Source organism: Scatophagus argus, chromosome 16 (assembly GCF_020382885.2).
Source record: "Scatophagus argus isolate fScaArg1 chromosome 16, fScaArg1.pri, whole genome shotgun sequence".
Classification (NCBI taxonomy): Eukaryota; Metazoa; Chordata; class Actinopteri; family Scatophagidae; genus Scatophagus; species Scatophagus argus.
In genome coordinates, this window is record NC_058508.1 from 2,784,668 (window position 1) to 2,838,387 (window position 53,720).

The following is a 53,720-nucleotide window of genomic DNA, read 5'->3' on the forward strand; positions in this document are numbered from 1 at the left end:
CACCTTCATTCTTTTGGTAGTGTGAGTGCAAATGATGTCTGTTCAGTTTCAGTCATCAGACAGAATGGACAAAACCTGAACAAATAGATTCTTTCAACCATTAATGTACTGTCAGAGCCGATGACATATGTTCCACCCACACTTTCTCATAACTAACCCCATGCTTTCTTCCCTATGAACAACTGCTTTAGAATGTAAAGTAGCTAATACTCCTCCATAAGAAATTTCAGTGTTTGAAATCATCATAAAGACTATTGTGAAATGAACTCTTTACATATAGAAACATCTGTTAGACAAGTGTGGAGAGAAGTCAAAACTATCTCAAATTCTCAACAGTCACGTGTCCCTTCCATTAATTATAATATATCTTATTTTTAATCAGTATATGTGCATCTTCTCAGGGTGGTTTCACAGTGAAGTTGCCAGGTTAGCATACCTATGCCTTAACAAAAACCAGTGGTCAGTGACTGAATCTGGCATCCCGTGCCATAACTGGAGACACTACACAGAAGGTCTGAGCAGATGGAAAAATTTTTGTTCATCAGGAAATAGCATCAAAACATATTTCAAACTAAAATTACAACATTTCTGATAATGAACTGATTCAACAAACAAGAGCTTTAGAGGGAGTGTTTTTAAACTTCCGACAGAGCCAGGCTAGCTGTCTTTATGCTAAGCTAAGCACATCATGACTCCATGCCTGTACTGATTTCTTCTCATGTGTTGCTGAATGCTAGTTAAAACTTTAAAGTTGTACAAATAAATAAAAGCAGTAGTCTTTTTAGAGTTACAGCAGACTAAACAATAGAAACCAACTTCAAAACCATATAATGTACATTAAATCTTCACTTGGTGCAATTGTAATTTTACAGAGAGTGACTTCACTGACTCTGAAGATCAAACTATTCTGCACAGCTGGCATTGTGAATTTCGAACAAAAGCAACAAAAAATTAAACTATACACTATTTTCTGAGACGTGTTCCACAGTGTATGTTTTTAATCCCCTTTCTAAAGACAAAGCGTAATTATTCCTAAAAAGTAACTATTTTAGAGTCATTGAAAAACTTTTAAAGGGATAGTTCACCCCAAAATCCAAACACATACTTTTTTTTCTTACTTGCAGTGCTTTTCATTCATCTCAGTTGTTTTAGTGTGAGTTGCAGAGTTTGGGAGATATTGGTTGTACAGATGTCTTCCCTGCAATAAAATTGAACTAGATGGCACTCAAAGGATGTAGAAATTAATGTTGTCCCTTGATGTTAGTTAGCTAGGTTAGCTTTGTTACCTAGCCTTCCATGAGTTTTTCAAATGCATTTTTTGGGATCTTTGAGCACTTCCAATTCCATTATACTGGAATGAGAGCAGACATCTCTACTGCCAATATATCTTGCCACACTCACCAAAACAGTCTACACAGAAACATAGCCATGCATGAATGAGGAAAACATATTTTTAAATTTTTGAAAGGACCCTTAAATTAGTCACTTAACACCAGGCTGAAAAACATTTTTAGGATGCAGCATGCACCATATGAAACTGCATTTGGCAAATTTGTACAGCTTGCTACTGAAAAGGTTTGTATTCATTCATACCTTCCAATACATTGCAAATATTTGTCACCTTATATACATTTGCTGCTGGCTAAAGAGCAACATCAAGTGATTGTTTTAGATAAAAAAAACTCTGAATTGCATGTTTTTGGTTCCTGTTTTGAGGGGCTTGTGAGTCTCGTCTGTTATTGAGAGTTATGCAGTGGCTAGTGGAACTCTTGAGTGGATTGCTGTTGTGACTTGGCGTGCTCCACCTTGTAAATAGTGTTACTTGAAGTCACAGTGAATGTACTGCTACTTTTCCTTCCAGCAGCTTATTTGACAGCAGTTTGACAGGCTTGGAGATTATCCATCTGTTGTTACACCATCTCTTCCCTCCGATCCAGACCAGCAGGCTGGATGTTGGATTTGGGACTACGTGGCTGGCTCAGTCCCAGTGGCTCCCCTCTGGTTTTGAGCAGTTGTTCTGGCCCCCAGTGCAGGCACAGGGGGCAGGGACATGATGCGGGATGGTGCAGGATGCCAGTGGAGGGGTAGAGGGCTGCTGTGGTTGGAGGCAGCCCCCCTGGTCTACTGTGGTACTGGGAGAGTCGGAGTGCATCCAGGGTTCTCATTGGTCCGCTGTAGCGACTGTGAGCTGGGGATACTGGTGAGGAGAGAGCCATGGGGTAGTGGTGGTGAAGGGGAAGGTGTGGGAGGTGGGGCGGGATGAAGGGATATGGCAAGGTGGAGGAAGGAGAGGCACGGCCCATAAGGAGCGCCCCCAGTGGGTCGACAAGAGGGTGAGGCCAGGGCAAGGAGTGTCTCTGCCGTTTGTCCTTCATCCTTCTGTTCTGAAACCACACCTGGACAGAAGAAAGGAAGGAGGAAAGAAGTAAAGGAAGGACCAGGAAAACGAACAGGATAAGGAGAAAAGGAAGAGAAGTAGGAAGAAGGGAAACAATGATGACAGCGTTGACAGAGTTGGATAATAGCAGGAAAAGACGGCGAGCAAGGATTTGTTGTAAAAAGAAAAGATGGATGACAAGAGAGGGAGACAGTGGTGAAGAGATGCAGGAGAAAAAGGCACAGAAGACATGACAGAGTGGAAAAAAAAAATAAAAACAAGTTAATCATTGGATCATTGGAGACAAGGTACTGAGGCACACGAGATCTATAACACCAACTGAACTGCTTCAGTTAGAGGCCCCAGCAGGACAGGACAATATGACATTCTATTTAAAGCAGAAATACTGACAACAGTGGACAATTAAGTATCAGAGATACAGACAGGAAATAAAGCGATGCTGATAAACTTCACAGGTTTTCAAACTAAGAGGGGTTTTAAAGTGACTGTGAGATGATACAAATATTTTTTAATTTATTTTGATTTGCACTTTCAGGCCATATCTCTTATCTCTTATCTCCATCACCAATAAATAAACCATGAATTCACTTAAAAGTCATAGAAAAAGGTGTTCAGAAATAATTAAGTTCTCTTCAATAACAAAACCCACTCTTAATTGTGTGGACAATGCAAACGGGAAGTGCTAGTGGCTAATTCAGCAAACTTTAAGCAACGCCAGTTTGCCAAAATGTAAACATACATAAGCTGCCAAGTTGTCTGTTTGTCTGTCCAGTCCTCAACTATTTTACCAGCTCACAGAATCTCCCGGAAGGCAGTTCTTCTAAAACGTCAGGTGGCAACGTTTACAAGGCCTCGCCTCGCATTCCTGCTCTTTCATAAAAGACCCTCCAGTGGTTGGCAGAAAGGTGGGCGCATTTACTGCGTACTAAAGCCGATGCACAGGGACAGTGGGCCTCTACGTCAAAATGTTCGAAACTGCTAAACCTGTCACTACTCAATCTACCATGCTGACTGAAATGACGAGTTAAGAGGAGAGATGATGAGAACCTCATGGGAAATGTCACAGGGGTGTTGTTGTTTTTGGTGAGTAGTTGTGTTCGCTTCCTGTTTTGACCTGCAAGGTTTCATTAGTTTTTTTGGCTACTGTCTAAAGCAGAGTCTGTGAACAAATGAGATTCGCTAACAGAGTATCATAAAGCCTGTAAATCAGTTAAGGAGGGAGTAAGTGTGTGTTTAGGTAAACAGTGCACACTGACTAAATTAATTTCAGACTTTAAAACTATTCTTTAGTCATTGCTTGATGAACCTGCATCAGAGCTGCTGAGCCCTATTCTCTGGGGTGTCAGTAGGGGCCCCAGTGGCTCCTGGCGCTCTCTGAGCTGCAGTACGTCCTCTGATGGTTTGGTCAGATGCAAACATCTCCATGTTGCTGCATGATAAAAGCAGCCTTAATAGGCCCGCTTCAGCCGTCAGAGAGGCTGAGTATAGATGTGATTTCGCCCTCATTCGCCTCACTGACTGCACGGCTGGTTCATCACAACACCTTTATCGTTGTCTCCGGTAAGTTGAGCGCCGTGGCCAGCTCGCAGCGGCGGGGCCTGGAGACGTAGCTCTCCTTGCCGTACTCTTGCTCCAACCGGGACAGCTGCTCGCGCGTGAACGCCGTCCGGTGCCTCCGGCTTTGGTCTAGCAGGGTGCTGCGCGGGCACGACTCCGCCTGCTCCTCTCCGTCGGGACCATGCATGGCGGCGGCGGCGGCCACCGGCGTCTGTTTGCCCTCTGACACTGCAATGAAGCACACAGCAGCACGAGCTTAAAGGCACGTGGGACGCTTTTACAGTATAGCCTAATATAAGGGTCACCAGACAGATGCTGCACTTTTGATAAAGCTGGCCAAAGGTGTCAGAGTGGGAAAGGTTCTTGCCGGCCCTGCCATAGATTGCAACATTGTCACAAAGTTTGAAAGGCTTACAGATTTAGCATTTGAAGTTCACTTCTAATCTAATCTAAGCTCAAATTTAACACATCTTTTCACACGATGTTGTGAGAATTGCTTGTAAGTTGATTTTGAAATGATGACACGATCTGATTAAATCCAGTAGACATACATGGTATCTGTGATTGGTATAGACAGGACTTCTTTAGGCAGTATTCTCCCAAATCAAAGCAAATAAATTAATTCAGAGTTTTGGAAGCGTAAGAGCTCTACATAACATACTGTGGGCTGAGCGACTTTTTGTCAAACAAAATGAATCTATATTTGTTCTATGTAGCTATGGCTCATAGAACTGAGCAAACGTGGAACGGTTCTCTGTTTTCTCTTTTAACAAGGATTTCATTTCCGTGTTTTGTGACCATTAATAAGGCCAGAAGAAAAGAGGAAAAGCGCTACAAGATTAACTAAGTTTATCATATGAACATTTTGTATTTAGGCAATTATTATTTACTTTTTTCATAGGAATGAAACATTATTTGCAGCCTAAATTCCTCTTCCTGTTTGTTTACAGGGGAAAAACAGGAGAAATAAATACATCATTGTGTCTCAGTGATGAACAAAGTTTGCTCAAATGTCCGCTTTTACGTTTACTTACGCATCAGGCTGTTTCTGTGACAGACGTGTAAAAATGGAATAATCCTGCCTTTGTCTCTTTTCCACTGTAGGATCTTCGGGTCAAACGTGCCGCTCCGCTCCGCTTCAGAGAGGCCGCTGAAGATACAAGCTGCAGTCTGACAAAAACTTATCTCCTTGTCACTCTCTCACACACACACACTTCATCCGAGGTGTTTTTGTCCCAAAGCCCCCCCCCCCTCCTCCTCCCTCCCTACTGTCTGCGTTCCCCGGGGCTGCTCTCCTCTGCTGCTGTGCCCCAATCCTAGGCGCTCTAGACTGGCCGTGGTGTGCGCGTCGGCCCGGCGCGGCGCCGCGGCCCAGAGAGGTGTTAAAGGTGTTTAGGGATAAAGCCTTTGGTCTCCGTCTCGGCCTTTGTACTTTTGTTATGGAGAATTAAAGACGCACAGGCAGAGACAGCAGCCAGACCCTCATTGTTCTCCGCCGTTTGATGTTCGCGGGTTTGGAAGTAAATCATTACAGACCTAATGGCTCCAAATTGGCCGAGGTGGAGCACGGTGGAGATGAATAATATTATGTCTATATCTGTAGGTATGATAACCGACTTGTAGCTATTTTAAACTATTGGGGTTTTTTGTTTGTTTGTTTGTTTGATTTTTCAAATACAGTTTTAGGAATTTCTTCACAATAGGTTTTTCTGAGGCATTTCTGAATTTACCATTTTCTTGATAGTAGCCTATTGGAAAGGTTTCATACATTTCTGAGTATTAATGAAGGTGATTAGTCTTTAGAAATAGGCCTGCTTTTCTTTTTTTCGACGGTTCAGTAGGCTGTAATAACGTGGGCTATGTATTTTATCCCTGAGATATTAAAATAAGTAAACTAAGTATTTTATTTTGAAGTAAAACTTTAAGATGTTCTGTAATAAAGCAAACAACCTTGGTTTGATTATTTCACTGTATGTGCGTTTAGGGAATCTTTTGTTTTGATCAAACGGTGACATAATAACTACTTATGACAGTAATAGTCGACAGGGCAGATTAATTGAGCTTTACGTAGCGTAATATCAGTAGAGTATCAATCAAAACGCTATCCTCTAAGTGTATAGCCTTGCCTCCACCGCAGAAGATGACCCTTGAACAACTAGTGTTTTTGGAGCTTATTATGGCTATAATCTACGTTGATTGTTAATCCAGCGGCCAGATGATGATAAAGAGGACAGGCGGAGGACAGAGACAGACAGACGCCAGGTAGGGTGGAGTCACTGTTACATGCAGGAAATTTATCATTATAAAAACACTCAGGTACTATAAAAGAATCACATTCAGTTATACACGAACTGTTCTGTAGAGTGGTAGAAACACAAATGTTATTTCATGTGTATGTATAGAGCTATATCTATCTCTCAAGCATTTTAAAAGTTTGAATTGTGGATTGTGTGTTTCTGTGTACTTTCAGTGTCGTGTTAACATTACTTCCTCCTGTTTGGAGTCCTGCAGACCCCACCGTTCTCCGCACAATTATATTATAATATTATATATCATAATCTGTCAAGTCTATAGTTCTCTTCTCTTTTCAGCTTATTAAGACCCAATATGTAGAAAAGTGTTAAAGAGGTAATCCTTCTCTTGGTGGCAAAACCATAAATATGAAATAAATAAATAATTCTGAAAATATAAATATGAAATGATCATAAATCCTTGTATTACATAAAATAAGAAAATGTGTATTATTTTATGTGATATATGGGCTGTGCATAAGCAAGTATAAAATGTATTCCTTTTGTTTGCCAAAAAGTCATTGAGTGGTACATAAATGTACACTATCCTACAGTGTGATGTACATGTCGTACTTGCACAATTGATGTTTGGGGTCATTTCAACCCTAGAGAGATTTAACTCCATGTTACAACACTTATGAAGAAACTGTCACAAGGTAAACTTTAATATTTAGAAGCAGTAGTACTGTGCATACGGTCCTGTGGGCACTAATGACTGTAGAGCATTTTGAATATCTATTTGAGTTAACCAGATTTTACAGCTGGAGACATGAAAACCCCACACAGAAGTAAGCCTCATAAGTCAGCTACTGAAACATCAGACATGTCATCAGTTCAAAATCAAGTTACAGGCAATAAAAATCTGAAAAAAGTCAGGAAGTATGTTACTTCAAGTCAGTGTTATTTATATACCACGATTCACACCCGAGGCAGTATAGTCTTTCACAAAGCTTTACATAACGTCTCTACAAATGGCACACTATCGCAGAAGATAACATATGCAATGGACACAAAGAACGGCCTGTCCTTCCAGGTTCTGAATCAGTGTAGGACCAATGCCAATTGTCACTTGTGTCAAATGAGGCACTGAAATCCAGGAGACTTAGAGGAGCTTAAAGAGTGGAACTGGTGTTCCAATCATTAAGCATTGTACTTTGATAAGGTGGGAGAATAACAACAGGCAACATAACAAGGCTAACAAGAGCCTACAGCTATGCTAGTTCCGCGGGGCTGTGCTTGATATAAATACATGAACATGCTAACATGCTGACAATGACGGTGGCAGCATGTTGATGTTTAACAGTGTTTCACCATGTGGACCCACCATCTGGAAGGACAGGCTGTGGGGTTGGGTGCAAAGGTGGGGACCTAGATATGACTCCTGGCATCACAGCCTAATACAAGGGATGTGGAATGTAACCTCTCTGGAGGGGAAGGAACTGGAGCTGGTGCTGGAAGTGGAGAGGTACCAGGATAAAGTTGGGTTCACTTCTATGCTCAGCACAGATTGTCTAACCAAACTCCCGCGGAGAGGAACCGGACAGGTGTGAGGACGTTCACAAGCCCCTGATTGAGTGTTGCTGTGTTGGAGCTCTACCCAGAGAATGAGAGGACTGCCTCTATGCTACTGCATGTTCCCGAGGGGATGGCTCTGACTGTTGTGTGTGCTCAGGCACCAAACAGCAGCTAACATACCTCGGCTTCTTGGAGTTTCTGGGTGGCACCCCTACAGAAAGGGCTCCATGTAGGGATTCTAGAGTTTTTCTATATTGTTGAGTGGTGAGAAAAAACACCTTGAAGAGCTCTGTAACCTGACTATCATGTCCTCTATGGAGGAGAAAGAGTATGAAGATGCAGGGGAAGAGTTGCTCATATCCCTGGAAGAGGTTGCTGAAATATTCAGGAAGCTCCAAACAGATGTGGAGATACATTTTCCAGTCTGGATCGAAACAGTGGACCAAGTAACCGATAGGCTCACATTGCATTAGCTATAGAGTCCTATATTAAGCATGACTAAAAATTTAATCATCACAAGTTAACACAGCGTGTGATGAGATATTCTGCTAAATGCAGAAGTGGTCCTGGATGTGTTGCATGTAACTGGATGTCTCGATACGTGTGCAGCCTGTTACAGACGCTCCCGATTTCAAGAATTTCCCTTCAGGGATAAATAAAGGAATTCTGATTCTGATTCTGATTTTCATTGATCTTCTTCATCGTTGCTAAGAGAAATGAACACAGAGTGTCAGTCAGAAGCAAAGACTAAACAGGTTTCTTGTGTTAAAATCAACATTTTATTGCCTCATTCATTCATCCGTTGTCTTTGTCGATTGGTAAAGTCACATAGTTTCCTCCATTGCTCCTTGAACCTAAGGAGATGATTTTTTGGGGGAGGACAGTCTCATTTTTTGTAAAACCTGTTAGACCCCATTGGCCTCCCAGTTCATCTCGTGCTCCGCCTGCCGACAAACTGAACTCAAACTCGTGGAACTTTATTTTAACTTGTAGTACAGATTCCAAAGGTAGCCTACTAAAGAATGCCACATACATCAGGCTGAATTTTGAGGATAAGATATGCAGAATATTAACATTCGATGGAATGCCACGACAGTAAAGCATACAGTCTTGGCTTTAAATGAAAAACTGAAACGAGGTGATAAAGAATATTTGACAGCTTGTGTGGATTAAGATTATTTTAACAAACTTTAAACTACTTACTGTAAGAGGAGATAAAATGAAAGCTGAGTTTTTATTATTATTATTAATAATAACTGATAATTATTACTATTATTTGTAGTATTAGTATTAATAGTATTAGTATTATTGACCCCTTCATGCATTCATCAGGGTATTAATTATCTCTTCATAACTTGTGATTGCTAAATTTGTTGTTGATTAACTTATAGCGACAACACGTCTTGCAGCAATATCTGTGCATAATAATGTTACACATCAAAATCACAAAGTGATGCCAGTGCCTTGATGTCATGAGATTTGTCTCAATAGAAGTGATACAAAATACAGCCTGTGTGCTTGTTGGTTGGCACTTAACTTTTTCAGAATTAATATCTGCCATTCCAAGGCCGGTCATATAGGGCTGGCTGTCTGGTAAAAACACATTCATTTATCCACTTTGAACAAATTAATCAAAATGTAAGAACCAGTGATCTTGCACACATGAAATATCATTTTGAGCACTAGATGTGGTAAAATATGGCCTTGATGTATTTTTTCACTCCTGTGTTTGTTTGACCCATCCTCCCTGTGTGGACTTTGTCGCTGTTATGCTGCTTCACCTGACTTGCCACTTGAGGGTTGCTACCTAAACAAACATAAATGTGGGTCGTACTAAGCTGCTTACACACACCACCCATATGGCCATTTATCCGGTGAGGTCTAGCTGAAGAGGACATGTGCACAGTCATGCAGGTACACAGGTACATGCTTGATGTGAATTGTCCTGTATGTGTGCAACATGCTATATTATTTCGGCGTCAAACTCCTCAGGTACAGTAGCTTGCTTTCTGTCCCTGTCATAAAGCCATGGTTGTTTTTCTCTCTCTTTGTGGTAGGGACTGGAACAATGTGAAAATTGCCTTTGTGTGTTTTGAATATTGGTGGTTAGATAAATTCCCTGATCTCAGTTTAAGGTCATGGGAATAAAGGTCGGGCCGCAGTCATTTAGAGCTATGAAATGTCCTGTTCTGTCACTGATCACTCACAAATCCGTATTTGAGGGAAAATGCACAAAAACAAAATGCACATATTGCATTACTTCTCAATAAAACATGTGCTAAACATATGTAACTAGGCTGCACATGTTGCTATAATAGTTTAAGAGCTTACAGAAAATGTGCTATTCCCAAATACACCCACATACTGAATGTGGGTGCTGGGTGTGTGAGACATATGCTAATGTCTTCATCTTAAATTCTAATGTTCCCAAGTACTTTATCGTTGTGTTGATTCATGTAAGCAATGCCTCAGTGCACAATTGGACATTTCACTAGTACCTTAAGGAATTAAATATGATGGATAACAGTTCTGTGTGATATTTTCTTTTTGAGGACTGTCCTAAGGTTTGTCTCTGATACCCGAAGACAAGCCAGTTGACCTAATTGTACCCACCGTGCTCACATCGAGTCCATACATCAGAGCTGAACTGTCTGCTAGCAATCAAGTATATGTTTTGGGGGGGTAGAAGGATATCTAGCTTTTCAGATATGTTTTTGGATTACAGCAGCCTTCATCTTGACAAGAATAGTAGTTGAAAATATTCATGGTGTTTTTAATCCTTGAAATAGTTCAGTGGTCGTTGTGGTTCTGTAAAACTCTGGGAAAACAGCTGTTACCATCTTCTGTTGAGGCGACACATTTCAGCCCGTCTTTGTGCTGAGAAGATAGGTGGTGTCATCAGCCATACGGAAGCTTGATTTTTGAATGAATGTGAAAAAGTCCAGATTATGATTAATGACAAAAGTTAGATTTCAAAACATTTCTCATCAATTTCTCTACAATATCAGTACATGGCTACCTCAGCATGGCTAAAGTATTGTTAGGGTTAGGCAACTAAAACATAACACATTTTTCCGCTATGGGCACTATCTGTAACCTGGAGGTTCGCAGCTGTTTGTTTGTTTAGGACAAACACTCTCATCCCATACGTTTTGTTTGGCAAAGGGAGCTGTGGAATACTAATACTAATTTCTTTCACATTTACACAATGTCATTATGACAGCAAAATGGAGGTGAGAATGAACAAAACTCCTGCCAATGACCGTTCCACTCCTTCCCTGGGTGTGTCTGGAGCTTGGATTTAGGTACAGAAAATAGCAGACCCCATGGCAGTTACATTACAGCAGGTCTATTCAATTACAAATTCAACTGGGACAGATTTTAAAACCAGGAAATGTGGATGGAACAGACATTTTCAGCCAATTCAAAAACTATTTTTCACATTTGGTAAAGGCACATTTTAAAGGGATAGTTCACCCCAAAATCAAAAATACATATTTTTCCTGTTATCTGTAGTGGTATTTATCAATCTAGATTGTTTTGTTTTTGGTGTAAGTTGTCAAGCTTTGAAGATACTGATTGTAGAGACATCAGTTGGTTTGTGGTGCTCAAAGCACACACACACACACACACACACACACACACACACACACACACACACACACTCCTCCAGGATACAGAAAGAAAATAGTTCTGACATGAAACTACCCACAACTTGGTCTGTTTTCTGTAAAGAGACATTGCTGAGAAAGACACCCTCACTTTAAATTTTGCTGAATAAAGGATGAGGACTGCTAAACTAGTATCTTTTTTCCATTAAGGACTTTTGTTTAATCAAGGTGACCCAACAGGGGGCTGACTTGCGCTGAAATGCTTTACACCAGAACTGATTACTTACAATATCACATTGCTTTGCAAAATGACACATATGAGTGTTTCCTGATTTGATGGTGTATTTGGAAAGACAACATTACTATTATTCTTCATATGAATTATTAATACAAATTGCCATCACAATTTCTTATGTAGGTTTAGCCTAGGCCTCCACAATTTTGGGTGCGGTGTGCGATAATGTTGTTCGGTGTTGATGACTTGTGATAAATGAGCAAATGTGAAGTGCCCATAATTTCTCTTTTCTTCTTCCTCAGCCATCTGGTTTGCTAACCACACAGTCACAACCAAACAGACAAAAAATCAAGTCAGTTTGATTTGTCAGTTATTTACAGTTACAGTTACCCTGACAGCTGACTGGGGCTTCATGTAATTGTTTGAATGCTGTGAATGCATAGCCCATGTCGACCTACCAACCGACTGACGTTGTCAGCCTGCCTACATATTCACTTGTGACCAACACAAGCCCTAGAGGTGCTAGTCAAATATAGACACCATCTCGTTAATATTTATCATACCAGGCTTTATAAGGAGACTTATATTATGCTTAGCAAGGCTCTGGGTTTAGTGATGATGTGAAACACTGAATTTGCCATTCTCACATGCAAAATGTCCTGACTAGGTTTAAAATAGTGGGTGGATAATTGCTTTGCTTGGGGCATTTGGGGACAACATTGTTTCTCATTGACTTTGATGATCCAGCCAGCATTCAGATCAGATTTCCACCAGCTGTTTTATTTTCCACACTCTTTCAGTAACCATAAGCTGATACAAGTTATGCTAGCCTGTAAGCTCTTTAACACAGTCTGTTCGACGCATGGCTTTTACACCATTACTTTTGCTTCACTGTTCTGTGTCAAAGTTAGGGAAGCCTAATGGTGGGTCATTGTTGTTCCATCTCTGACTAAGCAATGGAGGAAGTAAAAGGGATGAATTAGCGTCTATGTAAAAGGAGCAACCTGGAGAGGTGGCAGGAAGTGACAGCGGTGTGATGATTTGTTGACGTGTTATGTGTACAACTCACCACCAGGAGTTTTAAAAAGCATGTAGCAGCGGTTGTGTCAGAGTAAGGTTTGGGAGCTCCATACCCTCTGAGCTGCTGACGTGATGAACTGCTGCATAACAGGGACAGTATTGATTAGCAAGGGCTGTTCAGCATGTATGTTATAGGCCGCACCAGATGCCAACCCTGCTGTCGTACACGCCACGCCCCTTTTGCTTGCCGAACATTGGCGTGCTGTCTAACATCACACACTGGGGCGGTGTTGTGCTGTTCAGTGGTAAAAATAACTATATAAATAGAAATAAACAAAGGCGGCATAGTGAAGGGTCTTTGTTCCAGTGGTATTACGAGATCTCTGTGTATAAAAAGCTCCTCATCGACTTCCTGACTTCAGTGACAAGCACTTTGTTGCACATGTTCTTCTGAAGAGCAAATCCCTTCCATTGTGGACTGCAGAGTAATGGGGGCGTTATAAGCAACATATGTCGCGCAGAAGGAAGAATAACTTCACATTCAGATACCTACTGAGTACATATTTCCCATAAAGGAATAAACGGCTTCATTTGTGACTGTGCATACTGATGGGATTTTCTTGTTGGCTTTCATTTCAGCCTCAGCACCATCACTTTTTAGATTGTAATGATTTCCATTGTTTACTTTCACATGCTGCCAAACCCTGTTATGCCAATGGATTGGTAGTTTTGATCAAATGATCAAAGTACGCTGTTGTATCTGTAAAACATATGTCTACTGAAACAATTTTATCACCAGTAGTATTTTACCATCCATATTGTGCTGAGTCTGCCATCTACGCAAACCATGGCCCAGATTTTTTTTTTTTCATGGTTTTCCTGCTGCAGTTTTGATTTGGGTGTTGTGAGAGGTCTCCTTTTCTATCAGCCTTCTTTGTCTATTTTTTCTAAATTATGACTTCATTGATCTGAAGTCAAACCCCTACTTGTTGCATACTTTGAATTCTCAAGGGGGGTGTTTCATAATGACATTATCACTAGGCAAAGAAAAAGGCCTACAATACATTTGTGTATTGTTACATGGTGTAGGAGGATAGGTGACAAAGATTAAAGAGAAACAAATAAGTTAAGTTTGAAGGTTTATCAACTGCTGGCAGTTTGCCATTTTAAAGCTCAGGATAACATCAATATAGGTATTTCTAACAATGAACCAAATGACACTGTGTAATTTCAGAGGTGCTGCTCACGGTGATCAGTTTACAGTGAATCAGCTCCGACTCCGCAGTTATTCTCAGTTCTATCAGGGTTGTTTGTCTTTCAGTTCATTACTAAGCTGTCTGCTGTCCAAACCACAAACTTTACTGTTCTGGTTCACTTTCACAGCTTTCATAGCATTGTTTTGCAGCAAGCGGTTAAAAGAAAGAAAGAAAGAACAAGCTAAAACCCCTCAGTACACTGCCTGTTCAATACCTAACATCAGACAGATGCACTTGAGGCCCTTTCACACATAGTTCCTGGTAAATTACTATTCACACATGTGGCTACAAAAAACATTTCTGTCTTGCACCTTTGTATGCTTTGACAGTGCAAGAATAGATTGGGGAGGGGACAGTCCAGCAGAAGACATTTCTAATGTTTACCGTGTGATCATTATCATGAATGACACAATATGCTGCAGTGATTATATTCTACAGCAGTAAAAATCTTCCATATGATATTATAAACCTCTGTCCAGTATTTTGGCATCTGATTAACCTTTGTATTTGAGGATCTGTTATTAATACTTGGGTTAATATTTTATTAGCCCTGTTCAGACCAGGTATTAACCTGTCCTGAGTGATCCTATCACAAGCAGGAAGCTCTAAATATAGGCCTGAATGCACTAAAGATGCACTGAGGACACATATGAGATCTGATCAGGCCACATCCGGTGATGGTCTGTGTCACATATGACCTAATTCTTTCAGCAGAGTGTACATAAATGTGTCTGCGGCCACATTAAAGCACCACCTACTCAACTGAGATCCTCTGAAACAACAAGAAGCCACAACAGCAGACGTAATGCGTTACACGCTGTTTGGTTTCTGTTTGGCTCACTGTAATACAAATGATGTGTTTACACTTTCTTACCTGCCAAGGTAAGCAGCATATGTTTGTGAACAAGCTGTTTGAACAGATTTCACCTTTGAACTAGTTATCACAATATCACCACGCTTCCTTAAGAATCACACAATTTTGAGAGTTTTTGAGTAAGGAGAGACTTACTGACCTCAGTACAGTAAATTCTAAATCATTCAGGGCTTCTTGTTAATTCTGCCTTAAACGCAGAACATTAAGTTGACTCTGCTTTGCGTCTAATGTAGAACATATCTGCCAACATTTAGCAGCTGTTTGAACACACCATTTCAACTGATTTCGCCCAATTTATCAAAGAAGACAACATTTTATTGATAGTAAACATATCACTAAAGGGAATGTAGTTTGTTAACAGTGTGCTTCCATAACATAAATACCTGCACTGGGAATCATGGCATCATGTAATTGTAATTCATTAAGGACATGCTGTGACAGAGTTCAAGGTGATTAATCCCATTTTCAATGATCCACTCCGGTGCTTACAGAAGAAAAGATAAGACGCCTGATGATCCCTGCGGGGCTAATTACATCAGTCAAGTCACACGCCGGCGCAGTAACACACGCTGTATATCAATACAACAGTGTTACTCATGACCTCTATGGAGTTGTCTTGGACAGAACAGTCTTAACACGAGCTGGCTTAACACGAGTTAAGATGTGCAGCTGTTCATTTTTCATGTGTTTCTGTGCTGACTCTGCTGCCCATCTACAGCTGCACAGATGTGATGTACTGTTTGCTCAATAAAACTCTGGCCTTTGTTTAAGAGTCAGTGAAAGCAGCTGCTGCTGAGAACAACAACAGAACTCATAAGTTCTCAAATATATGATTATCACGTAACAGCATTTTACAACATGTTGGAAATTAATACATTTTCACCACCACGGCCGTAATTTGCTCTCTTTAGTTCTGGCCTGCTGTTTTCTTTTACAGTTTACTCAGTTATTTCCCACGCTCACCTGATCCGTCGTGATGGCTCGAGCTCAGAGGCTGTTGTTGTATCTTTGTTGTTCTGCTGTGAGCTCATGGTCAGGCTCCTGATGGCCTGACAGTGGGGACATATCATGAAATATTGTATACAAATCACCTTCCTCTTATTTCACAATTGTCCAAGAAATGTAGCTCGAAAATGAGCTCCTAGCCAGTGCTGAATCACAATCTAGGCAGGCAAAACAAGAAGAAGAAGAATCACTTTATTGGCAATATATATATCTATATATATATATATATCTATATATATATCTATATATATTTACACTGAATTCGTCTTCTGCATTTGACCCATCCTTAGTTGAACACACATGCAACACCCAGCAAATTACATGCAGTGAAACACACAGGAGCAGTGGGCAGCATCAAGCGCCCGAGGAGCATATTGGGGGATGAGTGCCTTGCTCAAGGGCACATCAGCCGGCTAATGGAGGGAGCTAGCAAAACAAGCTACGTTTTAGTAATTGAACCAATCACGCTAACTAATTTAACATTATTCAACTAAGAAAACAAGGTTCATCTATAAACCTGATGAAGACTACCACACTTACCTGCCAGCAGTGTGTAATGTTTACATTTGGTTTTGTAGCTAAAGGAATTCTAAGCTAAAGGAAAACATGAGACAATACAAAATTTTTGAGGACATTTTGTTCCCTCTCATTTTTTTATCAGACTGGACTGCTAACTCTGAATGCGGAATAATTTGTAGGCCCAAGAGTTCAAGTATCTCAGGGTCTTGGAACTGTGGAATAAACATCCAGATTCGTGAGGCGTTGACACCAATGCAGGCATTTTAACTGTGACGTAGTGAAGAAGACAAAGCTTTCAAATTAGTAACAAATCTACTGTGATGACTCCTGGTGTGTCATCTTGTTTGTTTTGTGGTTCGCTTGTCTTTGTGCTCACTCTGCAGGCAGTTACATTACATTAACCTGCAACACCTCAGGGCCACAGTTTGTTCCCTGGTTCTTCAAGCCTAGCTTCTCCACAGGCACCAATCTGATTTGGTTATGTTTCTTTAGTTGAAACATTTGCTTTGTTTTGCACCTTACAACACCTGCAACCACATATTTCACTCAAGCACACGTCACACTACTGGTCCGACTGACTTCCATACCTCATACTGTGAACACCTGCTACTTTGGTTTAATTATGTTTAATAAAGCATTATTTAAATACTTGCCATGGTGTGTCTCCCTCCTTGTTGTGACCTCCTGAGCAGGGTCATGAGGTAGCTGGAAAACATTGTTCAAGAAATGGATGTCTGACTACTTTACTGAGAATGCTGCAGCTGTAACCTGGCACCGGGCAAGTGGATGGATATCACATTTTTAAAACTTAAAACATTGGCACTAAGTCCATGTTCAGACATAAATTGGCTTTCACACAGTGTCAGTTCACTTATACTGAGATACAGTAATAGTCTCATGAATCTGTGGCTCTGTGAGATACAACAAGCGCTAAATTTGGATACTCTGTTCTGGCTGCTCAGCTGCTGGACATTTTTGAAATTTCTAATATTAACCAGTCTGTGTAAAAATCAGTTGCAGACGTCTCTATGTTGTCTAAACGAAGCACGTAAATTCTCGTAAGCTTGTCTTGAAAACTGACTTTTTGAAACAGCTCATCGCGTTGACAGCACAACAAGCTCATGACTTGTTCTCGGTGTGGAAGGTTGTGGGTTTGAAGCTGTGATGCAACACCAATACCTTATACCAACACACCTGATTCAAATGATCAGTTAGTCGTGTAGCTCTGCAAAAGCCTCTGGTGTATTGGAGTGGGGAACACCTCTTTGCTTTTGTTGTTTTTGATGTGATATGCATTGTTGAAACTGTTTTAACGCAACAATGATGCCTGAATGGCCAGCACTGATGGAGATAGCAGCCCTGTGTTTTGCACTGTACGAGAACAACACTCCACTGGTGAAACAGAGTAGTAAATGTAGTAGTTAAGTAACATTCTGCTTCAGTTTCTGTGGGCATTAAAGCAAGTGTGATTAGCTGACAGTCATGTTGACAGGTTTGCATAAACTTGAGCTGTTGCCCTGGAGTGCTGCCCGGAGCCTTTTTAATATCGGTAGCTCCGCAGGTGGTGCCGAGCTGCAACAGCAGGTCTCGTTCACAATGTTCACAGTCTTGTCCAGCTTTTCAGGCCAAATGTGTGAGCCACGCAAGCAGCTCTGTGGGGCTGTACTGAACAGTGATGCTGTAAATGTTAGATGCTATCATCAGCATGCTAATATGCTAACATTGTCAATATGAGTATAGTGTTTACCATCTTAGTTTAGCATGCAAACATTAACTAAGGAGCATTACACACAACTACAACTGAGGTTTGATTGGGCAACTTCAAAATACAGATAATACTCAGTCTCATCAACATCTCAACATCTAATAAGCTACAATAATTTTAATGAAAATTAAAGTGCATGTCTGTCCTTCCAGCTTGAATACTGTATTTTTTTTTAAACCACAGCATTCTTCCAACCCTCTATTTGTTTGTTTGTTCTCCAGAAGCACCAGTGTCCAAGCTGTGCCCCCGCTCCCAGGGCTGTCATTGCCTCATTCCAGATGTTTTTTTGATGTTTTGGATCTGGATCTTGTCCTCCAGAATCAGCCTCTCCTTCTCTTTCTCACTCTCTCCCTCCCTGTGAATAGAAACTTTGAGTTTTGCTCCTTTTGTACATGTGAACTTGGTTCTCTTCCCAGCGCTTGATGGTACAGTTTTGGCATCGCCTGGAAGTCTGGTTACATTTTATTCTATCACAAGTCAGTTTCACAGCACACGCTAGACCGAACATTCACATAAAAGAGACGGAAACTAAAATAAAAGGCACAAAGTAAACCCTGTGTTCTTTATAAATGACATTGCTGTGATGTTTCTCCATATTGTAACTTTATTTCTGTCCATTCTACACACAAGACTTTTATTGCATGTCTGTCCATGGTGGATGAAGGATCCCTGCTTTGATTTTTTTTTTCCTTATCAGAAATTTGACTGTTTGCTGTTACATCTACATTTGACCCACAGGGGCAAGAAACACAGACACCAAACCACACAATGGAGCCTGAAATGCAACCACTGATTTATTCTATAGTCCGTTATCTTCATAAATATTTGTATTCTTGGATGTCTACACATTTAGGAGAAAGTCTGATCTTTCAAGCAGCTCTTCCCTTCGTATGGGAGCCAGGATGATCACCTGCATTGCACACTGAGGTACAAGGCTCCCTCCTATTGGCCACATAAGGAACAGAACATCCCTGAGAGAGACTTCATGAACATCCTGTCTGTTCACAGAAAAAGCTGTCACTTGTGAATTATGGCGCTAGCGTCTTCAAAGTGATGACACCTGATTCGCTGACAGCAGCAGCTTTTATTTTAATGAAGTAAGCGGAGGCTTAAATGCTACAAAACGACTGAACATGAAGTAAAGCAAAGGTAGCGAAGTTTTGGTTCTGGTGTGTATGGACAAAAGTTAATGAGGTGTAAAATAGGGAACCTTCTTCTTTCACTGACAGGTCCTCATTCTAGAAAGTGTGATCTATAGTGTTACATTATTTGTATTATTATACTACATGCCAATCAAAGAGCTTCTTCTTAAGAAATGAGGTGGGTATCAGACTCTAGTGAGTCAGTATAACTGAATAATCTGGTGAACAGCTAACAGTCAGGAGCATAACGGTCACGGGATGTGAGAAAATGAGCAGCCTATGGAAAATAAGTGAAACAAGATGTATAATTAGATACTGAAAGAACAGGTTACATGTTGATCACTGCAACTGGTTTTAATATATAATATAGACTATAAACTGATATGTTTGTTCATTTATTGTTATATGAGTTTTTTTTCTGGATACATAGATAGATAGATAGATAGATACTTTACCGATCCCGAGGGAAATTCCAGGATTTGCTAATACTATACAGTGGTTAATGTGGATAATGGATCTGTTTTTCATTTTCTTAATCTGATTGGATCAAATGAAATCTATCACTTTTGTTTCAGAATTAATATAAACTAACAAAAAGAATAACTGGATTCCTGAAACTGTCCAGCTTAATGTTTAACCCACTGCCTGCACTCATTAATGTTTTGTCTTTATTTTTGGGGGCTTAATAAAACTGTTTTGAATGAGTTGAACAAAAAATAAACATCCACAGAAAACATGTTGGAAAGAAAATAGCTCACAAGTCCAGACTTTCTCCACTTCTGACTGCCTCTTATTTCATTTAATCTGGAATAAAAAAGGTGAGTGTGCGCGCGTGTGTGTGTGCGCGTGTCTTTGGTATATATGACATTAATTTAAAACTTTTGTATAGAATTTAAAATAAAAATAAAACTATTCAGCTTTAGATGAACAGGATGTAACATTATCTCAGTCAGTGGAAGCTGCTTGGCTCACTGGCTCACACCTTGACGGATAAAACAAACAAAGCATGTGGGCTGCTGTTTTACCACAAATGACAAAAGACTAAATGCAAAAAAAGAAAACAAAAGAAATATCTTATATGATGCAGGTTGGATTTTCTTGAGGTCCTTGTACAGCAGACGCCTGAAACTGAATAAATGAATAGAAAAGCTGCTTTCCGTTTGGACGATGATCCTGCTGGGTCCGTGAAGTCACACCGACTCGTGTTCATGTCAGTTACAGACGGAAGCCTGGTGGCACTTTGAAATGAATGCAAACAACATGTTCACCCATTAGGATACTCATTACAATACTACTACCACTACCAATAAAAAAAATAATAATAGCGGACATTCACAGCTGTTTTCTTCTTGTTTGTTTTCTTGAAGTTTGTTTGCTGTTAGTTCCGCTATTATAGGGAACGTACGGCCTCAAATATCTATTGGACAGCTCCACTTTGATCCATCAGATGATGGATGATAGTAACTCCCTTCACATAATTATCTAAGGCCCTTCTCCAAAATTAGTAACTTATTCATAGATAGGATTCGAGGAAAAACATTTATGGCTTTAAAATGAAAATGCACGCCATCACCACCGCGTTACCTGTGATGATGACGTCCGGAGGCGGTAACACACACGTGCCTGCTGGCTTCGTGGCCGCTGCGTGATCAGCCACTTCTGATACCTGTCTGTTTTTTATTTATCCCTGCTGGTTCACTCTGTTGCTGCCATGGTAATGACTTTGGTTTTTAGGAGCCATAGCACAAGTGTCACTGTGCGTTAAATTCCCGGATGTGTACTTCTGTATTTCTGTTGTCAGCGTGTTTTCTACTGCTGGGCCGTATAGCCATACAGTCAACACTCGTTCAACACGTTCCCACATTTAAGGTTTATTTCCAGTTTTGCTTTGTTTTTTTTCTGTTTTATTTTTTGTTTGTTTTTTTTTTTTGCATTGCCTTTGGAAAATACTTTTCAAGTATTAATAACACATGGGACCAACTTAATAGTGTATATTATGTTCCTCTGTTGTTTGTTGTTTTTTTTTTAACTGTTTTATCTGTTTTTTCTTTATATTTCCCTATATGTAATGACAGAAATATGGGATGAAGTACAGTCATAACCATGATCATGTTAAGTGAAATCTGTACGTTTTTATATGAAGTCAAGTCCAGCTATTGTGGCCAAAGTTTAGCAAACTGCTTTAATTTCCATAAGCTTGTATGGGAAGCAGGCCCATTCATTTTCTCCTCTCCAGTCATCTCTTTTCCTCCCTTTCCTCCTAACTATTCATAAATTTATTATTTTCATTACACTTTACAAAAATGACCACACTCAACAGTGATTTATCTTAAGTTAACAAGTTAAGTTCTAGTTTACCACGTTATACTCATTACATTACATTAGTCATTTCATTTCAAAGTGCTGAAACAGACAGTACAGTGTGGGACTTCCCACAGTCAAGCACTTTGTTCTGGGCTACGGCAACACCACTCTGACACACCATACACACAACTGTAGTACGCAGTAATACTAGAACCACATATGTACAATAACTTGCGTAGTAATTAAAAACTTCATTTGTTAAGTTTAGTTGTGATTACTTCATTTGCTGACAATTATATTTTTAATTATATTATTGATCTGCTGGTTATTTTATCAGTTCATCAAATCATTATCTCAACATCAGTTATATTTATTTGCCCCAAAATCACAGATTTGCCTCAGATTTGAACACCATCTCTCCTCAGATCCTGGAATCAGATGAGGAACAACCCACAAAAACCACCTGAAACAGGAGGACACTTCATACATCCTTGTTCGCGAATGGACAGACATGCAGTTTGTCCAAAAAACAATGTCAGCATAGTCCATCAGTGCCTGGTTTTGTCCCTTAACAGTTCAAAACTCAAACACATTCAGCTGAGGAGCAAAGTGGAACACACAAAGCCTGTTTGTGTACGGTCACAGGATATACGCAGATGAATATTAATTAATTATAGGTTTAAAATGTAGGGTTTTTTGTCCAAAAAAAAGATTTTTGAGTTTTCTCATGACTAAACGGTGCTCTCATTATGTTGAAAACAGCAGTGACAGGTATTATTTTAATAACCTCTCCCTCTCCCCACACACACACACACACAGCTACTATCCTCTTGTTAAATGCTCAACAAGGTCAAGTTCAAGGACACAACAAATTGAATGCTGGGTCAATGCCTGCGTTGTACCCTTACATGAAAATAAATGGTTAGGTGATATGCTTGAAATAAATAATGTGTACTGTTTCATGACATGGCAAAAATGTGAAATATAATCACAATGATGCTCACTACAGTGACATGTGTTGAACATAGCTTTAGACATGAAGAACAAATTTTAGAAGTCTGTGAACACCCATAACTAAGAATTAATATACAAAAACAGGACAATATGTTCATATGATCATATTTGATTATCTTCCAGCCATTCCATCCCTTAACTTATCCGTAATAAGTGGAATGATGAATGGCGGTCTGTAAGTTGGTTGGGCTGGATTTATCTTGTGTCTTTAAAGACTGCTACAGCAAATATGATTCAATCATCTAACATGTGCTGATGTTAAACCTGTGAGGTTCTGCCTCTGCTCTGGGTGTGTCCTCTCATTTACTGAGCCTCCACAGAGCAAGCAGATCGACAAAACAGCAACAAGAAGCTAATTGAACAGTGCTGAGTGGCTCAAAAAATATGTCAGCAGTTAGAAGTGGCCAGCAGCAGGGACGACAGCCATCCACGCTATAGCACAAGTCTGTGATACTGAGACAGGCCTGTGTCAAAGAGGCCGAACTGTCCCACAAACACCAGACATTTGTCTGCTGCTCTGGTACATGACATCTGGTCATCCAAAACACACAGCATGCACAATTACAGAGTAAAATATGCAGGAACTGGTCTCAGTTTAACCTCCACTGTCCCCTGAACCAGTTTTGTGACGGTGACGATGACGCTGATGGTAATGTTCATACTGCATCATACAATAGTTACCAGGCAAAGTGGGCAACTTCCATAAAACTGCCAGGAAATCCTGACTCAAGACACCCCAGGTTTATTACATGTGTGTGTGTGTGTGTGAGTTTGGATTTGTTCTCCAAACTTTGGAATGTGCAACAAAAAAGTGCAAAGTTAAGCTGCCCTGAGACTGAGCTGCATCATTACCAGATCCTGAGATTGGATCTTCCAACAGCAGATGAAATGTACCAGTTCTTCAGTGACAAAAGATCTTTATCCTCTACATAAGTGAGATGTTACATATAATCCAGGGAGTGAGTACAGCAGCAGGCTGTTTATTAACCCATCGCTGCCCTTATCTCTGCTGCTGCAGTCCAAAGAAACGAACCGACTGCGCTGGAGCTTCAATTTCTTCAGTTTCATGACCTGGTTTGAGCCAGGCGTCAGGTACAGCTGCAGGCACTTTAATGAGCCGCAGTAATAATGAAGTATGGAACAGAATGAGAAGCTGGCAGGCTGCTGTGTGCTGCATGAAGGCGGAGCGACACAGAGGCAGCAGGCACAACACACACGTTTATTTTTTTTAACCCATGTGTTCTCTCAAAGCAGAGCTAATGAACATCCACATATTAGAGTTGAACCGCCAAGTGAAATTTTCGAGCAGAAAAGTTACTCTCCTCTCCTCTATGGAGTCGAGGACTGTGCAGTGAGCCAGTGAACCGAAAACACGCGTGACAAAACGATATATGTTATGTACACTTTAGCCACAGAACAGCATGGAAACAGACTAATTACATTTTAAAAGGAAAATTCAGATTCTAAATTTCACCTCAAACACCCAAGAGATCAGTTTCTCCGCCTGCTGCATCCAGAAGAATAAAGAAGAGGGAAAAGAAAAAGGAAAACGGAATATGCTGTCTGTCCGAAAGTGAAATGCTGGAAATCTGGGAAGATAATCACAATTCACCCATTTTCACCTCGTTGGCTAAGTTTGCCCATCATATCATTTCACAATCAGTTCCAAAAACAAATAATTTGCCTTTATTTTTATATGAACAACTACGCCTGTCGCTCCTTGATTGTGTCAAAGGTGATCCCCTGCTGCACTAGAATTGTGCATACAGTCTGATATGTCTGCCAGTGTAGCTCACACGTATCACCTGCTGGATATGTTTGGATAAAATGAGGGCACAGTTTGTTCTCTTTAACAAAGATTCACATTTGTTTATATATCAATCATTGCTTTTCATTCATTTAGGTGTTATTTCCCCAACACTTTTAGACACTCTGCTTCCTCCTCATGTCCAGTCTTAAGGCTCGACAATTTGCAGCAATTTTAGAAAAGAAAACCTTTTAATCTTTAATTATTTTTAACTGCTTGACTCAAGACACTCAAACTACAGTGTTTGGTAAGATTCCCCATAGAATTGTTCTTAAAAATCTTGGAATTGATGGTCAACTTTAATAAATTGCTGACCATACTTTTAAGAAAGCCACATAGAGACTGGATACTTAGAAAGATAAATTATTTTGGATTTCCCTGGAAACGCCTGGAAACATAGAATCTGGTAATAATAGCTGGAACGTGTGGTCTGGAAATATGACCAAATTATATGACTATAAGTTATAAGTTTTATATGAGTTGAAGTGGCATTAAATAGTAAATACATTAGATAAACTTACAGGAAGCCCCCAGTGAAACCAGCTTTCCACATGAATAAAATCGTTTGGTAGACGCTGTTGCGGATACCCCTTGAGCAAGGCACTGACCTCAGCTGCTGATCCTGGAGAGGGAGGGGGCAGAACAGGACATTTCTCCTCTGTCGTCCTCTGAGAGAGACAGAGATGATGACTAGCTGGTTGGATAAGAATCACGTTAATAACAGAGGAAAGATAAAACGGAGATTCTCCCCTCTTTATGGAGAAAGACGCTTTTCTCTTTCTGAGCCGATCTCCACCTCAAAAAAATCCTTTATTTGAAGTTGAAAGTTGAATACCTGAGTCTGAAGTGGGCTTTAACATCTCTCTCTCTCACTTCTTCTTCTCCTTCTTCTAACACCAGCGTACCGCTCGGACAGTTTTGTCCGCTTATTCGCACCTGTGACGCGCTGTGGTAAATACAGATTCCGACTCTCAGAGCCTCATGAAACGGCTGATCCCCAGTGACACCAAACGCAACAGGAGTAAAGGTCGTGGTGTGAGGTTTGAGAGTTCTTCCTGTTTCTTTCATTTATTTAACGTTAACTGAGTGGGCACATGGGGCCGTGCTATAGGACAAAAACATGGGCACATGCTCAGAGTCAGGAAGGTCACGCGCACTGCTGTGGACTCTCTGCCTTTCCGACAACGAAAAAAACGTATTAACCATAACTTCGCACGCTCTGCAGAGGGCCCTGAAGCTTGGTAGGTCCGGTGTGGTGATACACCTGTGTGCTCAGTCCTCAGACTGAATGTTCAATGGGTCTCCTCACAGTATTATCATTGTATTTTGTTTTACTTTTTTTTAATGTTTTTAATTTTGTGGATGAATCGGGTGTACTTTTTGTTCGTCTGACTCAGATCGTCTCTTGGAGAACTAATATTTTAAATCGAAGTGAACTTGCCTAAATAATGAAAACACAAATAAGTTAGAAAATACACTAAACTAAATTTAATATGTAAAAAAAAAAAAAAAAAAAAAAAAAAAGCATGTGTTCAAATGGCTGCAAGAGTCCAGCCGATTCGGATTCAGAATTTGGGATTAGATTTGTTTTGATTGATGTCGAGATGAAACCGGTTTTATGAGGATAAAATGACGAGTAATTAAACTACACAGTGCTGTCAACATTATACATTATACAAAATAAGTGAACACAGACACCACATGAAGCCCAAACTATAAGGGATATCGGGCAGGTCGGTTAATATGATTTTTCTTGTCTGAGCAGGTTATTACTACTATTATATTGTAGTAACTTCCCAAGATTCGATTCGATTTTCCCATATGAAGGAATTATTACAATCCAATTGCGCTAAATTAACATAACTAATGGTCTCAAAGACACGACAAGCTGCTGTTTCATTCAGAGCTGGGGTGATAATTTGTGAGGTGAAACACCGCTCTTATTTTGAAGGCGCATCTTTTTGATTCAGCGCGCCTCAGCCTGACGGGGCTCTTCATCTTGTGTCGGGTTTAGTCAATAATTTGCAGAGAGAAAGACCACTCGGGTTTGTCTTTATACCGGTTAGACTTGTTATATTGGACCGTGCCGGTGTCCATCACTGGGACAGCATGGCGTCTTTCGTGTCATCTGCATCGCACACACACACACGCGCGCGCGCAGAGACACAAGAGAAGCTTCAAGGTGTGCGGTGGCCTTGAACTTGAGCTCATTACATCTGTCGGTCTGTCTGTCTGTCTGCACCCTCCCCTCCCCTACCTCTCTGCCTTTCCGTGTTAAACTTGACCTTGACCCTCAGGGGCCAGTCTGACCCCCCCCCCCCCCACCCCCCCAGCAGACCACACTATGGGAGAGACTGACTGTCTGGGTGGTTTGTGTGTGTGTGCGCTCAGGGGATGTTTGTCAGCAGGCGCACAGTGTTTGAAAAGTTTTTCAACCCGCAGCCGGTTTGGCCCTCAGTGATCTATTTGTTCAGTTGTTTGTAAATGAAATTATGGGATGGAGGACTATAACTCCGCACACACAGAGCGTATAATAACGATCATTCATTCTCTTCATTTTATCCGCTGTCACTATTTTCACAACTCCCAAAGCTTCTACTTCTACTCCTGTTTTTAATTTGATTTATTTTGATATACTTGAACTGGAACTGAAACTTTATTCTTGACACAATAATAATGTTATTAGTAATGATAATAATAATAATAAGAAGAAGAAGAAGAAGAAGAACTGGGGTCTACTTACTCTCTCTGGAGCTTTCAATGTCCTCTTACGCTATTCATCTGCGAATCGAGTTTCCAAAAGTTTCCAAAAGGTGGACCTTTAACTATGTAGTACTGCTTAGTTGGTTCTTTTTATTTTATTTTATTTTATTCGTTTATTCTTAAGCTATTTATCAAACGTAGGCCGGGGAAAAGGAACAAAAAAGAACAAAGCGCTCATCTCTTCCAGTCGCCCCCCGTAGCGTGAATACGTTGTGTAAAATCTTTACTTTGCCGTAGTCACTGAACATGGCCTTCCAGTCTTCACCAAAGCTCAAACAAGGAGCCCGGACTGGATATTATTTCACGTTACTGCACGCTCCAGACTGATACGCTAAAGCCCACTCGTGGAAGTAACCCGGAGAGAAAAGAGCCACTTGTGCTTCCGCTGCCTCCATCACCTGGAGCCGCTTCACACCTGCTTCTGACGTCTGCTGCCGAGACAGAAGCGTGACTGCTTTGTAAAATCACATTTAATGCAAATTAATGTGTTTTTATACCGAATTAATTCTGCAGTGCAAGGAAAAGGATAAGGGAAGAGGAAAATGATCAGTAGCGTATAACGGATTCCCTGATGGACCAGCCAAAAATAAAATTAAATCAAACAAGATCAAATAAAATACCAGCCCTGCACTTTTGACAGCCATTAGCTTAGAGGGCTCAGTTTGACCTGCACAGTTCACCCACTGTTAGGTTTCAGCTCGGGTTGTGTGCGCGGCGGGCATGTTTGTCCCACCACAGAGATGATTCATGATCTCACGGTGTTCTCACATTTCCACGTTTGTCTAAAATAATGTGTGGAATAGTTAAAGAGCTGTATGAATAAGGCTCAATCTGTTTACTTCGTTTGAACGTGCATAAACGTCACAGACGGTCAGCATTTATTTGTTCACGTGGAGCCTTCTGAATCTGTATCTGCTAAGAGTCGGTGTTCTGGATGTGCATGCTGTATATAACACTAACAGCCACTCTGTCTTTGGCCGCCTATTTGAACACTCAACTATTTCCCCATCACTTTCATGTTCAATAACAACCTTTAGAGGAACCTTTACGCATAAAATCGGACATTTGTCGTTGATATTTCCAGAAAAAACATCCCCAGATTCCAAGTTTTTGTAAGAAAAGCGTCAGGTGGTCTCAGGTAAATTTAAAACCATAAATGATTAGAAGTGGCTCAGAAGTGCCGTGAAAACCTTTCTGAAACGCTTTGAACCAAAGCCATATTTCTCAAATCTTAAGACCTCCAAATCCCTTCCATAAATCCCCTTTACGCTTCCTTCAGTCAGATGGTGTGAGAGCAGGACAGAATAAAAGCGCACGTAAATTCTGTGTGAGAAATGTCCAAGCGGGTACAGTTATTTTAATAATCAAATGTTTCTTTTGAAAAGGTGGACACGGCCTCTGGTATGTTGTGTTTTCTTAAAATACTTTTATGACAACGATGAACTTTTTTTTTCGAGCATTTGGCACAGCCAGTTATAAGTCTTTAAATGTGTCCATAACTCTGTGTAATATTCAGCCTTTTCACACAGGAATTGTATTAATAATTATAGGTAGTATTGGTGAAAATTAAACATGTTATTATTAATCAAATAATCCTTCCATCTTGCTCCGTCGTTTCCTTGTGTCTGCTGCAGGTGTATTCACACTTCCTGTCGACTAACACACATTTACCTAACATGAATTATACAGACTGATCACTGGTTTAGCTATTGATAATTTCTCCTATTGCGTATTTACGCAAAACACAAACTTGTCCAAAGGTCCATGTGGTTTATTTTTGGTTTCTGAACTGTCTCTCTTCCCGGCAGCCGCAGGACATCAGTGACTTTGATATAATGCAGCTGCAGAGGGAAAAGCGGCACATTCAGGGAGCTGATCCGCCTCACCAAGATCATGCTCCTCTCGTGCCACAGCTCGAGCCTCATAAAAATATTTTCCCTTGACTGACAGTCCCCAACAAGTCTCGTCTTCCCTTCCTTTTTTTTTTCTCTTGCCCCATCACGTGGCCATCCGGTCTCATCCAATGGACACGCGCCCTCCCTCCTCTCCTGGGCCCGGGGGCTTGTTGCGTCAAGGCTGCGGCTGGGATGTAACTGGAGGTCCGGTCGGTTACCCGGACTCTTTGCCTTCGAGCGAGCGCCGTCACTAAACGGTGCAACAAGGATAGGCACGCGTGCTATGACAGTGCGCGTGAGGGTCCATGTGAATTACCTGAGCTGTGTGTGAGCAGGAGAGACACCGGTCACAGAAGAGTGAATGCGCACCAATTCTACTCATTCAGCCAATGTAGCAGCTTAGCGCACAGCAGCGGACAGAGTCTGAGAGAAACGGAGGCCAGACCGGGAAAAGGAGCGCCTATGACAGCCTCCCTGGTTCTAAACCCTCGCTGGCCAGCGGAAACGGTAATGTTTGTGTATGAAAACAACCTGGACGACCTGAACAAGAACATGGAGGGGCTGGTGGGCAGCGGCAACTTCGCCGCCAGTCAGTGCCGCAACATTATGGCACACTCGGCGGCCGCCGCTGCTCTGGGCGGCCACCCGTCCGGCCTGGTGCACTCTTCGGCTGGCTACTCCACAGTGGACGTGTCCGCTTCAGGCTCCGGAGAGACAGGCGCGTCTTCGGGGAAGCAGTGCGCGGCAGGACCGTGTCCGGCGGCCCCTGTGCCACATCAGAGCTCCTCGGCCACCACCGCGTTACCGTACAGCTACTTTGGTAACGGCTACTACCCGTGCAGGATGGGGCGGGGTTCTCTGAAGTCGTGCACCCAGGCGGCTGGAGCTGCGCTCAGCTCGCAGTACATGGACACGACTGTGAGCTCTGATGAATACTCAAACCACCGAGCCAAAGAGTTCGCCTTTTACCACGGCTACCCGAGCCCGTACCAATCCATGGCCAGCTACCTGGACGTGTCAGTGGTCCAAACGCTGGGCACCGGGGAGCCGCGCCACGACACCCTGCTTCCCATGGACAGCTACCAGCCCTGGGCTCTGACCAACGGCTGGGGGGGACAGATGTACTGCTCCAAGGACCAGGGACAGGCCGGACACCTCTGGAAGTCCGCGCTGGCTGGTAAAACACCTTTTTATTCTTCTTTCTTACACAGTGGGGCTATTTGAATAAACTTTGTGCAGCTATGAAGAAAGATGTCATATACACAACATTTAGTTCTGTGATGTCTTATTGCTTTGAAAGTAACCATGGCGATGACATGATTGATATTCTCTGACAGTTAAATGCAAGTCGCCATAAATGTGGAATAAAGCTGCACAGTTAATGTGACTGGTCTCCCCACAACAGACACACGATCAGTGAGCTTTACGCAGAGTTGTGTCTGATGCTAATTACAGCTCAAACAGGCCCATCGGGTCTGAAGGCGTTTTGTGCAACTGGTGCGTAAAACAAAACAAGCTGTTTGGCTGTTTGGCCTTCAGATTATCACAGTGTCAGAAATGTACAACTAGCAAGTAACTATCATGTATCAACAATAAAACAGGACTATAACACGATGACTTTGGCTCTCACATTCAGTGTATGATGACTTAGAAATGCAGTGTAAATGTGCGTTCTTCACTGTCCGTCCCAGCAGAGGACAGTGTTAATATTCACATAATGCTACGCGTCATTGTACTCGTTAAGGAAAAGTCATTCATGAATCAGAAGGTCATGTGTTGCCTGAGACTTATCCACTAGCCTCATAATTGCGCTAATTCGTTATCGGGTGACTAATGCTCATATTATATTGTTAACATGGCGTGAGGAGGCTTAATCACAGTGAAGAATAACTGTCAGTACAGTGATCCCATTGAACAGGGTCTTCATAAAGGAAGGCCGCTGTGTCCTTTTTGGACGGGACAGTTCTCTGCAGGTGTGTCTGTATTTATTTATCACACAAACGATGCAGCTAGATTTAAAAAAAGAGAAAAGAAAATCAGTAAACCAACACAATCAATATGGAATACAAGAAGGTGTCCAGGTAAACTGTCCATTTGCACGTGCAATACAAATATGAAGACTATACTTAAGGACAGAAGGTGCAGGTCTGCAGACAGCCACCATATTGTCTGGCACTCAAAGTAGCACAGTAGGCCTACACATGTGTGTATATCACGCACATTGTGTTTTGCATTTTTGCTAGAAAACTAGAAGTGTGTCCCGATGTTGTCCTCATCTTTTTGTCCGCTTTTTAACAGATGTGGTGGCGCACCAGCACGACGGCTCGCCTTTCCGCCGGGGCAGAAAGAAGCGGATACCGTACACCAAGGTCCAGCTCAAAGAACTGGAGAAAGAGTACGCAGCAAACAAATTCATCACCAAGGACAAGAGGAGGAAGATCTCAGCCGCGACCAACCTGTCGGAGCGGCAGATCACCATCTGGTTCCAGAACCGGAGGGTGAAGGAGAAGAAGTTCGTGGCCAAAGTGAAGACCAGCGCGCCGTAGCACGCAGGTTACTGCGCTTTCGGACAATTTAGTGACTGACCTTGGTGTATTTGCGTGTTATACATTAAGGACGAACTGAGAGAAAAAGGAGGGAAAATGAAGAAACTCGGCGAGGTACTCCTGACGCACTGTGACTGTGCGTCAACGAATCGAGGAAAAAAGGCGAATTAAAAGAAAAGAAAAAGCGACGTTGAGGACAAAGTCAGATAAAAGAAAATTACCAAAGCTCTCTGAGAAACCTTCTTACCAGAGGCATCCTGTAAATACAGCACCTTCCCGCCTGCTTTGATATAACTGTCTGTCTAGTGTCTGTGTTTTACTGTTTGTCAGTGTTGTCCGTGGCCACAGCCTATAGCCGAAAACACACTATTATGCTGTTCATATTGTTTATAACCCCTGTAAACCATTAATCAAAGTATAGTGCAACACTTAATAAATTCTTTTAATCCTGATGTAGTCTCCAGCAGGTCTTATATCTTTAAATTCATCACTATGTAAAGTGGCAACTTTGGATTCGTGTGCGTAATTTTGTTTGCGGCTGTCTCCTGCGCCAAACTATGCCCATAAAATGTGCAAACACATTTGCATTTAGTTCATATCAAAGGCTGAAAGTTGATACTGGACGCACGGAGCTTGAGGATTCAGACTCCCCACGCAGTTTCAAAGTGTTTATGAGACTGTGAATTCATGTTTGTATCAGGCCTGTCTGCGGAACATCACCACAACAACGATATCCGTGTCCTACTATCATTTCACAGGCGCGTACAGACCCGTGTGAACAAAACCTCCCACCGGTTCAGTCTCACCATGCATTAACATTCTTCATTCAGAACATTAAGCCGTGAATTCAAAGTGATCGCATCGTTGCGTGAGCAGAAATGTCTTCAGGATTTGTTTCCCCTCTCATGTGGAGGTTTAGCTCCTCCAGCTGCTCACTGCAGCTTCCAAAATATCTCAGAACGACTCGCAACCCAGGAGCTACAGACCCACGGAGCCGCGCGGAGTGGAGGAAAGATGTACGTGAAGTTTAATTTGATTCGCAGCCCGTTATTAATTATACTTAATTATACTCACTTAGTGTATCCTACCTAATTGCTTAATTTGACGGTTTGAAGCTGTAAGTAAGAGTAAGCGAAATTGATTTCAATCTTTTAAAAATCGTTTATTATTAAAAACGCACACACACACACACACACACAAATACATGAAACACGCTACAAACACAAGCAAATATTTTATCAGGAAAAATGAGCAGAATTTTTACATACACTGAAGCTCCGTGTTGCTTTAAATGCCTCCAACAAGCAAAGAATGGAGACACTTAATTGCGCTTTTGTTTGTGCGTCCCGCCTGCATTGTGTGTCTGTGTGTGTGTGTGAGTGAGAGAGAGAGAGAGAAGCCCTTGACCTTGAGACTCACGTGACAAGCTGTGGGCTTGGCTCTCACTCAAGTCTCCCCCGAACTCATTTACGACACACACACACACACACACACACACACTGCAGTTGCAGCCGCAGGTATCAACACTCCTCTCACTCTCATCAGCAGGTTCCCGCGCACGATTAATCCACTCCTGGTGCGTTCACGGCTACAAGTGAGTGACCAGCTGCGGATACACGTGCACACGTCTGCATCAGCAGCTTTGTAAACGGTTTGTGGGTAATCACCAACAGCAGCAGCTGTTCATGCATTTTCAACTTTGCACAGACACATTTCTCCCCAAAACTTCAACAACTTGACTTTCAAACACAAGGTGACCGTCGCAAACAGCCGTAATGTTTTTACAGAGTCCGAACAGCCAGTGCGCTGGAGTTAGAGAGCAGAATTAGAAAATATTTCCATAAGAGCGGATGATGTCTAAGTCTTAGTGGAGCTCAGGGTCGTCACATGCGGCCTGTGTCAGCGGATGGATCGGTTTAAATGCAAAAGGGGTTGAAAATGCGCAGAGCAGCGTACATAACATCGTTTGCGTGTTACAGAGGTAACGCTTCCACACGCGGTCACCCAGCGTGTTGTGTCAACGTGTAACAAAGCTTTTTCCTGCTCTGTCAGAATCTTAGATGTTCAACACTGAATCACGAAGTCAAATGATTTGCAATGTGTAAAACTCATTATCTCTGCTGTCCAAAGAAAATCTTTGAAATGTATTTGCTGCAGTACGGAGAGCTGTTCAGACCACTGTCCGGTTTGGCTTTGTGTACCAACGCGGGCCGCTCCGTTCCTCTCCAAAGCCTCCCCCCTCAGAGGAAACAGACACGCTGCGCCAAACGCGTAAGCGCATATTCAGACACATACTGTTCAAAACGGTTTACTTTGAATACACCGAATTTAGGATATTCTCAAATGAGCAAATAATTTAAAGACCTTTCAGGGGTTTGAATCAAATATTAATTCTGAGCCCCAAGAAATAGTCCCCTTTATTGTTTATCCAAAAACTAAATAATGATGATGAAAATAAATAAAAAGTATCTCCCACCGAGCACATCACTGCATAGCCTGAGCCCTGAGGCCATAGCAAGTAAGCCTATGGTCCACAGAAACAAATGTAGGCCTAATTACATATAATTTAATTATGCATTAAGGACGTTCATTTTCATACGCGAACTCGGGAACCCTCAGATCAGAAAATGCTCAGCTTTCCAATCTACCTCTCCAAGCTTTCTGCAGTTTGATGGGAACCGCAACATGTCTTTTAGAGGCACTAAAAGAGCCGAAATGCGCATGTGCAAGGCGAGTTACAAACTAAGACAAGTTCGTCATGGGAGAGAGAGGCACAGAGAGAGTTACAGTAAATTTTAATTAGAGCTCATTTATATGTCTGTGAATATAAAATATTAGAATTTGCTGACAATATAAATATTGTTTATTGGCTGCGCTGCGGCGGTTAAACAGCTCTAGTGCGAAGTTTCAGGTCCTTTTAAAAGTGAAAAAGTGAAATCAAACTTTAGTCCGGAGCACATTTCAGTGAAGCAGGCTTGGAGGAGTAAAGAATAGAATAGAATAGAATAGAATAGAACAGAACAGAATAATGCCGTATATGCGACTGAATCAGGGCTGATTTATTGTTTCTGTCAGGAAAATATTAATTTCGAACAGAAGTATAATTAAAGAAAGAAGCTGCTTCCGGTCATTGTAAAACCGAATTCCATTTCCTGTGTGTGTGTGTGTGTGTGTGTGTGTGTCTCGGACCGTTAAACATTAACATTGAACTTGACAAACGGCGGTGTGCTCTGCTGGCCTGTTGACTCTCTTTACGGCTCCGTCTCTGTCCTCCTTTAAAACCAACAATACTGACGGAAGCCCTGAAGCTCATAAAGCTCTTTTTCCCCTTTAGTCCAAATACCAGACAGAGGAGGAGGAGGAGGAGGAGGAGGAGGACAAGGCCTGCCAGCCACGACGCACGTAGCCTTACTTTATTCTCACAACACAACTCATTCTATGGAGGCTATTACGAAATGTTGTTTGTAATATAATATATGTAGCAAATATAAATAAATTGGCACACATGCCAGTAAATAACGACAAATCAAAGCAGACATGGTTCAATGCACTTGCTAAAAATGTTCAGAGTCAATAAATAAAGAAAATACTTTTGTTCAAAATAAATTATTTAACTTTGAAACAATAAAATCTACTAAAACTGAAATGGATTTCTTAAAGGCTGTGGACAGGGGTGGAATGAAACAAAGTATGTTTAATAGCAACTAAAGCAAACACAATGCAGCATTCACATTGAACCATCATAATAACGGAGCAGTAATATAACGGACTGGTTTTAATCTGAAGGAAATATTAGGCAGAAAGCTGAAGCAAAAAATAAAAAGTGCCAGAGAGGAAGTCAGAAATGAATATAAGAAAAGTTATTAGAATTGGAATCCTCTTAAAAAAAAGTTCTGTGAGTGAAATGAGTCTCGCAAAGACAGACTCCACTGAGGACAGCTGTAGGACAGTCAGCTTCTGACTGCAGCTACACTAAAAGGATGTCATAGGTCTTCTCTGATAATACAAGGAACAAATATTCACATGATACTGTATGTAAGAGTATAGTGAAAGGAAATCATTTAAAAAATAAACATTAATCAGTGGACAAAAGCAGTATTCTTTCTGACATATCCACTCTCTCTAAAAGAAGACCATTGACAGATTGGCCTTTCATGCCAACAGAATGAAGAAGGGATGTTGCTGGAAGTGCTGCGAGGTCTGACCTGCTGTGGTAGTAAAAACAAAGTGAATGGACACTTCACATTCCTGCCTGCAGACAGCTGCACCCGCCCAGAGGAAAGGTGCAGAGTCAGTGGAGCTGGAAGAGTCGCACTGTAGCCATGTCACGAAAATAAAACGGTTAGAAATGAAATTATTCACAGGATCCAACAGGTAAGTTTGTGGTTTTTCTTTATCAAGTAGTCTAAAGCCTGTGACAGAGGAAGTGTCAAAAGTGCAGTATGAAATCTAAAAAAAATCATGCATTAAAAATGTCTGACATAAAAGTATGAAATACCATGAACATTATGCACTTAAAGTGTAATATTAAAAGTGCTCCTAATTCACAAAAATGCTTGTTACATCAATGGATCATCATGCATTAATGTGTAAGCAGTATCCAACTGTTGTAGCTGCATAATTCACTAAATTATTATGTTCTTCATATCCTCATGGCCTCACGATGAAGTCAAAGACAGGGGACATGATTCTGTCACCTGTTTGGATGCAGCAGCTGTTTTCCCTGAAAGCAGATGATGCTTCCTGTCTGTCAGCTACAGCTACACACTCAGGAGGTGTTCACACTCTTCAGGATTGAAAGTACAATAAAAACAACTACACTCTTCCGCAGGTGAATGTTCATAAGTATAATACATGTGCAGCGCTACGCAGCACAAGTGTTCCTAATACAGATGTCAGCTGATGTCAGCAACTGGCGTATGTTACAAAGCTACCCAGTTGGACGGATTTCAGTCATTCTGGGAGGAGAGCCAATAAGAAGCAGATCCAGCTGAGATGACAGTATGCGAGTGTATGAGGAAAGGGTGGAGTTTGGACTAAATTTAAACAAATCAAGTAAAATTCTTATTTACCAGGGAACTGGAGCTGATCCCAGCTACAGCTCATCACAGCTCCTCACAGGGCTGACATATAGAGACTAACAGAGATCCACATCCACAATTATGGACAATTAATAGTGACCAGTTAGTGCAGCCTGCATGTCATCGAGAGGATGCAGACGAGCAGGGAGAACATGGAAACTCCACACAGAAACGTTTGAATCCAGAACCTTGTTGCTGTGAGGTGACAAAACTAACCGCACCATGTTGTAAGTTATAAACACCTCTATATGGCCTTCGTGTCAAAAATGAATTATTCAAAGGGGAACACTGTGTTTATTTTTATTCTTATTAACTGAAAAAAATTGCATCTATAGCTAGAATCATAATTTAACTTGCTTCTGAAAGGTCCTATTTGCAACGCGCCATTCAGTACTCACCAATCAGATTCTGCGTCATTACTGTGTTGACTCACTGCTCCGTGACTGGAGATGTTCACTAAAGGGTGATTTCGAAAGTTCTGACACCTCAAACCTCAGAAAAGCACGCAGAGGGATATCAGAAGACAATGAAAAGATTTTGTTTAAACATGTGAGGGTTCTGACATCACCTTTAGAAAACATTTAGGATCAGTTTTGCTATCCAGGATGTGAAAACTTGGATACTTAATTTGTCAAAACTTCACATAGAACCAATTCCAATGTGAAGATATACTTTAGTCACTATAACATGGGTCATTTAATTTCTCATTTTCTTTCAAGAAATGTGGCCTTCTTTTCAGTCTGTCCTTGCCCACAATTAACGATTACATTTTTTTTGTCCCAAAAGCGAATTATAATGGACACCTCCAATAAATAAATCAACAATCAAGGCGCACACTTTCAAATTTAAGTAAGTGGTTCAAAGTCACTCAAATAGCTAGCAATGCAAATGTTAAAAAACAAAAACCGTAAAGAGATTGTGCTTCATGATGCAGGAGTAAGGGCAGGAAGAGCTGGGGGACGTAAACAGGAAATGGTTTCATTTAACAAAACTCAGTTCAGCTTTCGTGGTGTGTGAAGGCCACACCTTCGCAGACCGCACCCATTGAAGGATGAGGCCCCCTGCGTTGAGACACAGCTTATGAGTGGAAGCTTTGCATAGTATCTGTTGTTAGAAACTGCAGTAGAGCAGAAAGCCCATCTGCTCACTGTTGATGTGAAAAAATAAAGGAGGTTCTGCGTGTCAGCTGTCAGAGAACAGACAGACTGACGGCTGCATGACGGGTTCCACCTGAAACTCATCTTCCCTTCTCCATCATCCATCTTCTCTCTTATTTTTAAAAATTTGTTCATCATTTGCTTGGGTTACCACGGTTACGGATCTCCAACTGATAAGGAGGTGACGGCAGGAAGTGACAAAACATGCGCTGAGCAGTGCGTTTGAAAGATACACACTATCATAAACATACTGTTCATTCACACAAACGTACAGTACATAGTGCAGAGTGTGTGACTTCAGACGCTGCAAAGAGTGACGTTCTATTCAGTTCCATTCTATTCTATTTGACAATGGTTTATGGGACAGCAGGAGAGGAGGAGAGGAACCACCCCCTGCGACACACACACACACACACACACACACACAGCTCCCCAGAGTCTACTTTATGCTTTAGACCAGGAATGCAGGACTCGAAGCTCGTTTTTCTGTCTCAAGTTCATGTCCAAAAGACCCCTCTCCCTAGTACACACGCGCGCGCACACACACACACACACACACACACACACGCACACACACAGGTTTTTACCACCTTCTCTCTCCACAGCTCCTCCTCCTCTTCCTCCTCTGTCTGCATTGCGGACTGTCTTTTTGTTTCCCAGTTTGGACTTTGCAGTTGAACTTGAGACAGACAGACAGCTTGTAAACAGTTAGTAGTCTGGCCCCTGTCTGGACTGGAATGGCCTGGGGGGGGGCAAAGGGTGGCAAAATGAACACTGGGCTCAACAATCCTGTTTTAACTCAAACACCTTCAAATGGAATGGAATTGTGAGGTGTTTTGCATCTTTGAATATGTCCAAATGAGACAACAAGATAGAAGATAAATAATTAAACTGATCGCTGGTAAGGTCAGAGGATGCTGGACACCCAGGTTAAAGAACTGTCTAAGTTTCACCAAGGATTCATTATCAAGCTGTAAACACGACTTCAACGAGTACAAAAACTGACACAAACTGTAGTCACTGGACTGCAGTTGTGCCGTTTTGCAAAACTGAATCAATTTTAAACTGAAATGCAGTGAAATAAAATCAGCCCAACTCAGAAACAGTAGTGTGTCTGTGCGTGTGTGTGCATGTGTATGTGTGTGTTTACCTTTTAACAGCTCTGGAAGAAAAGGAAATGACTATAAACACACTACACAGTCGGACAGGCCCCTGTGTGTGTTTGTGTGTGTGTGTGTGTGGGTGTGTGTGTGTGTGGTGATTGGTGGGGGTAATATGACATCATATAGTCTAATAAATGCAGTGTTAGGCAGACTTGTAATCAAATACTACGGGAAAAAACTAACTTGTTCAAAAGAGGCAAAACACACATCTGTATGAAACTTGAAGCAGCATCTTGAAAATTGCAATTAGCAGCAGTTAGCAGTTACTTTAGCAACAAGTAAAGCTATTGGTCCATTAGGAATCTCTTGAGACAGAGCGTGTGTGTGTGTGTGTGTGTGTGTGTGTGTGAGGTGTAGTGTCGTTATGCACACCCAAGTTATACAGCGCTATAACAATCATTCACGGTGCAGAGTGGGAATGGCAGAGCTACTGTTTTTCATATTTCAAGTCAGTTTATCATCAAAATGATTTTAAAGCTGTTAAAGGTAAAAATAGTCACATATTGTTGCTTTAATGGAGGACTCCTTAATAACTTAAAAATATGGGAATGTGGGGAATAAATGCTAGAAGAATAAAAGATTTTATTTCATGAAATAATTATGAGTATTGCAATCTTTATACTCTTTGTATCACAAAACAAAATCAAAGTTTTGATAATATAGTAAATTAGTGTTGAGAAATGTCATCAGTAAGATATATGCCTTGGGCCAATACAATTTTAAACCACTCCAAAAATAAACAACCTGAAAAATTGAAAATAGACATCTGATGAGTAAGCCATACAGCAATGTAAAAAATTAATTTCTCTATTCACAGTAGCACAACATAAAACATTCAAAATATGGACGGTCTTACTTCTGTACTGTCAAGGACCTTTATGAAATGATAAGTAGACTGAAATAGAACAAGTTCCAGTTTGTTTTAAACATGTTGCTGGCATCATATAAATCAGTGGAGAAAGGTTAAACATCTAATATGATATCTTAGTAGTGTTTTCAATTGAGGTTATGTCAAAAAGGATCAACAAATTATCACATTTTGTTTTATTTGTTTTACACAGTGTCACAACTTCTTTGGAATCAGGAAGTAAATGATTTTTTTATTTATTTTTTTTTAACTGTAGAGAACACAGTGGCTAGATCCTACAAAGGATTTTAGAAAAGAAAAACATATGCATCAAAACTCTAAAGGAAAAGTATTTGAGCTATGTGTTTTAAAATTTAAAAACAGAACAGTGGACATTTAATGTAAACATTAATGCAGTTTCTGCAGAGAAGACCTTAAAATATATTGCAGCTGAAGAACACAACAGCAAAAAAAACAAAAAACAAAATCTAAACAACATCAAGCCACTTTTATTATTGATTTTTATACAAAGAAAAAAAAATCACTTTCATATTAAAGTAAAATTGTATTTATTACACACAAAAAAATGGGTAAATGAAAAAAAAAAGCACAAACACTGACTTCTGCAGAGATCCTCAAGGGACATTGAGGTGAAAAAATGTTGGCAGAAAAATAAAAATAAAACCCTTATGTGTATAGTCCATGAGGTCACAAATTTTGGGACATTAACGGACATGGGCAGATGACAGAGAAATGACAGCAGAGAAATGGTCTGTATTTTAGCACTGGTTTTAGAGAGGGGCACCGATCCCACATTGTGTCCTCCGTCTGAGGTGTTAATTTTCCTCCAGCAGTTCACAGCTGAAATTTCCCTGCAAGTTATTAGATGTTGAATATACACTAACCTCTGGAATGTGTGCACATATAAACACACACACACACACACACACACACCCCTGTCTATAATGAGCAGCAGTCAAACATGCAGCGTTCAACAGAAAAGCAACTCATCCTCTTCAAACAATGCCAGGGTAAGTTTAAGACTGAATGCAGTTGTTAAACAACCCGAATGTACTGGCAGCCAACATACTAGTCATCTGTGAAATTTTACAGCCATCTTCAATGATGTTGACCTTATAAATGTGTATGTGTGTGTGTGTGTGAGTGTGTATCCTGGTTGTTTGGCAGAGAGTTGAAGGCATGTTGCTTTTTGAGGTGCTGAGCTGCGAGATCCATCCAGGCTGATTTTCTCCCTCATTTGCGTTGTCTCATGCTGAACATCATTAGGCATCACCAAACAAGCCTTAATTACTGTAGTTTTAATTGTCAATAATTGTGCACAGGAGCCATGACATAAAAACGGTGATACAAAACAGCTGTGCAGAAACACAGCTTCCCAAACAAGCAAGCAGAAAACTAACAGTTAACAGTTAATGACAAGAAAAGTAGATGAAAGTGTAATAAATGTACACATTATGTTTCTGTTTGTGGATTGGGATTACAGATTAGTACAGATTTAAAGAAACATGTACTGAGGTTAGTGAAAAACACAAGGATTTTGCAAAAATGCAAAAAATTTGCATTTGATTGACACAAGGGTTGAAGATAGTGAAGCACTGGAACATGAGAATTTTTTTGTATTTGTGAAAATAGTCTTTATTTTATTCATCTGGGGAAAATTGATATTTTGACTCAGTATGATGAGAATGAGCAAAACAATTTATTAACTTCAAATACTATCCTATGCATATTGAATGCTGTAAACATATTAGCCTTTTAGTCCATATGTCTAATAAGGATAAAAAGAGTTTTATGTATGAGCAAATTAAATTAGTGTCATTTAGTAAAAGGGATGATCTAGCAAGTTGAGTAATGAAACAGCACATCCTTTATTAAATATAAATAAGAAATAAGTATATCCCAATAACAGAGCCCTGTGGAACTCCTACTGTGGAGCAAATAAATGATTTAAGCAAAGGAAGGCTGTATAATTGAGTGATTAGCTGTGTACTGCATGTGGGTTCTACTGCCAGAGAAGTTCTATGTCCGTCTGGCAATATTGAGCAAAAAAGGAAAGAGTAAATATTGACTTGTGGTTGGCCGCATTCTAGTGCAACTGAATCATTGTTCACTGCACCGCAGCTGCTGAACTGCACCTGTTGTAGGACTTCACACTAATTTTCCCATTTTGTGACTGATTCATATTTTGGTATCATCTGAACCAGCATCAGTTTCCAACAGAAGCACAACAGTAAAAATAGTTAAATTTAAAAAAAAACCTTAAAAACTTTTTCGTGTAGTTAAAACAGCAGCTTCCTTGAAGTTCTAGACAGCGTGCTTAAACCTCTGCTGTGTCATTTTATTTTACGTGTCCTCAGCGTAACATTATCGTCAGCAGAATCAGTATTGTTCTGGTTTATCGAGGTAGAGGTAAGTTTTTACTCTCCTGAAAAAGTTTTCATTATCATTTCTATGTCCTTTTTTATTTTGAACTTTTACCATTAAATAAACCCAAAGTTACAGAAGCTATTGTTACATTTTCTGTACAGTGTACTTACGCTTGTAGTCTTTCCTCCTTCCTCCTTTCAATTTCATGTATATACACCTATTTATACATACTTTGAATCCACTTCATATGCCAATAATGAATACAACAGTTCTGTCTACGATGATAGTTTGAAATAAATATACAATAAGTCGCATTCACATTGTCTCAGTTTCAAGTCCAATAGACTGTACCACCTCACGCACAAACACACAAACAGTGTTGGCATGGCGATAAGAAGCAGATGTGTGAGGGATCAGCTGACCTCTGAGTCACTTCCTGCTCTGACCGCCATGTTGTTGCTCCAGTAAAACCACTAAAGGAAGAGAAGACTTCCACCTGGGTGGTTTATCAACACCTGAACAGACGTGTGTGCGCGTGTGTGTGTGTCAGGGAGTCTTTTTACAGCTTCTGTCTGACTTGTCTTTCTGTCCATCTGTAGCTTTTTGAACGCAGTGCTGCAAATTAGACAAAATGAAAATAAAAGAACTGGGGCATCACAAGTCATCAGAAAGCAGATGATCTTGATTCACATTGTACTACTTTTTACCTGCACCAAGGAGGTTATGTTTTCTGTTTGGTTTGTTTGTCTTTCGTCTGTCTGTTTGTCAGCAGGATTTCATGACACTTGATGGAAAGTGATGGGCAAAGGAAGAGCCGGTTCAATTTTAGAACAGATGCACAAACATTTCGTTTTTGTTAACACTGAAAGACAGAAACAGATAAAGAATTTACATTAACCAAAGTAACGCACACTAACCCAATAAATGTAGCCAAAGTAGAGTCAAAATTTATAGTTCAAAAAACCTTATTAGTTGAAAACTGCCAGCAATCAGGCTGTTTGTCAAACACAAACAAACAAACAAAACAAAAAAGGAAAAATAAATAAATAAAGAAAGAAACCTCTTTGACTTACATAATAGGTGCTTTAAGTTCCACATCTTTGCATAAGTCAAATCTAAAGTGCATGTCCGCTTTAGGTAATTTTATCTTTTGGTTGCTTTGAGCTTCAAAGTACTTTCCACAGTAAACCTATTTACCTTAAAGTATGAGCAATAAAGAAAAACCCAAGATTGAAGTACCACTTATATATTTATTTAAATTTCACTGTCCAACAATAAAACAAAGTCTGTTCAAACAGACTAAAAACACAAATGCATTATTTGTAGTTGGAAAATGATGGTTGCCTCCCTGAGACAAAAGCAGTTTTAGCTGCTCTTTGTTACAGCATCGCAAAATTCCTCAGGTCGGTCGTACAACAGTCCAAACTGTTTTCTTCTAACCATGCCCAGAGTCTTTCCATAACGATCAGGTAACAATAGGGGGTCTGAAGTTCACAGAGGAGCAGAAGAAAGCACCCTGACTGACCACATCACAAACTGTCATCGTGTGTGCGTGGCCCAGGGTTTGACTATGAATTATAACGCAAACAGCATCAACGCTGCTGATAAAAGTGAAGGACTGAGCTCACCTCAGCTGCAGCCTAATCACCTTGTGGAAGTATGTGCTGACATCGCACATCCTCAATTCATCATCCTCACACTCCTCCCACCTACATCCGCTCTACATGTTATACAATACGTACACTCCACAAACGCAGAGGCCACATCACTGAGTTTGTATTGGGCAGTTCTCTTTGTTATTTTGTTTATTCCCTCTATATTGCTCCTTTTGCACTGCATATCCTTACACCCCTCCCTGCACTTTCCCATTTCTTTTCACTCCACCTTAACAGTTATATTGCTCACAAGGTGTGTATGCTGTACATGTATATGCATAATCGCATATCCTTTTTCAGAAAAAATGCACATTATTCATTCTCATCACTTCACCTATTGTGTTTTTATTTTAACTGGTTCTATTTTATTTAACTTATTATTTTTCCATTTTTATTCAGTTTCCAAAGACTAGATTATTAATTCATATGATAAAGACAGTAGATGATAGAAAAAAGCCTTATAGTGAAACATAATCAGCTGGTTATATTGTATATGCAGTCAAGTATGTGTTCTAACACTGCCAACATCCCATCACGAAGACCAGCTAAGTAGCTACATTCGCACAGTCCCACGCACGAAATACTTTGTCAGCCTGTGTGCAGTGTAGCAGCTCAAGTTGTGCTGTGGTTTTCTGGAGATCATGAGGCACTCTGTGTGGTGAGCTTAGCATATCATTAGTGGGTTTAGGCATTTTAAAGAGGAGAAGAGAAAGGCTGTGAGTCACTCAGAGAGTATTCTCATCCCCACGTCACATGCTCAGTTTATCAGGGAAATACGCTGCCTGAGCAATTTGTCAGTAGGTGTAGGAACTATTCATAAAAAAAAGTTTTCTTTTTGATATTGAAAAGGTGTAGAGATGATGACAGCAAACAGAATTTAAAAGACTGGCATACTGACAAATGAGTTTTAATCAGCTTATGTTTATGTATATAGAAAACCATGTTGCAATGCAGGAAAATATGTAAAGTTTTTTTTTTCTTTTGCGGAGGGTTTGGTCTTGTAGTCCATTTATTATATTTCAAATCATTAACACTTGAGGTGGCCAGATAAATTTGTAAGTTGGAACTTTAAGGAAATGCATCTTCTTCTTTGATTCATATGGAAATACTGAGGATATAGAAAGCAGGAGAATGGCCTTTTCAAGGAGGCACATCAATGAACAATCCACAGACATTAGTGTTATAATACTTTGAGCATATAAAACTAATTAAACATGACAGGTGAGCGCTGCACTGATCAAACTGGGAGGCAGGAAGTCAACGGCAAATTTAAAGTTATAGCACCACCTATTATAAAATAATATTAAAGTGTTTTGAATAACTAGTAGCATCAGAATCAGAATCAGAATTCCTTTATTAATCCCTGGAGGGAAATTCTTGAAACATTTCAGCTTTTTAGTGTTAAAATCCACCACTGTATCTACCAGTCAGTCACTGCTATAACTGAACTACTTTGCAGATAGACAGGAGCTGCAGGCTGCAATGTAAAACAAGGCAGGACCTAATGAGTTAAAATGAGTCTGATTGACATGGATGCATAAGAAGTGTAGGGAGGAGGGGGAGAGAGCTAGAAAGTGTTCCCTATTTAGCTCACTTTCTCCATCTAGTGTTCTTTGTAATGAACTACACCTCAAGGCAACAAGGAGTTTCTCTCATTGAGTTCAGTGACTGTACACCATCATTGATGCCATTACAATTTTAAAGAATTCATTACAAAAATAACCTGCAATAAAACGTGACCTTTTGAAGCTAACAATTATCACTTTCTGTGGCAGTGTCAGTCTATCACTCTGTTAGTCCAGACTTAGATATTTTAACAACAATTCAACGGCTTGTTCAGACTCTCATGGTCCGTCCAGGACAAATCCAAAAGACTTTTCAGCAACAGCAAGCGGATCACTTATGCAGTGAAATATCTCAACAACCGGTCAAGGCAGATGGCCGCCCACACTGAGCCGGGGTCTGCTCCGAGGTTTCTGCCTCCTAAAAGGCAGTTTTTCCTCGCCACTGTCGCCAAGTGCTTGCTCATGAGGGAACGCTGGGTTCTCTGTATTACAAAATGTAATTAAAGTTTGCTCTAGACCTGCTGTAATTGGAAAGGGTCATGAAATAACTTTTGTTGTGAATTGACGCTATATAAATAAACTGTGTGTCATGCCAATTTGCAAAATGTTAGCAGGCTAATGTGCTAAATTTGCCTTAATCTCTGCAAAAGTTTGAGATATGTCTTGGAATAAATATGCAGATGTTTAGTGTCCGGGTTAGAGAAATCTAACTTATATTGCTTTAAATGTCAAAACTGGTTTTAATGACCGACAAATGAACAAATGCAGATACTGTACTGTACTGATCGTGCTGCTGGTTGAACTACTACATTGCTCTACAGGCACTGGCCATTTCTTGGTGGCATAGCAGTTTAACTGCGTCAGTCTATTACCAAATATCTGACCATTCAGTAATGCTGTATGCAGTCTGACACTTATGTTTAAGCTTAAGGATCACATAATCTCTTCATGGGATTTGGCGAGTAATAAACATACTGAATACAGAAAACTAAGGAGATGTTGGACATACAAAGTCAAGGACTCTCACACTCAAGACCAGGGTTTGAATCTCATCTTTGTTTCGGTGTAGGCAACAAATTCACTTTGATTAAGGTTTTTAGTTCCTGAAAAAGATTTCAGTTATATTTCAATTTATAAAAAATCAGTTTTCCAATACTGTGATTTATGATCAAATACCTGCAAAACTAATAACATTCACATCATCTCCAGCTGTTCTCTCAGCTTGTGAAACACTGATGACATTTCATTTAGGTAGAATTTGTCTCCATGGACACAAATTTTTCATCTTTAACTGGTGCTGTTACTGCCATGATACTTCACTGAATATTGAAGTGTCACAGCTGAAGAAGTACTGTGAACTGTGACCACCATTCAGAAAAAATACTACTATCTATAAAATAAAGATTTACAAACAGAAAAGAAATTGTCTTGGTAAACTTTGGGGGTCGTCTGACTTTTCAATAAATTCAATATTTGACCAAATTCCTTCAGAATGAATTGCACTCCTGTGAGCAGTAAATGTACTTTATGCTGAGTGCTGCTTTGCGTTGATGTTTAAATGACATGAATGAAAACCAGCACCAAATATATTCAACAGTTTATACCCAAATGTCCAAAAAAAGGGCTGCATTTCATTCACCTCTTCAAATGATATCTCTCACGAAAATGATCTCACGAAACTATTCAAAAAAACTTTATTGACATGAACATGTTCATATTATGTGAACATCTTACTGAATGCTTACACTTTACACAAGAAAACTTAAGAGATGACCATAAGATAAAAACACATTTTAAACATACACACTCTTGTTTACTTAGACACATTTAGTGCACAACTTGTTTCTCCTATTTCCTGACAAAAGACAATACTGCATTGGGAGATGGCTAAACTCAGCGTAGATATTAGTTATTTTTTCAAAGAGTACCTCTCCAAGATTCTGTCTCAGCTTCTTTGTATATAAGGTTTTTTTATTTAGTTTTACACCAGTCACAATAGTCAGATATTCTGCCCCTACTTACTCTCTATTTAGCATGAAAAAATAATTCCAATTCACTGATTTAATGGTTTCATCATCAAATGTTCTTTTGGTTTTGAAATGCTTTGGTGAGACCAGGTTGTTTTGTGTCTGTTCTGAAGTGTGTGTGTGGGCACAGCTTCAGGATCAGCAAGCAGAAAGAGCTCTCGTCCTTGTTCAGCTCGAGGCACCGAAGGGCCTTGTGCAGCCGTGAGTGAGGTAAGAGGTGTCCCAGTTAAATGCTCACAACATCGCACACAAACAAAGCATGTAATAATACCACACACTCATCACTGAACACTTTGATGCTCATAACATTATAACCCCCTTCTGAAGTAGGCTGCTTTTCTGACACCATCCTCAGTATTTTTACTGCACCACAGCCGCTAAAGATCAAAAAACAAATGGTGGACCTCAACTTTGATCTATCCAACACTTTAGTTTTCTTTGCAATGAGCATTACAGCCTGATAGAGTTGACATGGTGGCGGTACATTCTAGCATTACATAAATGGGTCATGTCACCATGATATCAACCCCTGCTGAGGCTGTAACACAATAAGACAACAATCAAATCCCGTTTCACAGTTTGCAACTGTGAAACTTGAGGAACACTGTCCTCTCAGATTGAATATGGTGACTTTCTTCCCTGGGGAGACACATTGTGGCACAACCCCTGCACTGGCTGACAGCTCGCGTTTGTTGCAGCAGAAAACAGCAAAGAAAAGGAGCACCAGGCTGCCCTTTGGCTCAGTCTCAAGGTCAAATGAGATCGGTTTGTGGTGCGGTGCTGTGGGGTCCCTGATTTTATAGAGCCCGGAATAAAACCCTGATCACAGTGGGTTTTCTATCTGCCTCTACTCACCCTCCCTGGTGATGGCACAGTCACTCGTTTTCACAGAAAGATGCTTTTTATGGAGCCTCAGCCTGCTGACGGGCAGCAAGCGTGTGTTCAGCAGACTTTAATTGTCTGTCGGTGGCTATAAAAGTGTCGGTGAAATACACAACCGTAAAAGAGCTGCAGGCCGCAGCCCGGTGCATCCTGGGAGACAGAAATGAACAGAACACTGGCTTAGCCGTTGATGGAGAAGAGATCAGACAATGAGCCTTTCAACTGACAATTTAAATTACTGGATGCATTTCAGTTTGGAAATGACTCTGCATGAAAGCAATCCATCAGATTTTCAATTAAAGGTGACTTTACATGCAGCTGGTGATGCTATTATTTTCATCCAGATTGTACTGTAATTTTATCAAACTTGTCCTTTTAAACCTAATAAATAAAATATTTTTGAGTTAACTGGTGTAACAGCAACACATTTAATGGAACGTTTGAGTCATTATTGCATAATTGCATGATTTGTTATATTACGCTGATTACAGCAGTGTCTTTCTTTCTTTCTTTCTTTGTACCACAGTGCCACCTCCTGGTCAAAATTAGGCACTACAGGAACACTTCATAACAGCACATCTCCCGGTCAGATTACACAAAAGAAGGCTGATTTAATCGCAGGTACTCTAAAGAAATGAATCTTTCAGGTAATCTCAGAGAATCTAACAACAAACCCTGAGATTATTTTCTCCTGACTAATTTGCTCCCCGGATTGCTCAAAAGATAAATCCTTAAAATAAATAAATAAATAAAAATAAAAAGTAAATCTTGAATTGGTTTCCAGGGGCACTGTATTCACAGTGAATGAATACAGTTGAAGAATACGTTTCAGGACAGTAACACGTCGACATCTTGTATACAGCTGCACTTAAACATGACTCAGAGTGCGCCATGTGGCTCAGAAGTATTGAAAATGAACAACAAACCCCAGGACTGAACTCACTTAGACTGATCCAGATGTTTTCTTCTCTTTCACTTCTGAAAATGTTGAAATAATTGAAAAGGGGAGATGTTTGGCAGCACAGCAAGTATCTCTGCTGTTGTAACGGTGCTATTTTAAAAAGACCATGTCCAGAAGCAAACATCTGGCTTTGGCAGAAATGAGCTCGGAACATGCAGCTTCACAACATGTGCTGCAGAAAAGGAGCAATAGTTAAACTTTATTTTCAAACAAATGTTTTTTACATCTTTTTTTTTTTAATGTTTCCACTGAACATCTGAAGCCAGATTTTAATTTGTAATCAATTTAGAGTGAATAAGTACTTTTTCTCCAGAACTGTGCCGAGGTGGAACTTTGATACATTACTTGAGAACTTCCATTTCTTTGCATAAAATTGTACTTTAATCTGTGCATCAAAGTTTTTCACAAATATAGAAAATTGTCCTGATGAGTCCTAAGTAGTTTTGTTGCTCATGAATAACTCATGAAGAGCATGAATTAATTATTACCTGATGTTTTATTATTGTTTTATCTCCAGTTGTATTTCCAATAGATCACAGTAATCAACCTTTACTTATTTCGGTGTTATTCAGGAAGCACATATTAACTATTTATCAGTAGGAACGTTCCTGATTCATTCCTACAACTCAGGGGCCCAGACTTTTTCCCTTGAAAGGCCAAATCTCAACTTAATGGTGGGCCATGGGCTAAAAGCAGACCCTTTATTGTGTTGTACTACATTATATTGTATTAAACTTTTATTAGGATCTGAAGTTCTCTAAACTGACTGAGCAAAATGTGACTCGACCCACTGTGCTCTAACTGTGAGGAATATTAATTATTATAGGTTCTAATATTCAAAGAGAATTTTACCTAAGCCAGGTAATTGCCAAACGGACCCTTATGGTGGGATAACGATGTTATGTTCATGATGGTAGATCAATCGAGATGATGTCATTTGGGTGTTGATTGTACTTCTCTCTGGTCCTCCACTGCCTATAAATGATCAGTTTTGAGAGTGACTGATCAGTCTAATGGACGCATGAATAATAATTTTGCTTTTTCTCCATATTGTGCAATTATACAGAATCTCCCCCAGGCCCAATTCAAGAAGAGAGTGCTGGATGTCTGCTGTGTGGGTCCTGCAGCTGGAACAGGTCACCCTATTGATCTGCTCGCTGAAACATTGAAACTACATTTCATCCGCACCGACCTCGACCTTCAGACGAGCAAGGTCACCGCGGGCCGCCTGCATCTGTGGTTGTAAGAAATACAAATCCATGTCCATAAATATGTTTTAATCCTCCTAATGCGCTCGCTGGCCCGATTTAATGAAAAATGCTTCAATTCCCCCGCGACTCGTTTTATGGAAAACAACTTCTGAAGGCATGAGAGAGAGACAGAGAGAGGGAGACAATCTGTTTTGACACAGATTCCGTTTCTTCTTTACCATTCCTCCCAGTGACACACACACACACACACACGCCCGCACAGAAAAGGGGAGGCAGAGTGGGAGTTTCGGGCCTCTTTCAGAGCTGTAAAACTTTATAGCGAGCTGAGGCACAGTTGTCATGGTAACCGGTTATACGAGCTTGACCGGGGGTGTGGATGGGAGAGGGGGGTCCACCATTTGCCGGAGTGTGTGCGTCGGCAACTCTTCTTCTGTTTATAATTATGTGGAAAGTGGGAGATTGCTTGCTGCTTGGATGCGTGCGTGCGTGATGGGACGTGCAAAAATTAGACAGAAGGAGGGAGAGCGAGAGAGAGAGAGAGAGAGAGAGAGAGATCACTGGAATGTCTTTTGAAAGCAGAAGGTTCCTCTCCACATCTTGTTACACACACACACAAACACACACACACAGGCGCGCGCACGGTTTTACAGTATGGACCAGTATAGCAGGCCCCTCAGTCCCGGAACGTCAAAACCGCCCGCAGACCGGCGAAGAGAACCGAGACAGACCGAGATACAGAGGGAGAAAGAGCGCAAACACAAGGTGGGAGAGACAGAAAAATAGTCCTGATGTGAAAAATCGTCGCCGTGCGTCCTGCGTCATCTGCAGCCTCCAAACACGGTGAGTGCGCTGACTGCAGGCACCAGGGGATCTCCCTTTGAGCACAGTACTGTCTTATTCGACTTTTGGTGATCTGCTAAGTCTTCAGTGAGGCGGTGAGACGTGGCCGTTGGCAGACAGATTTGTCTCATTATCGTAAAGTTACAGTGGTAAGCGAACCATTAGTATTAAGGGCCTATCTGGACACCATATGTGCGCCCATCCACTGATCTGTACAGCCTATTTTTAGCCATTTACATCCATCTGTATTTCATATGCAGCTCAGACTTTATTTAGTTTCATCATTCAAACACATGCAGCAATTTTTGTCTTCCATTAAAAAAGAAACCAAACCAATAAATAAATAAATAAATAAATAAACAACTAACTTCATTTGATCCAGGACTGATCATCATTTACAGCTTTGATAATGATCCTTTTAATGGCCTTTTTGAACTGCAGATCGGAAACTGTTGATTTGGAACTAATTTCCCTAATTATTATCATCTCTTATAAACATGATTGGTGACGTGTTTCGGAGATACACCACAGAAAATGACGTATTACACTCTAAAATATTGGGGTTGAAATCCTAAATGTTTTAAACAGCTTTAACTTAAGTAAGAAAGCTCGAACTGGGAGTTATCTGTCTGGGTTAGGAGATCTAAAGATAAGAGCGGGGTTATATGGAAAAAATGAAGCAGTTATTTTATTATTATTATTATTTATTTATTTTTAACATGCAGTGGCGTCGGTGGGACTCCAAGAAAGCCTAACAAAACGCAAGGGCGGAGACACAAAGCATGAATTTAGAATTAACTAATAATTAATGACCACTTCTCCTTATTTACATCGTACTCACAAGCATGTGTCTACAGCTCGGGAAGACAGGAAGAAAAAGTGAGCATTCATATTGTGCTCTCAGAGGCTGATCACATCCATGTTTTCCGTGTGAGCAGATTCCAGCTCATGCGGTGGCATATTAGTGTGGGGAATTAACTGGGATTTAATTTAAGTGCATGAATTATCCATGAAGTGTTTACTTATCGCATGAAATCTAAAATATTGAGTTAAATGCAGCAGGGCTTCTGGAGGCCTACATCGTGTATTCATTCATGCAGCAATTCCTCCTGAGTCATGCATAAGTCATGATATTAGTTGTAATTGCAGCTTTATTGTTTCCAGCTTCTGTTCTTTGGAGCCAAACCTTTTCAGTGAGAGTCTTTTAGACAGCCGTCCCACTTATGAGTTCAGTCCATACAAATAAGTTTTTTGTTTGTTTGTTTGTTTTTTGTTTTTTTTTGTTGTTGTTTGTTTTTTCAGTCATTTGGTCATTTTGGTTACCGAACGAAAATCATGAAAATCAAGCAATCCTTATGTCCAACAGCTGCGGTGTACATTAATGTCACACTGCAAGTGTTTGCAACTGATGATGCTGCTGTGTTTATAAGCTGAATGTAGAGCTGAACGGGGACGAAACAGCGCCTGCTGGAGGCAGAGATAATGCACTGCATCCCGTCAGTCACATGCCCAGTACGCTCAGTGAGCAGCACAAGAACACTTTGCTTTACTTTGTGTGAGAGGCCATCGCTGTCCTCACAGGTTTATTTATAAGGTCGTCCTCCTCTTTCTCCTGTTCTTCTGGGGTCTGACGTCACATCCTATTATAAATGCACTATTGCTCTTTTTGCGTTTATTTGAGCACTAACTTCTCCCGTGATATTCAGCTTGGACTAACACTCATGTTTCTGCAAACTCGTGTTCAGCCTAATACTTTCAGTTACTCACTAGACGATGAGGATACTAAATATCCACCCTGTTATACTGACTAAAATCCACTCCAATTTGGATTCCAGAGGTACGTCGAGTAACACAAAAACAAGCGACGCAGAAACAAACAAAAAAATACACAAAAAGTAGAAAACACAAGTAACATGCAGCGCAGGGTTTGTTTGTTGTTGTTGTTGTTGTTGTTGTTGTTTTCAGAATTACGCATTGTGTAGCACTGTAGCAAGACAAATCCATTTTGTGGGATTATCAGTGTGAAATCAAAACTGTTTTAAATCGTTTATAAGCGAGCAATTATTGAGCACTTGTGGACATGGATATTCACATCATTTGTTTAGATTCAGATTAAAAAAAATCTTTCAAGTGATTTTAATCAGTTTGAAAAAGACCAACGTTTGTGGCTTAAGAAGCACTTTCAGTGAGTGTGTGTGCATCCAGGCAGGTGCTTGTTTGTACAGTGTTAAGTAAGAACGGAAGATAAACTCATTTTGATTTAAATATAGTTAATTGAATTAATAAGATTTGTCACAAAGGTGCTAAATGCCTATATGTGCGTATCTGTGAAGTGTCCAATGCTCGAACGTGCCAAAAATCTATGAGCGCTCCGTCAGAAACTTGGGGAAATTGTACTTCATGTTAGCTCAATTCAGTTCAATTCA

The 53,720-nt window shown here is 40.5% G+C and overlaps 2 protein-coding genes across 2 annotated transcripts; one reads left to right on the forward strand and one right to left on the reverse strand.

Moving 5' to 3' along the window:
- Positions 1 to 392: 392 nt before the first annotated feature.
- On the reverse strand, positions 393 to 4,188 carry eve1 (even-skipped-like1). Its single transcript, XM_046415596.1, has 2 exons — positions 3,942 to 4,188; positions 393 to 2,396 (listed from the first exon to the last, which is right to left on the reverse strand). The coding sequence occupies exons 1-2, from the start codon at positions 4,140 to 4,142 to the stop codon at positions 1,911 to 1,913; spliced, it is 687 nt and encodes a 228-aa protein (XP_046271552.1). The 5' UTR covers positions 4,143 to 4,188; the 3' UTR covers positions 393 to 1,910.
- A 24,987-nt stretch (positions 4,189 to 29,175) lies between these two features.
- On the forward strand, positions 29,176 to 31,950 carry hoxb13a (homeobox B13a). Its single transcript, XM_046415469.1, has 2 exons — positions 29,176 to 30,148; positions 31,270 to 31,950. The coding sequence occupies exons 1-2, from the start codon at positions 29,434 to 29,436 to the stop codon at positions 31,515 to 31,517; spliced, it is 963 nt and encodes a 320-aa protein (XP_046271425.1). The 5' UTR covers positions 29,176 to 29,433; the 3' UTR covers positions 31,518 to 31,950.
- Positions 31,951 to 53,720: the final 21,770 nt, after the last annotated feature.

What these genes read in the sequence shown, in the direction of transcription:
- eve1 (XM_046415596.1), bottom strand. Translation starts at nt 4,142, where the DNA reads ATGCATGGTCCCGACGGAGAGGAGCAGGCGGAGTCGTGCCCGCGCAGC. An exon ending in TACCGGAGACAACGATAAAG is followed by an intron (nt 2,397 to 3,941) that starts GTGTTGTGATGA and finishes TCTTCTGTCCAG; the next exon opens with GTGTGGTTTCAGAACAGAAG.
- hoxb13a (XM_046415469.1), top strand. Translation starts at nt 29,434, where the DNA reads ATGACAGCCTCCCTGGTTCTAAACCCTCGCTGGCCAGCGGAAACGGTA. An exon ending in CTGGAAGTCCGCGCTGGCTG is followed by an intron (nt 30,149 to 31,269) that starts GTAAAACACCTT and finishes GCTTTTTAACAG; the next exon opens with ATGTGGTGGCGCACCAGCAC.